The following is a 72,089-nucleotide window of genomic DNA, read 5'->3' as shown; positions in this document are numbered from 1 at the left end:
CTGGTTAGTAATTCAAAAACAGATTAACAGGTTTTTCTATGTGGCAATAAATTACTTTGTAACTATAGGGTTCGTCGGCAGAGCAGCTGTGCTTACTGTAAAATGCTTTTACAGGAAACTCAGTTACTCTGAATAATACCACACAATATGATAATGATTTGGATGATTGAGAACTATTACAGAAATTACATTGTAATCTTAGTTATTGTAGTCTCTTCATTTCATAAAAGCCAAGAATTACTGTCAAGCTCACTAACAAATAACATCCAATAATGAAGACGAAGTGAAAACTAGTATATGACTCAATGATAAACATTAAGGTGTATGTTTTTTCTTGCTTTAAAGGTAAACTGGATGCTGCCACAAGGAGAATTCAAGAGTTGGAGCTTCAGGTTTTGTCACTAGAACGTGAAATCCAGCAGCTGACAGTTAAGCAGCAGCCTCTGATTTTCAAGTTCTGTGTCACAGATGAGGACTTTCGTTATTACACTAGGTTCAGCTCAAAGGAGGTCTTCACTGTGTTTTGGAAGTCAGTTTACCCTTCTGCTTCAAGGCTTTTGTACTGGTCCAAGGCACAGTTGTTAATTGAACAAACTTAAGGATTAAAGCAAGTCTATGAACTCTGAACACCAACTTTTTATAACTTATAACACAGAATATTTATCAGCCTTTAATGTCCCCTAACAACCCTCTTCTGTTTTTAAATGTAAGATTGTCATCTAGAGTTTGGCGCCACACACTCATTGACACCAGGCTGAGAAACACAATGAACCACAATGGAACTTTGTGGGATACTGCAAAGTCTGCAACCGCAGCAGAACATGAAAATCAGAAAAACCTGAAGATGATGAGCCTCCTCATTTTTCCTCATGGACCTGTGACAGCGCCCTCTCACTGTCACCTCATCGACAACTACATTCGAAACTATTCCAATGCAATGTTTTGGTGAAAGGGCACAACATTAACCATGAATGCGTTACTGACTTTTATCTAACAATACACAATCTATAGCAAAGTAATAATATCAGTAATAAACATGATTGCAACAAGAGTTTGCAGGTCTGTATTACAGTAAATTAATCAAGATTATGGACTTTCACTGCAGAAGAGAAAGCTAACAACTAGCAGCTACCGTTATCCTAACTCCTCCGCTAACGTAAGTTGGGCGGGACAATACAAAATGCTTACCTTCATATGCAAAGAGGTACTGCTCAATGAAGAATTTGTATCCTTTATCAAGTTTGGACCGTGTGGTGAGTGAAAATTTGTCTGCAAGACGATGTACATCATCTAGATGTATTTCTGGCAGGTGTTGAAGGGACTGAGTAAACTCCATAGCGTAGCGTTATGCTGGCGGCGGAAGTAAACATACACTGCTTTGAGTCAGAACGGAAGTTGCGTGACGTCGTGTGAAAAGGGCCAATAGAGCATCACAGTCCCGCCCACAGCCCGAGAGCGCTTTGGTTCCGGAAGTAAATTTCCCATTCATTTCTCCCATTGACGTTTTGGAAAATCCGTATTTAAAGAGTTTTAGAGCATGTCTGAGGATAACCAGCTACGGATGAACTCATAGGCATACAACATATCGTTTCGAGTGAAAAAACGACGAGAAAATCCAAAAAAAGTCAAAGGTACAAGACTGTGTACATATTTTCATTTCCGAGCGAAGGAACTACTCATCCCATAAACCACCGCGCCTCACTGAAGTCGACTGAAGCCACAACCGCGAAAGAGCCTTTAGAGCGACTTTCAAATCTGACGACAGGCAAGAAATCTCTGGACATTCGTGGGTGAGTTTATGCTTTACTGTAGCAGTTTACATAATTAACTGGTTTTTACTATATATGTGAGCAGTTGTAGCAGCTTTCTGCCTCATGACAGACTAAACTGCATCTTAAACTCTTTTAAATGATGTTTCTAAATCTCATCATAAGTCATGACTGCACATAGGCTATAAGAATACAGAAGGATGAAATAGTTTCAGGACAAAGTGCAACAGTAAATACGAGTAAAGATGATAGAAAATGTGCAAAAGACAAAGGTGTGCAATCACTATTTTTATGAGCTCATATTAATTTAGAATTAAAGTTATTTAAAAAAAACACACTTTCAAAATGATCTGTTAAAATTGTTCAAAGCACATCAATAACTGCTTTATTGTGAATGTGCATTGCAATGAACATGCTATAGGCTAAATCTCTTGATGCGTGTTTGGCGTCGAATGTAACGGGTTTTTCCTGCTTAGGGAATTGAGGCTGATAATCTGCTGGTCGGGCGGGCAAGTAGCCTACTAAAAAATAAAATAAAAAATTAATTGTGGGTGGTTGAGAGTTAAATTATTAATATGTTGATTTTAATAAAGACACGGAACTCTAATTTCGCGGGGAAAAGTTAAAAACGCCTTTGACGAACATCACTGTTTTACTTTCGTTTATCCGGTTCGTGAACGAATTATTCTTTTTAACCGATTCTTTTAGTGAACTGGTCGAACTAGTTCACCAATTTGGACTGAACCGTTCTGAGGATTTCCCTTCTCGAGTCGGCGCTGATCCACAGTTTCTAGAGTTACTTACATTCGTTTCGGAGTATTTCTCTTCAGTGAAAACCAGTCAAGGAAACACGTGTTTAGAGCACCTGCTAATATTCATCTTATAAAACACAAATGAAAAACCCACATGAGATATCCTCTTGTCTTGAGACCCAGAAAAAAAAAAAAAATCTTCAGAAACGCACTGTTCGCCATGATGATTTTGAACTGCTTGAAATTTGATTGGAATCACATAAAAAAGGAAAATACAGTCCAGTGCAACATGTGCAGCGCAAGTCTGTCATATAGGCTACATAAAATTGTAATCAAACTCTCAAAAATTCTATAGAAATTTGTATTTAGATTTATCAGCCAATATATCGGTTATCTGCTTTCAAATATAAAGAATTATGGTATTGGAAAAATGATTTCATAATAATAGGTAAAAACAATGTTTGTTTGTTTTTAAATCACCAATCAATTTTTAGGTTTCAGGATTTTATATACCAAACTTTGTATAAAGATGATTCTCAAATATGTTATGAAAGATATAACCAAATTATTTGATGTACTATTTTTATTTATGCAATATGTGTGTCAAATGGCCATAAGCGGGTTTTCCCATTTATACATTGTATCTAATTTGCATATTAATGTGTATTTGAGGCAACATAATGAAAAAAGAAGCCTAATAATGAGAGTAGTTATTGGAAAGATTTTTATATTATCTGATATTTCATAGGAATAATTTCTTTCCCTATTCACTCGTGTCTCCCAGAATGCCTGATAAACATGATTTAAGTCCTGTGTCTCTACATTGTACACTGTCTTTTTTTGTAACATAAAGTCATATTTTGATCTGAAACCCCATAACATTTCCTGAGATGCTTATTTATGACAAACAATTCAAAAGTTAGTCAGATTTAAATGATAATAATTACAAAAATATGATCATATTTCCATAAGAGTGTTGCTTGATCTCTAAATTAATGTCAGTCATTTGTAAAGTCCAAGGAAAGGCAGTTTTCACTGTGAAACTTCCAAACATTTGCTATCTCTGAATGTGCTCTTTATATATGATGTGATATGTATGATGTCAGAGAAATTCACAAAAAAATAAAATAAAAGTCTATTTCTGGTTCCCAGGAGGATATTGCTTTATAAATTTAACAGATTTAACTAAAAATATACACAAGCTTAACAGAAATGATTCTGATAAGAGTGTTTTCCAACAATGATGTAATGAAACAGTGATCATTTAAGGTTGAAGGGAGTAAAGCCAGTGTTTTAGGCTTTAAGGAAATGTCATTTTGCCAAAGAAAAACTTATTTTAAATAAATGTTCATTTAAAGCCTACTTCAGTGTGATATGTTAGCATGTTTAACTCTAACACACATTGCGAACACACCGCCCAGACAAGACAGTCATAAGGATTAATTTACCAGGGTAAAGTATTGTTCAAAGTTCACAAACACCATAAACGGCATTAATGAAAGTGGTTTAATACAGAAATAAAGGAAAAATGTCCTAAACATGGTAAACTCATAATGACTGCAGTGTTTCTGTTCTCGGTGAACCCAGAGCTAACAAACTAATCAATCATACTACACATTAGCATAATAAGTGCTACAAAATAGTTACGTCTTTTATGATTAGGCAAGATAAAATGTCTGTGTGTATTCAGCGAAACCTGTAGAACCGACTGTGTGTTTTCTTATCAGTTTCATGAAGAGCAAAAACAGCTTCACACACTGAGATCATGGCTGATACACATCCTAAAGGTAGGTCAATCCTTCTGTGTGATTCATTTATACAATAAAATAATATGATTAGACACCATTATGGAATAATATTAATTACATGAGAATCATTGTGATTTCTTCACAAGAAAATAAACCGACTGAGAAAAAGGACGAAGATGAACAGGAACAAGAACAAGGAAGATCATATTCTGAACATGCTCTCAGACCGATTCATCCGATACAGAGTAATCCTCCTGACAGTGAGTATGTTTGTACTGTGATCATGGGCGCTACACCGTCATGCAATACTGCAACATTTTAAATATTTAAAAAAAAAATTTTTATTTGACACCATTGATGAATCTACAAGATGATGAAGAGACTGTGATAAGAGAAAGACGTGAGGTCAGGCGGAGACGTGGAAGTCTTGAGATAATTCCTCCTGACAGTGAGTATTGTACTGTGATCATGGGCGCTACACCTTCATGAAATACTGCAACATTTTCTGTGAATGTTTTTTTTTTATTATTATTTATTTATTTATTTTTTATTTGACACCATTGATGAATCTACAAGATGGTCAACAGATCGTGATGAGGGAAGTACGTGAGGTCCAGCGGAGACGTGAAAGTCTTGACTTCATTCCTCCTGCCAGTGAGTATTTCTCCACTAAACCTAAAGCTGTTCTCTCAATTACTGAAGCACTGATTAATGTGTGTTACTTTCTTTTACAGTGAGAAATGACAACAACATCGACTTCCCAAAATCATTACTGATAGTGATGGTTCTAGTTGGAGCTCTTGTTGGTGCAGTTATTGGAGGTCAACATCATGGATCTGGCATTGAAATAATCTGGGGTGCTGTTGTAGGGTTTATACTTGCAAAATGTATCAATCTATCATGACAACATTACTTCAGACATACGTGCCATCCTGCAAGTGAACAGCGCCTTATGGTGCCATGATCCCAAAGAGGCACAAAATCACTTTCACGGACCACTTTTTTAGTGGCAAGTCAGACAAATCTCTTTTTCTATCAGTTGACAGAATAATACCAAAGCATCTGCTAAATGTAATAATAACATAAGTTTCAAGCAGTTTCAACTTTTCTAGTTATACGTGAATTAGCAAGAATTTTTTTTTGGTCAGTTTAATATAATTTTACTTGAAGTGACTGTCAAGTTGATTGTACTTAAAAAAGTACTTTTGTACAAATTGGTACATTTTTTACAGTGTTCATTTACATTCCAATATTCCAAGGTCGGAAGGCATCAGGAAGGAGGAGAGAGGACCAGACTATTTTATGTAATGTTTTGTTGTATTATGTGTGGTGGCAGTCGACCGTGAGGGACTCCTTCTTCTCACAACATCTAACTGCATTACAGCCATTAAAGGGATACTTCACCGTTTTTTCATATTATGTTATTACCTTAACTAAGACGAGTTGATACATACCGCTCTCATCTCAGTGCGTGCACTTAAAGGGATACTTCACCTCTGGGAAGATGAATGTGTATTTAAAATAGGTAATTTAAGTAGAAGAAATGTGAAGAAATTTTTGAATTTGGAGCTTTCTAGACTGAGAAAAGCCAGAAAATGTATTTTTGGCTTATGTGGATGAAAGACAACAACTCCCAGAATGCACTTGCTTCGCTGCCCTAGGAGGCCACGCCTACCGGTAAGAGTGCGCAGTTGAAAACAACAAGGCTAACTTAGCCTACGTGATGAACTTAAAATAATAGGGAAACACCCAAACGGGTTATGTGAAATCTGTAAGGTTGAAGAAACAGTAACTCATGTATTTCTTGAGTGTAGAAGATATGAGCAAGAAAGAGGAACAATGATAGAAGAAATAAGAAAGAATGTAAAGCAGGAAATAAATTTTAAGGTTTTAATAAAATGGGCAAGTGAAATAAATAGTAAAGTCTTCTTCGATTTTATTAGAGAAACGGGTTTGGTGAATAGATTGTAAAACTCTGTTCCACACTCCGGAGCAGAAGGTGGCGGTAATGCACCTATCTAAGTTGGTTGCCAGCCGCCGTTAAAAATCAAAAAGAAGAAGAAGCCTACGGCTGTTTCTCAATTCCAAGAACGCAGAGAACGGACTTGTGTTCTCGTGGAGACCGGTCTTGCCAAGCTTCCTTGGAAGAACGAACTCGGAACCGGCCGCAATGACTTCTGGGACACCAGGCGAGTACTAGCTCAAGTCTGCATTCGATGCATCCTCGGTATCAAGAACACATCCGGGTTCTTTCATGCGTCCTCTGTACTTGCGTTCTTGAGAATTGGGTCTGAACTTCGACGGTTAATGATGACGTAAAACGAGAACACAAGGACGCAAGATCGCTGAAGAACGCATATTGAGAAACACCCACTGTGATCACTCCGGCTGTTTCTCAATATGCGTTCTTCAGTGATCTTGTGTCCTTGTGTTCTCGTACTACGTCATCATCAACCGTCAAAGTTCAATTCCAATACTCAAGAATGCAAGTACAGAGGACGCATGAAGTGCCCGGATGTGTCCTTGACATCGAGGATGCATCAAATGCAGACTTGAGAGAATCGAACCGTTAAAAATCCCAGAAGACGCTGCGGGCAGTCGACGTACGGAAGGCTGTAAGCTTCAAACTTCTCGTTCTCACTTGAGAGATTCCCGCAGCAAGCTCGATATACGTGACAGCTCGTGAAAGTTTACATTTGTCGGTCTCTTTTGCTTAATTTTAATAAAGTGATAAAGACCTTAAGAAAGCGGCAGTATTTTTATTAGCATATTAAAAAGAATCTCAACATATTCTCAACTTATATGAAAACAATATCTATAATAATATGAAAGAAATGTTTAATAGGTTGTGACATTTGTTTGTGATGTTGTGTTGTATTTATTGCGCTTTGGTCGTGAATCGCTATTTGCCGAGATGGTCAGTTAAGCAGCAAGATCGCAGCACATCTCAGTTCTCATAAAGATGCGTTCTGTGTTCTCGCGTCCTTCCAAGTTTGTTCTTTCAAGGTCGGCTGGCAAGACCGGTCTCAAAGAGAACGCAAGTCTGTTCTTTGCGTTCTTGGAATTGAGAAACAGCCTCCATGTATGTATCGCTGCAGCCCGGAGACCTGCAGGTGGGAGGAGCTTACGCCGCAAGTGGGAGGAGCTTATGCCGCAAGTAGGAGGGATTTCACAAATGTGCAAGTGGGAGGAGTTTACGCCGCAAGTGGGAGGAGCTTATGCGGAAATCCACAAGCCGAGGACGGCGGTGAATGAGTATGGCAGGAAGTAGCGACAGTAATGAAAATAAACAATCAAATATTACGTTGCTCATCATGGTCTGATTTCTTACAGCTTTGTTATTATTGTGTGTGTCCAATACCACTCACTGTCAATGATGAAGTCACGTCTTTACACCTTTTACCATACGTAAAGTGACGGTGTTTTAAATTCATCATGCTGTAGGGCAGGCTTTATTCAAGCATATTTCTGAATATTAGCTACATATTCTACAATTCTACAGTATCAAGTAAATTAACATATTAAAATGTGATGCAATTGGACTCAGTGAAGTGAATGTGTAAATAGGCCTACATGAAAAACATTTGGCTAATGTAAAAAAAACAACAAAAAAAACAGTTACCATCCATCTTTACTGCTTTTTTTTTTTAAATAGCAGACTAATGTTCTTCTGTGTTACATTTGTAAGAATTGATAAATTAGGAAATTCCAGACAGTCTGTTTTGGGGGTGACCAGACCCTGAGAGGACAAAAGGACCTCTCTGGAGATTACCATTCCTTGTGCACCATTGAGACGAAAGTCTCACCTCCGAGTCATCCTAATCTACATCTCCTTCCCTCTCCCTTCACCCCCTCTCTCTCATGCTCAGATGATCACCTGGTTTCACCCAAGAAAATGTATAGTTTAATGTGAATGATGATCACAGAGTATATTCATGTTTGGTATCGTTTAAAATGTCACAGTGCGACTGGTACAATTCTCTCATTTCGGAATAAGTAAAACAAAAGGTAATAAGGTTTTAAGAGTTTACACACAAAGGGAGATAGTCTCTCAAGCAAATGGTCTCCCACCCCCATGAAGGTGTGATCTCTGAATGCAAATTTACTATTGTTAGCACATGTTTACATGTGAAAGAGGTCTGTCTATTTAATGGAGTACAGCAGGGAGATCGGGGCCTTTTTCTGTACTTCAGATCGGTCCGTGAGGTTGAGAGTGAGAGCTCTCAGCCTCACGTATTTCTTAATGTTGGGTATGCATCTCTTTTCTTTATTCCAGAGAATTTGATGTTTTGTATCGATTATCTTTTACCTGACGTAATAAATTGTTACATTTGATTATTCTAACTGACTTTGATATTATTTTCATTGAAGAGTTAAACGGAATAGTCAAACATTCGCTCACTTTTAGTGAGGCACAGATATTATTAAACCTTTCATTTATGGAGTCAGATGAATTAACGAGAGAATACATAACTAAATCTATTGTATATTTAACCAACCAATACTTTGCACGAGTAAGGACAGAACACGTGATAACCTTCCCTGTGTATTGGCGGACCGGCATATTGGACCAATTTCACGGGCTTTACACATTTGAATCTCAGGGTGGATAAATTATTTTTTTTCAATGAATAAAATCATGTACAAGTCACTCAGAATTGATTGCAAAAGTGTTTATTTTATTTTATTTTATTATTTTTAGTCTTTTTTTTGTTATTTGTAAGGACACTATATCAGCTCATTAGAACTGATCTGCATGCAGTGAAAACTGCAAAATCCAGGGTGGAAGGTTTCTGAATAAATGCCCTGGAGCTTGCCTCACTTTCCCTTCCCAGCATAACCTGGTGGATACACAAGAAGTACAATAAGAACTAGGGTTTATAGTTGACATTGAACATTTACAAACATTAAGAATAATTTCTCAGCTCTGTAGGTCCATGCCATGCAAGTGAATGGTGTCCAGACCTTTTAAACTAACATTATCAATGATGTTCTTGTTATGCATTTTATTTTTTAATGTCAATAATTACTTTCTAGCCATAAGAAGTGTGCCTGATTCTTGAAATTGTCATCCCCAACTATGTCCCTGAACCTTGAGCAAGCCAATGACAGGGGAATGTAGGCAGCATCTCCTTCTTGAAGAACAACTTCAAGAAGTATGTTCTTCAGCAACGCTCCTGATAACTGAAAAGATAGCAACAGTTAGCAGAGGCTGTTAAAAAATGTTAAAAAGCACATTATATAACATTATTCAACTACATGATGGAGGGTCATCGACTTTTAACAGCTCATCCTTAAAGAAAAATATAAGTGGATTAGAATGGTTCTATGATACACATTTTAAATCATCATTAAAATTGATTATGCATACCTTGCTAAAAACAGAGGGCACAACTGGGGTTTTGTCTGCTAAAATAAAGTAGGCCTAATTTAAAATTAGCTGAACAATTTTATAGTTATTTTGAAACCCAGCATAGTATATGTATTTTGTTTCATATCAAAGTTCTTACTTTCATATGCAAGTTCAGTTTTTTTTTTTCCCATAGGTTTCAGGCTTCTTCTTCTGAAAGAGGATTAGAATAAAAAAAAGTGATAAAATTATCCACTAATTTTTAATTTGACAAAAAAAAAAAAATCAGCAAAATATAAAAAGCTGACAATACCAGCTACAACAGCTCGTGCACATCTTTCACTGATAAGTGAACCTAAAACACAATAACATGAGTTTCATATTTATTACACTGATTGTTATGAGTAATACATTTTATAAAATAATTATGATATTAAAACAAATGTTTCAATTACATTGCATTACATTGTGGATTACGCATAAAAAAGCATAACTAGCCTACAATGAAAACAAGTTTTAAAAGAAAGAAGTGCATGCATTGTACAATTAAGTTAGGAGTTGTATTCTAATATCAAATCCATTTACAAAACGTTTAAGACATACAATTTGAAAATCAATGCAGTCCTAAAACGTACAAAAATTACATTGCCACAATACCTTATTATGGTCTTCAGAATCCATAATCTGGAGAGCAAATTGTAGAAATGGAATGCAGAAAAGATCTTGTCATGCACGTTACAGATTTTGCAATTTGTGTGCTACTAAAAAAACTACAGAAATTTATTTGGATACACTTTACCCTTATTCTTTTTTAATAAATCAAGACTAAAAACAGTGTACAAACGCCATTATTAAATTGTCTTTTTAAGAACTTATAATGCTTTTTTACAAAACTAAAAACTGTACAACAAGCTTACCCCTTCATCTCAACGGCACGCTGACATGTGAAAGCGGTTTTCTTCTTTGTTTTCTGATGGATCGCAACAAAACTTACACATTACCGCCACCAACTGTGGAGCATAAACCAATAGCTACTAGAACACAGGTGAAACTAAATAAACCAATCAAAATCCTCTGTAAGTATGTACAGCCCACTTGCGGCTAAAGCTCCACCCACTTGCTGCTAACCCACCCATTTGCAGCTGGCTCCGACCTCCGTTTATAGATAGGTTTCCGATGACGTCACATTTCTCCCGCAACTCCTTACGGCGCCATCTTGTGTGTCAAGTGGGTCAAGCGTTTGTGTTACGGAGCATGATAATACCCTGAATCGGCATTATTCTGAACATAAAAATCATACGATTATTCTCCGTTTGGCTTGAGTTAATGTTCAGTGCTGCTCTTGTGAACATTTAGAGGTTTTGTGCTCTGGAGATGTGACACTTTATCTAATCATTTCCAAGATGGGCTAGCTAAATGCGCCAGCTAGCTATAATCGGCTGTCAAATCGCTGTACCCAGGCGGCTACTATCGACACAGCCCTTGAGAGGTGTTGGCTGGGCAGAAGCACACTCTGACGATTGTCCACCTTCATCACTTTCTCTGTGGCCACATCAGCTGGTCGAGCACATCGCTCCGTGCCTCTGCTCTCCATCTCTCTCCTAAGTTACACTAAATTAGCTCGGAGCGTTGTGTTGTTGTTGTTGTTGTTGTTTTACCCAGATGGTGTTGTCTTGACACTGAGTCTAAATGTACCATATAATAAGGGCTGTGCAGATATCAGCCGCCTGGCTACAGCGATGTGAACCGTCAATGCAGGGCTCCAGACTAACATTTCCACCAGGGAGAGAGAGCAAGACAGCGCTTAGTTTGGAGACGGTGAAGTCTTGTTTACATGTTCGCCTGGCTCCGAAGAGAGAGAGAGAGAGTGCGCGCGCGCGACCGGCTCTCTCTATCTGCTCGTTCTTTCAGTTAAACATGCACCCAGTTCATCTACATTACTCACCGATCAAATAAGACTTTGGCGGGACAAAAATTCACTTTGGCGGGCGCTAAAACAAGTTCAATGCAGGAGAATTCATGCGTGAATTTAACTGAGTAGTGTATGACCATGCACTCGCACAAATGCGACCACATAAAATTTTAACTCGGACATTCTAACAAAATAATTGTATGCTTCCAGAGACTTTCTTCTTCTTAATTTGTCATCGTTATCTCAACACAAAAGAGTCAAAAATACTTTATATTAACTGGCTTTCTATTAATGCAGCACAGTGAATGAGCCGTGTCTCCCAGTGGCTTACTGAAAGCTTTGACACACAACATGGCGGCGCGCCGCAGAGGATAATGGGTAATTCGAGAAACGGAAACCCATCTATACCCTACTCACGTGATGAGTTTGCCAGGCATTTGCCAGGGATCTCTAGAGATCGCCCAAAATGTCCGGGATTCGTCTTTTGCGTTCTACAGTCGCCATTCATTCCTCATGTTTACTGTGGCGAGCAGGACGAGGCTGAGGGCCGCGGGAGAACGGCGCGAGGCCGGTGGCGTCATCACTGAGACGCGCCGGGTCTCCCATCTCTCACGGAGGAGCGGGAATTTTCTTAGCAAGGGTAAAACGCACATCAACCGATCACTTGTTTAGCGTTCATGTAAACACTACATTCAGATTCACCAATTGGAATGAATTCAGTTAGATTGAAACAAAAGGTGTGCATGTAAACAATGAATGGCGACCGCAGAACGCAAAAGCTGAATCCCGGACATTTTGAACGGTCTCGCCCGCCGGACAAGTCCGGGAAAAGGAAGATGGTAACCCCTACTTACTCAGCTTTCTCCTACTATTCAGCTTTCTCCACAGAACAAGAGCCTGCTAGCTTAGCTTCCAAAGAAAGACGGCTGACACTGTGTACATTCTGTGAGTGAGATCCCACTATGGGCGGGTTGAAAACATGCGGGACAGCCCCTCCTAATGGCTGTAGTCTTTAGCCTCTGGCCAGAAAATCCTCCGATGACGCAAAATGACGATTTTTGCGTCATCAGAGGATTTTTTCCAGACAAAAAATACATAAATCTCTTGTCTCAGGGGGATATGAGGGTGGAAAGCATGGTAATTCGAAAATACTACAGGTTTTCTACTAATACAAAGCTTAATGCTAAATCCTGAAGTATCCCTTTAATCGCTCTGGCGCGCGGTGACACTTTGAAAGCACTTAGCTTACCCCAGTATATTCAATGGAATCTAGCAGCAATGAATTTAAAAGTGACCAAACACATCAATGTTTTTTCCTATTTAAAAACAGTTACACGAGTAGGCTAGTTATACGACCAAGTATGGTGACAAAATACAACGTGTCGCTTTTCTAAGCGGGTTAAAAAGGATAACTATAATGTATGGCGGAATAGCACTTTTGGGAGTACTTCGACTCGGCGCAGTAAAAAGTCACGCCTGATCCTCTTCCTCTCACTTCTGTCAATAGTGGAAAGAGGATCAGGCATGACTTTTTACTGCGCCGAGTCGAAGTGTTTATGGTTCAGTGTTAGCTACGCTTTTTTATTATTTCAATTCAATTCAGCTATTGTGATTTGATTTAATATTTACTCATTTGGATAAATATTAGGTAGGCTACACAAGATAGGCATTCATTTTTCTCAAGAACAAAACAACTCACCTAATGCTGTAAACAGATTACGCATTTCATGTTTTTTTTTTGTTGAAAAATCATGTTTAAATATGTTTCTTATGTGCAATGATGCTAAATAAATGTAAATAAATTATTTATTGGACTAAAATTATTTTTGCTTGTTTAGGATTTAATGTAGCCTATAGGATACCAGTATAAACTAGACTCTGCCTAGTAAGCAGATACAGATAAGGATTTGGAAAATTTGGAAAATATATTGACATTTAGGCTAATGGTATTTCATTGCAGTTTAATGGTAAATCATTCATCAGACACGTGTCATAAACAATGTCAGGCCATTTTCCATTTCTGGATCTAATTGCTACAATCTAAAGAGTTCAAGAATGGAACTAAATTCATTAGATTCACATTATTACATTCTCTTCTGTTGATTCCCATTTGTTTGTGCATTCATCCTTTATGCATGTATTAAATGTAAACTATTTACGATATAATGTACAATATATCGAGTAGGTGTAATATAGAGTAGGTGTAATATCGAGTAGGTGTATACAGTATATGAATAGGTTAAAGTGCTTAGTAGTGAGGTTCAGTTTTGGGCCGCACAGCGCCTCATGTGGCCACCGGAAGTACAACGCGCTGTGTCCCGGAAACACGCGGGGCAGAAACTGCTAGTGGCGCGAAATCTCTGGACATTCGTGGGTGAGTTTATGCTTTACTGTAGCAGTTTACATAATTAACTGTTTTTTTACTATATATGTGAGCAGTTGCAGCAGCCTCCTGACATATGACAGACTAAACTGCATCTTAAACTCTTTTAAATTATGTTTCTAAATCTTATAAGTCATGACTGCACAAGAATACAGAAGAATTAAATAGTTTCAGGACAAAGACAACATGAAGTGCAACAGTAAATACGAGTAAAGATGATAGAAAATGTGCAAAAGACAAAGGTGTGCAAATAAATAAATAATTTAAATAAATATTAAATACATTTTTCGGTCATTAATGACTGAACAGCACCAGAGGGTGTTAAGTGATGCCCTGTTACATCAACACCTCCAGACCTGTTGTGTTTCAGTGCCTGTGTGTGTGTGTTTGAGCAGCACCGAGGACCCTTCAGGATGAGGATCTACGAGAGGGAGAACTTCGGCGGGATGATGCACGAGGTCACGGATGACTGCGAGTCCATGACGGACCGCTATCGTCTGGCTGAGATGCGGTCCTGTCACGTGATGGACGGCCACTGGCTGATGTTCGAGCAGCCTCAGTACCGGGGCAGAATGATGTACCTGAGACCCGGAGAGTACAGGAGCTTCAGGGACATGGGCTTCAGGTTCAGCTCCATGCGCAGGATCATGGACCCCTGCAATTAATCACGATCAATCAATAATCCATTAAATTACCATTATTACGTACTCTTCGTTTTGTTGTGTTTGTCACATTTAAAGCTCTTCCTTCCCTCGGGTTATTTTGATCAGTAACAAAAATGAGTAACAGGCGGGGTTGACCCCGTTGCTATGTATGACACAATCTTTTGAAGACTGTGATTGGTTGGTTGTCCAAGAAGGACAAAAAAAAGTGATTTTAAGTATAGGGTCTATTCTAAGCCTTCACTTTGAAATTACATGTGTAATTTTTCCTATTTTCCATGCTGTTAATTTCCTATAAGGTATTTGATTGCTTAGAATGATACAAATTGTTCCACTCTTTCCAATTACACTGATTGTTGGCATGTCTATTTAAGTGGTGGTTTGAATGTTGGTTTTAATGTATCAAACATGGAATTTTCCCAGTTGCCAAATATCGTAATGTAGTGATTACTTTCATTTCAGGCGCTATGGCATTTCTGCGCTGTGCTGGAGATATTAGCGTGTCTCTAAAAAGATCAGTCACAAACATGATCCCTGCACGATCTAATCTATAGCGTCTTATTAACTCACTGTTATCCATCGTCTGCAACACATTTCTTCTCCCTCTTCGTCTTTCTGCCATTTTCTCCTCTGCTAAAGAAACTCTTAAGCCTCTTAAAAGTCCTCGTCCGTGCTCCTAACAATTTTAACCTTAAAACCTCTTTTAAGGGTTAAGATGCTTCCTGAATTACTTTTTTCTTTACTAGGATTTTTTCTTTAATTTTAAGAGTAAACGCCCACATTTCTAAGAATTTTCTTAGAATTTTGTCACTAGGAGCTACTCTTTGCATTAAGATTCTTTATGAATACGGGCCCAGGAGTTTTGTCGTTGAAATTTTAAAAAAGTAACAAATCCTTCATTCGCAGGTCAATTTGGATTAGGAATTATGATTAGGAATTAATGGAATGCTTCAGTACACATAGAAAAACCTAAAAATGCTCAAAATTCAAACTAAAAATGCTAAACATTTAGCAAAAAATTATTTTATAATGTCTACATGTGTATCTGAATGCATACTGAAGAGAAATGACTTTAGGACCCAGAGGAACAGCTCATTTGCTCCATAGAGTTATCCACCTTATTGCTGACGACCTTGCGTTTTGAATTATGGATGGCACTTCCGGTTTGGGGAACTTCAATTAAAAAAGGCTGAAACAAATCATTTCAAATAATAAGGTTTCCCTACAAATAAAGCTAATCTGTCAATTTTCCTTAATGATTTATTTTCAGACATCATGAGAATAACGTTATACTTAATATTTTAACGTGACATGTTATAACAATATTATACTACAGGGCCGTTGAATGCTTGAATCTGATTGGTTGACGAACGTTCTAAGGCGTGCATTATTTTCAGGGAAACGCACAGCTAAAGTAGTTCCAGGCAGGTCTTGACCGCATTACAGTTCCATATCACTTCGCGTAGTCAACTGTAATAACGGAAAATAGGATACAATTCATAACAAGAAAAAACATTTAGCCCCATGCGCTTGATCTGCAATTTTCAATGTCTAGCTTCACAATCAATGGAAACATGCAGTTTAATTTTAATAAATAAAGTATATAGTCCTATATAATCAATAGAAAATTAAACTGAATATAGGCTAAATAAATGGATAGTCCTGCAGCACAGATTATTATTGCAGATAATTTAACAAATAAATAATTATTGATTGGCCTACTTGTTAAAAGGGCTTTGTGTTTCATTTATTTGGCTAGTCTACTGTCATCTGTCAATAATAGAAACAAAAGAATGAACGAATTAATTAAAACGAATTGAATTAATTAATAAATAATAATATTGACGCACATGCTTTTCTGTCTCATTATTGCACATCTCTCTCTAATAACTGCATTAATAACTGCATAAAGCCGGGGACACACTTTAAGGCCGGTTATGAATGTTATTTGATTCTTATGACTGATCATGTCCAAACGCGTGTTCAGCGCATTCAGTCTGTGTTCAAAGTCGGTGTTTAAAATATGCTGCGATGAAAACAGTCAGAGAATGTGTCAGCTAGTCGTGTGTCCCCAGCATTAGTCTGCTATCAGTGGCTCAAACCTCTGTTACTCTAAAATGACGTTTTGGAATTAGCAACGGAGGCATGGGATTAGATGCGTAAGAAATTAGTCCTACATACAAGAGCGTTTTAATGACAAAAACTGTACAAACGTCTTGAAATACATAATCTGAACAATGTTTCGAGGTGTGGTAACTGTAGTATAAGCGGAATAATTGACTTCAGGCCGTTGAATTATTAGAAAAATAATGCACACCCGAGGTGAACGGCCACTCCGCTTCGCGTCGTGACCGCATTACCACCTCGGGTGTGCATTATTTTTCTAATAATTCAACGGCCTGTCGTCAATTATTCCTTACATATCTACTGCAAGAGCTCTTTTCAGTCGCTGCTTTCTCTTCCTCGTGATTATTTTCTTTTTTCCATTTGCAATCCCCCAGCAAACATTGGTCCGACGGCAACGTCGTGTCCCTGGCCAAAAATAGTCGCGGTAGGACGGCATAAATCGGTAAAAATATGTAACACCGAACATTTCCTAAAAATGCATTCAGATACATTTGTACATGTCTACAGTTCTCTGGGGTTGCATGTATAATTGTTATTTTGACTTTTAGCTACGTGTAGTTCAATAAATAGTGTATCGGGTGAGAGGACGTCACCTGGCGACGTCTTTTACACGTGCATTTATAGTCCATCATGACCCTCTATGAAATCCTTGTTAAATATGCAAAAGCTGTGCTTAATCCTTGCATGGTTAATACTGCAATAATTAATTTAATTGCCCAATTAGATTTTAAGAGGTTGTGAAGACGTCCACTGACGTCCTTTACACGTCTAGCAAGACAGAAAAAAACAGGAATTATCTTTATATGAAATACACGATTTGTATACAAAGTAAATATGTATTTACTTTATCTTGTTTAAATAAATTATAATCACAAAGTGCCCAGTGTGGTTAAGTGATTGCAAAGCCACTGCATTTTAGTCGTTTTAAGTGGACGTCCAGTAGGTGACGTCCTTTACACGTGCATTTATAGTCCATCATGACCCTCTATGAAATCCTTATGAAATATGCAATTATGCTTACACTGGTTGATACTGCAATAATTAATTTAAGTGCCCCAAGTAGTTTTAAGAGGTTCGAAAAGACGTACACTGACGTGCTTTACAGGTCAAAACTGTGCCACCGAGATGTTGTAGCAAATCTCGCGATATTGCAAAATCCAACGATATGATATATTATCTCGCGATAAAGCAGCCATTTTCCCGTTTTTCTACAACCACCAGACGGGCTCTGCAACCACGCATGGCAACCACGAGGCGAGCAGGATTTGAGGGTGCATTGTTGTGTTGCCGAATTACTAAAAATCTGCTGTTGGGTAAGTACATTTTGTATTATAAATGTAACATTAGACATTCTCTGCTTCAACAGAGTATCCGCCTTCAATGAAGTTAACGCTTGTCAATGGAGAGGGGACAGACTCTTTACAAAGAGTTTACAAGTACAAATTAAATGTACGAGAGTCTGGTAGAACCAGGCTAATTTTTTTCTGCCGGTGAGACCAAATTTTGTTATAGGTCGCGCTGGCGCGACCGCAACATTTGCCCAGCAGCGAATGGTAAAAAAAAAAGAATGAAAGCGGAACGAAACTGCGCTACTCGTTTGTGCTTACGGACCGTTTATTAGTTCGGACCATTTCGGATATTTCATGAGTCAGGAGGTGTTTTGCATAAATGTTAACATAATATCCCAAAACGTTTCTGTGATTTACTGTGTTTATATCTTACACTACCATAAAATCAACTATTTGTGCAGGTGAGGTTAATGCACAATGAAAATAGCCAAGTATCAGGAAGGAGACTAACTTTACCTGATTCCTCACCTATGGCCTCAGCTTTAAATACTTAAGTAATGCTTTATGGCCGTGCCTTTTTGCATAATGAATATAAATCCTGTCTGTATGCAAAGAACGAATCTTCAGTTTTTGATCATATTTGAAATGTATTGTGAGTGTATTATTGTCAATTGGAGGGCAGTTTAATGTGCTCTCTATATTAAGGCAGTTAATGTGTTTGGCTCAGGTTTGCTCTGTTACAAAGTTGCTCTATAACCATACTCTAAGATTACCAATTTTGTAATCACTTAAGTGAAATTTTTAAAACGTGATTTTGTTTGTTGTACTTGACGAAATTACATTAAGTTTCCATTTTTCTTTCAGGGTCACATAACGAACAGCCATCTGTCAGACGTAGAATTCGGGAATCCTTCTCCAGGCCATCTGGCAGAACCAAAGAGACATTGCATTTGTTTCTTGTTTAATGTCCTTCATAAAGGTGTGTTTTTTGTTTTGTTTTGTTTTTTACCATATAGTTAGGGTGTTTATTGATTAAAGTGTCCTTTCTTACCTTAAATATTTTTCACCCATTTGTTTTTATTGTCTCCAGCATTATCATCCCAGTCCCAGAGGACACCCCATTTTATGTGAGAACCTTGCGATTTGCATCTTATTTTATACACAATATACCTTAAATACAAACATACATTTTTCTAAATAATTGTTCATACAGTTACAAATATAGAGCCTATAATGTCTGTCATTGCTCAAGGAAAAAGCTAAAGTACAGCCAGCTAATTTTATAGTAACTAATGCAGTATTACACTGTGAAGTGTATATTTGAACAGCAGTCTTATCACTTCACAATTTAAAATATGTAGACCAGGTGTAGCCAACCCTGGTCCTCGAGAGCCACTGCCCTGCTTGTTTTCCAACTATTCCTGCCCTTCCAGCTTCTGACTGACAACACACCTGATCCATTATTAGTCAGCAGGAAGTAGGGCAGGGATAGTTTGGAAACCAGCAGGAGAGTGGCTCTCGAGGACCAGGGTTGGCTACCTTGGATTTAGTCATTGTGAATGATTATTATATGGTCAATAGTTGACTATGTCCAATTGGATTACAAGAAGTCTAAATCTTTGCTACATCCACAAAGTAGTTAAAATAAAACAATATTGTTTACTGTTTTTATTTAACTACCCTCTTATTTAAGTTTGTGTGTGTTTTGTTTTCATTAACAGAATTTCCTAATGTTGTCTTGCCTCTTGACCGCTGCATTCGGGAGAGAGCACAGAAGTGAGGGTATGTGTGTTAATGGTCTCTTCCAGCCATGGGGTTGTCCTATCCAAAATTGAATTTACATTTTACAAATCTTTACATTTTGAAATTGCTGGCACCAGACTCTCAAGGAGCGCTTACCCCATGTCAAGTGAAAGAAATATTATATATTTCTAATTATTGTGAACAGCGTGATTTTGTTTTGTTTTGTAGGATAAAATCAGAGATTGATTTGGTAAATATGGATGATGCTCAAAGACTGAGCTGGCTGTTCACATGTGAAACATATAAATTAGCCAATTATCTTGAGAGAGCCTGGGAGAAGAGGAAAAAAGCTCTTTATTGAGATGATCTGTAGATGAGGATTTGTTTGTATATGCTGTGTGTATATGTGTATATATATGTTTGTATTCATGTATTTCTCCGAATGATTTGTATATGCGACCGGAAGATGTTTGCTAAATAAGTTTGTGGTGTCTTGTAATCCCATGTGGGATGGGCCAAATGTTTGGCATGACACAGAAATAAAATTTAACTAACTATATATGGTGTGTTTAAAACACTGGCTTATTTGGAGTTTGTTGTCAACCTTTGTTAGAAGTACAAGTATTTAACCAAGTATTGAATGATTATTGATACCATTGTTTTCGCTCGGTGTCAATTCAGTCTCCCCTAAATTGACCTTTACTTGGATTTTTTTTTTTTTTTTTTTGAGGTGAAGTAATCCTGTGTAATTTCTTTCACAGAATCATGTCAAATGCTTTAATGGCTGTTTTCAATATGAGGAGTGGTGGCCAAATTCAAAAGAAGTCATTCAACGCTACACTTTGTACGATGTAATTTTGGCCTTATGCCATCCAAAAAAAAATCTCTTGTTCCTTGTCTAATATTAATGTCATTTTTGTTAACTTTTATCTATTCCGGGGACATTCTTTAAAAGACCATCTGTCTTTATCAGAAATGTCCTTTTCACTTTTACAGTTACACACCTAGTGAAGGGTCTTTCTTAAGGGCTCTGTATTGAAGAGGGTAAATGCTGTTTTTTTTCCCACTATTCGAACACATTTAATGCAGAACATCTTTTATTGGCATACGATTACTATGCAGTAAAATAACATGGTTATTTTCTGACATTTAAAAAAAAAAAAAAGTACATTTACCTAGAAATTAGCCTTTCTCTTTTTTTTTTAAACCATATTCTCTTTCCTCAGATGCTGTGATGAGGTGGAGCCCAAATGCTACAGACTCAGACATTGATGCAGCAGTGGAGGAACACCTGAAGAACGCTCCAGGAACAGCTGGGGGTGGTGGATTTAAAAAATGAGCCATAAACAAAACAAAAACCATAAAGCCATAAACTTCATAGACTCTAAAAACTATTATTTATGGCTGTTTAACAGTAATGCAAGACTGTTAGTAACTGAAACTTAGTACTGCCACAGCTCTGACTTCTATTCATCAATGATGGAATATTATAGAAATACTCTTAAAAATAGAATGTGTTGACTGTTCCTGTACTTTTGTTATATTCTGGTTTGATTAATGTCTGCTTAACCTTAATATGAAACTGTTAGAGAAAATGCCATTACCACAGAATTTACCACATTGTACTATTTCTAACAACTGGAAGACATTTCAAATGTAATATTCACAATAAAATGTTGTGCTAAATTATAGCACTATTTTTTGCTTCAGTCCACAAATAATGTGTTGATGTACACGTGATTAAATGGTTTTATACTACAGGGCCGTTGAATGCTTGAATCTGATTGGTTGACGAACGTTCTAAGGCGTGCATTATTTTCAGGGAAACGCACAGCTAAAGTAGTTCCAGGCAGGTCTTGACCGCATTACAGTTCCATATCACTTCGCGTAGTCAACTGTAATAACGGAAAATAGGATACAATTCATAACAAGAAAAAACATTTAGCCCCATGCGCTTGATCTGCAATTTTCAATGTCTAGCTTCACAATCAATGGAAACATGCAGTTTAATTTTAATAAATAAAGTATATAGTCCTATATAATCAATAGAAAATTAAACTGAATATAGGCTAAATAAATGGATAGTCCTGCAGCACAGATTATTATTGCAGATAATTTAACAAATAAATAATTATTGATTGGCCTACTTGTTAAAAGGGCTTTGTGTTTCATTTATTTGGCTAGTCTACTGTCATCTGTCAATAATAGAAACAAAAGAATGAACGAATTAATTAAAACGAATTGAATTAATTAATAAATAATAATATTGACGCACATGCTTTTCTGTCTCATTATTGCACATCTCTCTCTAATAACTGCATTAATAACTGCATAAAGCCGGGGACACACTTTAAGGCCGGTTATGAATGTTATTTGATTCTTATGACTGATCATGTCCAAACGCGTGTTCAGCGCATTCAGTCTGTGTTCAAAGTCGGTGTTTAAAATATTCTGCGATGAAAACAGTCAGAGAATGTGTCAGCTAGTCGTGTGTCCCCAGCATTAGTCTGCTATCAGTGGCTCAAACCTCTGTTACTCTAAAATGACGTTTTGGAATTAGCAACGGAGGCATGGGATTAGATGCGTAAGAAATTAGTCCTACATACAAGAGCGTTTTAATGACAAAAACTGTACAAACGTCTTGAAATACATAATCTGAACAATGTTTCGAGGTGTGGTAACTGTAGTATAAGCGGAATAACTGACTTCAGGCCGTTGAATTATTAGAAAAATAATGCACACCCGAGGTGAACGGCCACTCCGCTTCGCGTCGTGACCGCATTACCACCTCGGGTGTGCATTATTTTTCTAATAATTCAACGGCCTGTCGTCAATTATTCCTTACTTATAGACGTTCAGGTCTGACCGGACCAATTTTGGACCTTTTTAGAACCTTTGTCAAGTTCAGATGTGTAAAAATAGCCTAAATGATTGCCTTTCACGATGTTACACAATATGGGTGTGATTAGTTTATATGCAGGATTATATATATATATATCTATCTTATAAACATCCAGAAGAACTAAAAAAAAAACCCATTTAGACGTCCAGGGACGCGCAGAAAAGACGTGGAATTCACGGCCAGACGACGTCAAAGACGTCGGTTCAACTTTCATTTTGGAACTATTTTTCAACCATGACGGGACGTCTCGGACGGACGTCTTTTCAACGGTCATTAAACGTCCAAATGTTTGCTGGGCCGTGTTAAAAGTATGAAAAAGGACAACATATACTGCACATTTGTGGTCTGTTCTGTCGAATTTAATTTACGATATATTCCATTAATAACTCTGGAATGTACAAATAATCTCTCGTTATTCTCCTAAAATCCTCACGTCTTTTTCCAGGTTTGTTTTCACAGGTATTTAATTTATAATCTGACAAAATGACGGAAATCACTTTGAAATAGTATCACGTAATGCTGAAGTTAATGAATATTTTTGATTTAGGCAACATAAGTACGATATTACTACAGCGATATTTAACCCGTCCGTTAAAGACTCGCGCTTTTGGGGTTGTTTGGTCTGTTGAAAGTACCTTGTTGATGCTTTTCCACTTTTAAATTTACTTTTAATGTTCGATGGTTGAAGGGTGAGTAGTATCATCTCATTGTGACACCTTTTAAACGTATTGCGTTCATAGAGCGAGCGTTTCACTGATTGTTTACAGGAAGTTACACCAATAATTCGCGCTAAGTGTCATAGGGCGTAGGAATAAGTCATGAAATATCATGTTATATTATTATTTTTCCACAAGAGGTCGGCAAACACTCCAAATGTAAGATATTTTGAGCTGAATTTAAAGGGTATGCATGAAATTGTGTTATTTTGAATTTAAGTTCAGAGAATGTGCACAAATTACAATTTATTTATTATTTATTGATCAAATCTAGTCATTTAAAGGTAAATAATTTTTTTTTTTTAAATCGCATTAGAAAATAGAAAAAATATTATCAAAATGAAATAAAATATGCTTTCTGAACAGAAAAAAAAACTAAGTATAATTTTAGGGCTTCGGGTCATTTTGACTTGCGAGGGAATGATGTGTTACAAAGTGCGAGGGGAGGATGAGGGAAAAGTTCAGTGAAAGGTCTTTATGAAACACAGTTTGACCCTGTAAAGAGAGACCAGTGAAGGTCAGGGGTCAAATGTTAAGTTTGACCGTCTCCTGAAGAGAGTTCGCCGTAGAAAAAGGGAACGTTCAGAACTTCAGCAAATGTTCTGCAAGATTCCGTTCCAGTAACGTTCTATCAGATATCTGGTCTTTAATAATGTTCTCAAAACATCATCTACACATCGTTCACGGACCCAGGAGAGTCTCTGAGACAAAGACATTACAAATGAGCAGTTATATTAACTTGTTTTTTATTGCAAATACAAACTATACAAATACATTTACAAAATGCATATTTGAGCGGTTAAAGTGGGCGGTGTCATCCGAAGGCTGAGAGCGCCCACTGCTTGACGTCTGTGGGGCATTGTGGGTATTTCTGCAGCGCCTCCATCACCTGAGTGTGTTCCAGCATCAGCTTCATCAGCTGATACTCACGCTGGACTTTACACACACCCGAGTCTACAGGACGAACCAGCTCCAGCTGCAGGAGATGCTCAAACGCCTGCACACACACACACACAGAGAGACACACAGACAAAAACACAGACACACGCGCACATGCACACACACACACAGACAGAGAGACACACACAGACAGAGAGACACACACACAGACAGAGACACACACACAGAGACACAAACACACACACGCACACACACAGAGAGACACACAGACAAAAACACGCGCACATGCACACAGACAAAAACACACACGCGGACACACAGAAACACAGACAGAGAGACACACGCAGAGACACACACACACACATTAAAGTGTGGATACTGTCAAACACAGTACAGTCAAAGTATCCTGAATGAAATGAAAATGCCTGTTCACAGATAAACTACTCGTTCTGCACACGTGTATCAAACCAACAAACACCCGTACTGTAGATTTCCACAGCGCTAAGTTAGTATGAACTTATTGAGTTATTAATGTTTGAACAGGCTGACAGTCTGCAGATGAAGCACTCACTGACCTTCATCACCACAGGCTTCTCAAACTTATGGATGGAGTGAGACTTCCTCTGGATGAACTTCTTGAACTCTGAGGGAACGACAGAACTTGAGCTGAGAATGAACATTCACACACAATCTCCACTTTAGATGAGCAGGAGGACGGCGTACCGTTGTGGACCATCTGGAAGTTGAAGGGTTCTCCATCGTACGTGTCGTTCAGATGTTTCATAGCAATGATCAAACACAGCTCCAGGATAGACAGACCTGGAGGAAGAGCGATCGAGAGTTGGAGACGAGTGTTCCTAGGGCTGCACGATTGATCGCAATTTACATGTAATCGCACTAAAATCGATTTGGCTTATCGTGATTATGAAATCACAAAGGCTGTGATTATTTTGTATGCGCAGCTTGTCAGTGATGTACGGCTCAGTAAACGCTGCTCACTCTGAAAGCACTGCGAGTTTGAGTCACTTATAACGTGCATTTGAAAAAGCAAACATGAGAAGCATTTATGAACCGCTTGTCCAACAAAAGACAACATTTAATAACAAGCTTTTACTCCAAACTCACTTCATAACGACAGCTGAGCTCCTCCTTCTGTGAGATGATGAGCTTCTTACACAGAATAAGGCAGTCGTGTGTTTATTAGTCATGTTTAATCAAAGCGTTTCAATCTTCTGTTTATTCAGAGACACCGATAGGGATTTCCTGGAATGACGCGGATTATTGTACTTCTGCGGCGGGGCATATTTATCGTGTTTGCATGAGAGCGCCCTCTGGTGTTCAGATGGGGCAGTATTTACTACCAATCAGCCGCACTCCACTGACTGATAATCATAAAATAATCGCAGCCTTTGCCAAATCGCGTGCGGTTTTATTGCGATTAATCGTGCAGCCCTCCCTGCGCTCTCACACACACACACACACACGAGTGTGTTCATGAGTCAGTGTCTCACCGTGGAGGACGTTTGCTTTCGAGTCGGCAGAGATCCAGCGACCGGCCTCCAGCAGATCAGCCTCGCAGAGAGACGGGCGGGACACACACACTCGACTGACTGCCAGAAACTACAACACACACAAACACACGGATCACACACAAGCAACAGTTCAAACACACACACACACACACACACACACACTCGACTGACAGCCAGAAACTACAACACACAAACACACTAGGGCTGTCCCTTTGAGAAAAATCTAATTCAAACGGGTATCGAATATATTCGAATATCTACGAGCCCCCCCCCCTGAAAAACAAAAAACAAAAACACAGTAACGGAGATTCAATCACAAATTTATTAACAGTCTGACAGTCATAAACAGGACTCAAGCCATAGCCTGTCTGAAAAATAATTTTTGACTTAATGTTTGAAACAGCAGGTTATCAACTTAATCTATATGAAGTGCCAATATGCATAGCCAATCACAAAATTAGGCTAACGTTACATGGAAAAAAAGGTGCCGACCGGTTGTGCAGGAAAGTATGCAGTCATACGATGTTGGACGCCTGGCGATACTCTGGCCGTCTGCTGTCTCTCTGACTCCGCTGCCTCATTTGGATGGTGACTTGACAGGTGAGCGTGAAGATTGGATGTCGAGGATGCGCAAGTAAACCGTTTTTTTTGTGTGCAAATTCGACAAACTACCTTATCTTTAACGGTTACCGTATTTAAGTCGCAGTAGTCACAAAATGCGCCATGAAGAGGAAAAAAAACATAAGTCGCACTGGAGTAGGCTATAAGTAGCATTTATTTAGAAAAAAAAAAGTTACGGACGAGACAGTTCTCCGTTACGGACGTGAGCGCTCTGAAAGCGGCACTAAAATAATGGTTTAAAACTTTCACTGAGACCTCAAACAGAAAGCACAAAGCTAGTCTTTAAATTTAATTTTGTTTTGTATTAAATTGTATCTTAATTTTAATCAATGTTTCATCAACCAAATGCCTGGATTTAATAAATAAGAAGCAAATATAGCAGACACGGAGGCGTCGGCGCGTGAACCTGGAGATTGTCTCATAAATTAACCGAAACTCAGCGTATACGGTAGCCTACTTGCCTCACAGACATGAGACATATATAGAAAGCTTGAAATGTCTACTTTTAAACAGAACAATTCAAAACGAATTGACTGACTGTTCTCTGGCGCGTTCACTACTGCGAAGATCGCGAGTCAGCATCGTCAACTTCATCTTTGCAGCCGACACTGACACAGAAAACACTTGTTTATTAGTAAACAATTAAAATGTCTCCTTGCTATATTTGACATATTCATAATCATTACTTTTGCCAGTTCTTTGTGACAGCTTTTAGGTGCTTTATTGAAACGCGTCACCACCGCATCAGCACAGAAAACATGGAGGTTTTTTTTCTTTTTGGGGGCATTATGTTTGTGTTCAGGCTTTCTCAGTTGTCTTTAGATTAATGTTTCAGTTAACAGTTTTTCAGTGTTTTCAGGGTAGGCTACAGGAGCAGCATGTACTCTCGTGGCTGTAGAAGGTAATGTATTTCTTGGTTCATGTCAGTCAGTATGAATTAATTTTGATATATAATCCGGAAAATACGGTACTTTACCATCTACGGTGTAGAACCCAAAATATTTCCAGACACTACTTTTTAGATGAGTTGGGTAGAATTGTCCGCTCAGGCTGGCCGTTCTGTGCGTTATCTTCCATTTTCAAAACAGGGAGGCTTTTGGCTATTATTCGCTTGATTTGGTCATGGGCCTACGCTACAATACGTTTAGAGCGCCCGCTACTGGATGAGGTGGCAAACAATAAAATAAAAAACAAACGGTCTAATCATAGACTGTAAAAAATGCGCTACACATGGCACTTTAAAAACCGAATAGTTTATTTATAGTTCGATTACGGATATTTCACGTCATGTTCGAATGCATATTTGAATATCGAATAAAAAGTGACAGCCCAAAAACACACCATCACACACGAGCACGGGCCAACAGTTCAAAAACACACACACACACACACACACACACACACACACACACACTCGACTTACAGCCAGAAACTACAACACACAAACACACAATCACACACAAGCATGGGCCAACAGTAAAAAAACACACACACACACACACACACACACACACACACACACACACACACACACACACACACACACACACACACACACACACACACCTCCAGCTGTGGTCTGAGTGAGAGACACTCACCAGCAGTGAATGCAGAGAGCGCAAGTCTTTACTGGAGTTAAAGCTCCTCTTCAAAACCTCCTGAACACACTTATCTTCACACACTCTCTGCAGGAGAAGAGACAGGTGAGACTGACAGTGTGTGTCATAGTGTGTGTACGGACAGGGATAAACACATCCATTCTTAAATCCCAAGAATCTTTTATCCTGTGCTGTTTTCACCTGATGTGTGAACAAACTTCACTAAACATTAGTAGTGCCTGCCGTCCAATAATAACAGTGAGCTCTTGTTATGAAGAGCTCTCAGCTTTCATACGGTCTCACAATCATCTCTTCCTCTTTACAGCAGCAAACACACATCAGAAGAAGAGTGTGTACCGTGACTCTGCGGTTCCACTCGGCGGAGAACCTGTGGTCTGGGAAGTCCTGAGGCAGGCGGAGCTGATGGAGAACCACATCCACATACTGAGCGAAGGAGAGCGAGCTGAAGAGATGAACCTGTCTGTGAGAGAACCGAGACTTCACTCGCTTCTCCAGCAGCTCCAGCACGTCCTGCAACACACACACACAGCAGGAGGATCAGCTGGGCTTCAGCTGGGGCCTCACGGTTATGACAAAAATCAGAACTGTCGATTATTCCCTTAAAGCTGCAGTTCGCAGTTTCTCCTCTTTGTCTCCATCTCTGTTTGAAATCTGCAATTGCAGTTATTGGCGGAATTATCAGCTTTACGTGGGTTGTGCCTAGGCACAGCGCGGATGAATCCGATGTTTTGAGGAGAACCCTTATCAAACACACCTGCCTTTAATTTTCAAGCGATCCTGAAGACGTCAATTGGTGGCTTCAGGTGTGTTTGATTAGGGTTGGAGATAAACTGTGCAGGACAGTCGATCAGCAGGAGTAGGGTTGGGAACCCCTGGTCTACAGTATATTCGTCATTCAAAAAGGGAAACCGGCTGCAGATGCGCAAACGGTAAAAAAGCAGTGCGTGCTCACCGTTTTGAATATCAATCCTGCTAAACACTTTCTTTATTCCACTCCGCTCATGTTAATATTGAAATATTGGCCAAGGAACACTCAGGTAAGATGACGTATATTAGAACAGCCTTCTGTCTGTACCGTTTTTACTTTGCTCGCTGTTTTGCTATTATTCTCGTGCTCTGACTTGTTCACTAAGCTGAACAGCCAATCAGAGTTCCCTCTTTCACCGACGGCCCGACGCCGATTCAACATTTCGAATCGGCCGAAAAAAAGCAGACGAGGACCAATTTCAGCCGACGGTGCGAAACACACTGAGGAAACTTTGTCGGCCGACGCACAAAAACTGCCCGACGGCCGACCGTCGGCTCGGTGTGTTCCGGGCTTAACATCCACTTCTGTTCTGACCAACTAAGGGGAAAAAAGCATTGCAGTAAATCACGCTGATTAAATCTAACGCTCGCTTATCATATCACGTCAAACCGTACAAATTATTGTTCTCAAATTGTTCATGTTAACAACATCAGCGCTGCGTGACTACATTTAATGTGTATTAGGGCTCCCTGTAGTTCAGTTTCCATTTCTGTGCAGTCTAATGTCTAATGATCATACCAGCAAATGAATGTTCCTTAGAACTGGCTCTCTATGAAATACAAACACACATATCTGTCATCAGATGCATATTTAAAACTGGAATATAATCTAATTTTCATCTTTCAAAAGCCCTTCTGATATTATTATCCTTGTCTCTTTTTTTCTGTAGCCACTTTTTCATTTTATAACGGGTGAATCTCCAGTTGTTGATTGTCGTTTGAACCTTTCTGGATCCGCCATCAAATTGATAAGTTTAATTATATCCAGTGCTGTGAGAAAAGGCTATAAATCTCCAACATCAACATCCTCACACTCACAGCCGACTAGCCGAGACTCTTCTTCATATGGACAGATGTGACGGAATGACGCAAACACATGCTCGAATTTCCCGTGGAAATCCACCAGTACCACTGGAGTTAAAAACATTATTAAAAGCTTACCGTTTTGAGTCGAGCGACGGCAAGCAGAGAGTGTTGAACACTGGCTGGTGATGTACTCGCTCAAACATTAATTTGGGATAATTTTGAACCCAAAAAAGTTACGGACTGCAGCTTTAATTGTAATTGCGATTATCACAATTTACATTGAATGATGTTTTGAATAGCTTTATGCCAATGTTTGAAGCGACTGCATGCCATAGTGTTATATCAAAACACAAGATAAAAACACTCTTCCTGAAAAACTTTTTTTTTGGTCTGTAACCAGACAGTTTCTGGACCCCATTGACTTCCACTGTAGGAAAAAAAATACTGTGGAAGTTAATGGGGTCTAAAAACTGTTTGGTTACAAACATTCTTCTAAATATCTTCTTTTGTGTTCAGCAGAAGACAGAAACTCATACAGGTTTGAAGCAACTTTACACCGTGTCCTAACTACACGTGACGCGCAATAAAAGGTTCTCCTCCATGTTAATCAGAGTGTTTGTCCTATCCAGCCGCGACACGCAACAATCCTATTTTAGAAACGGTTTCTATTTTTCTGCGACGTCGCACTGGAACAACAAAGTGTGGCGATGATGATCTCAGATACTGTTTATGTGTTTTAATGTTAAAAGCGTGTAATGTGAAAATATCGTTTAGTGCTCCAGCTTTGTAGCTGTAAAAGCAACAGTGGATAATTCACCTCAGATCTTGAAATTAAACAAATGTTCAAATGTGAACAAACAAGTGTATTCTTTGACAAAGATTGTTTTAGTAACTCAGCCTATGTATTTTTAATAATGTTTAAATGGTGTAATATTTGTGAATTTGATTATGTACTGCGAGTGCCGTCGAGATTACTCTCTGGTGCCGCGAGACTCCGCCCACACACTGTTCTGATTGGCTGTGGGTTTTGATTGATTTTGACGCATCTCGCAGTCGCGTCACGTCTAATGTGGACACGGTGTGAGGAGGAGATGATGACAGAATTTTCATTTTTAAGTGAACTGTCCCTTTAAGCGTGTTGTTGACTCGTGTGTGTGTGTGTGTGTGTGTGTGTGTGTGTGTGTGTGTGTGTGTGCGCACCAGTCTGCAGGTCAGTCCCACCACAGCGACGGGCGTCTGCGCAGACTGGGAGACGTCCAGTAGATTATACAGCAGCGTCTGGTTCTTATGATGAGCGAACAGATCAAACTCATCCAGCAGGAACAGCACAGGACGACTGCTGCTCCGGTCACCTGACACCAGCACAACACACACCACGCGGAGACAACACACAACTGCTCAATCACTGTACGTAAATACTGCTGATATCACACATTAATACTGGATGAAAAACTTCAACTAAATGGAAAAGTAAAAATGTTGCTTTGGCAGCTAAATAAAATAAGTTTAAGTTGACCTTGTAAAATTACTGAAAACAAAAATAGAAATATTAAAATAAAATAAATTAAAATATTAAAATAACAATAAAAAATGACAAAAATAACAAAATTAATAAACTAACTTAAAAATAATTTCAAATTAGAAATATTAAAATAACAATAATAAAATGACAAAAATAACAAAATTAATAAAACTTTAACTTAAACAAAAATAATACAAATTAAAATGAAAAATTACAATAAAAAAGTAATTAAAAAATGATAAAAATAACAGAATTAATAAAACTAACTAAAATTAAAGAGAAAACTGAAAACATAAAAATTAAAACTAATTAAAAATATGAAAAAATATAATAACAGTATATAAATACTGCAATAACACTGATTGGGGTTGGGTATTTGAATTGTAGCGTTTCCGATTCTGCTTTTCAATTTCGATTCTTTTCTTATCGATTCCCATTTTAGATTCCAATTAGGTAAAAAAAATTAAGTCAAACATTTATTCTGTATATTTTTGCAAAACCGTCCATTGCAGACAGAACAACAATCCCATGAAGCATTGCAAACAGCATAATCAAAATAAAAAATGATGGAGGAATATAAAACTACTCGTTCTACAAATAAAACAATATATTTGTTTGTATATTTGTATAAGTTTATTTCAAAATATGCATATATATTTAAATATTTCACAATTTTGAGAGTATGAAGAGATTTGCGGAGCTTCATGGGAGTGGGCGGAGCTAACGAGCTCTTTTGGCACATTTTTCTTGTTTTGACTAATTGGTGGAATTGTCTGTACTGCATCATGGGTAATGTAGTTTTTCTCCATTAATTCTGCTGTTAAACGATTATTTTAAAACTAACTAAATTAAGTTGAACTAATTTAACAGAAGTAAATAACATTGATTAAACTCGTAGCTCACACTAGAGCTGTCTTAAAGGGTTTATAAGTTATCATTAAATATAAATGTATCTATGGAGTATTTGTGCTCTATTAAAAGTTCTTCTGTGTCTTCTTGAGCTTGAATGGTTTCAAATCACAATAAAATGGGCACATTGGAATCAATAAGCAAAATCTGAATTTTAATTTTATAACAAGTATCCGATAGCAGAACTGATTTCCGATTCCCAACTAGGGCTGGGTACCGAGTTCGATACTTTTTAGGTACCGACCGAATTGCCTCGATACTATCGAGTATCGAAAAATTACTTGTTTTTCGGTACCAGATTTCGATACCTAAGGGGTTAACACGTCAACGTCAGTGCTCAAACAAATACATATGAAATGCACAACGACACGCCTAAAGTCGCTCACGCACATACACGCAAACTCTACACACACGAGACGCGCGGAACTCTCTGCGCACATACTCATATGAGACGCGCGCACACACAAACTGTCCACGCACATTCTCATATGAGACGCGAGCACACACACTCAAACTCGCACACATACTCAATGAGACGCGAGCACACACACTCACAATACTCTAAAGATGTGGAAAAGTCGATTAAAAGTGTGGCTACAAATAATTGCTGCAAAGACGGTACCGCGACAGATATGATGAAGCCCTTGACAGTGCACGGAGTAAACATATGAGCAGAAAGTTGTTCCGTCTTCGACTGGTAAATGAAGAGGTGCCTTGTTGATCACTCTGACAGTGTTTATATTGCAATAATGACCTACTGAGTGTACACAGCCGTTCAAAAACGTGTTGGTCAGAATTTCTTTTCAGTAAGCATTAAAGTGATCAAAAATGACCTTAATGTAATGTTACAAAAGATTTCTGTTTCAAATAAATGCTGTTCTTTTGATTTTTTTATTCATCAAAGAATCATGAAAAAATGTTTTATAGTTTCCAAAGACTGTTTTCATATTTCTGAAGGATCATGTGACACTGAAGTAATGATTTTGAAAATTCAGCTTTGACAACACAGGAATAAATTACATTTTGAAATATATTCAAATAAGATTTTAAATTGTAATACTATTCCACAATATTACAAGTTTTATTGTATTTTTGATCAAACAAATTCAGCTTTGGTGAGCATGAGCTCTTTATAAAAAAATATTTTGTACCTTATGTATATGTATAAGGAATATTTTGTTCCTTTGTGCTTTTTTTGTTCCTTTGTGCACTGACTAAGGAACATGAGTCAAACTGAAAAAATAAAACTAAAGTTTTTCTGAGGTAATGTGTTATGTAATCTTGTTAAATGGATTTCATAAAATTGGTATCGAAAAAAGTATCGTTCAGGAACTGGTATCGAAATCAAGGTATCGGTATCGAAATTTTTTGAACGATACCCAGCCCTATTCCCAACGCTGACAGTGTTGAAGCCTCACCTCTCTTGAGAGCTTCCAGAAGAAAAGCCAGATTCTCTGCAAAACTGCCCTAAACACAAGAACAACTGCATTATTACATCACGGTTTCAGTGAATGAAGACAGAACGTTGGTTTCTGGGTAAATTATTCCTGTCACACTCACAAACACTTTGTCTCCGACGACGTTCTCCAGGTGCAGCTGGCGGGTGATCTCCTTCAGCGCGATCTTGTCGTCCGTCTGCAGAAGACCTGCACTCAGAGAAGCGAGAGGTGAAGACGTGATGATGCAGCGTCTCGAGTCTCAGATTAACAGCAGAGACTCACGTCACATGACTCACGCATGAACTCACCGTTGAGCTCCACTAGGAGAACGTTCTTCTGCACTTCCTTCAGACTCATGAGCTCTCTGAGGACACAACCCAGCAGCTGCACACACACACACACACGTAGAAATTTATTATTATTATTTATATACATTATATAACAAGTGAGGAACTCGTACACATACTGGGAACTATATTCTCAGAAGGCGAAGCACTGCTACGGCGGAGTGATTTGCTGGCCGTGGTGAGGAGCAGAGAGTTCGCTCAGAGCTGGAGTAAATCCCTCCGCCCAAGTAGCAGTGCTTCGGCTTCTGAGAATATAGTTCCCAGTGTGTATACAGTTAGAAGATGGCTGTGTCTCATGTGACCTTGTTATTCGCACACGTTGTGACAATACAAATCACAACATGTAAATAGAAAAATGTTGGCGTTATTTTGTCACTTATTGGGAGCAGTGTGCTAGCTGGAGCTGTTTACCTCCAGTCTTTGTGCTAAGCTAGGCTAGCGCTGGGTGCGTCAGACAGAGTTACGGCACGCACGGAGATTATGACGAGTGGATAGTGCCACGGATAACATACCGAAGTCGACAGTCGTGTACTTTTACGTGACAGAAGGGGCACGCCGCACCACAGACGCGTGACACCAACGTGTGACTCCAACGTCGCACCACAATAAATTAATATCTATTTTTCGCCCTAGCTTTTCTTATCTTTCCTTTGTTGTCTTTCTAACCAATCATTCTTTTCTTGTGTTCTGCAGACATTGAAAATATAATTGATACAAATTTTGTATTGTATACAAAGTTGTGAATGTCATTAATGTCATTATCTCTGAATGGTTTACGAACAGAATTTCTTTTAAATAATTCACTCACTTTCTACTGGATATGAGGACTATGCAAATTATACACCATCAAAGTCACAACTTTTTGCACAAATATTAACAACAACTTTAAAGTTGAACAGATAAATTAATTAATTGTAATCTATAAACATAATATTCTGGAATGTGTCATTCTGAGTTTTTACTTTTGAAGGTGGTAATAATTTTAATTAACACAGTTGACCATAATGGGCGAATACACAATATGAAACTATTCACAATATAGTTTATAGGAGAAGGTGACAAAAAAGTATTTTAATAGCCTATTATTTTAAAGAATCAACAATGAAAAAATATAAGACAGGGAAATAGTCTTTTACTCACAAAATACAAAACAATGTAGGTTCATGTTCAAATGTTCAAAACTAGGGCTGTCAGTGTCGACTATTTTATTTTGGGTCAAAAAGAGAGATCTGAAGTGAACAATAGCCTTTAGTATGACTTAAATACATATTACAAATGAGGCAATATAATTGGTTCAAATAAAGTATTAAAAGTAATTAATTATATTGTTTTATTTAACAACACTATTAAAATACATGAATATGCCTTTATCCACATACAATTGACAGCCTATCGCGCCTTTATCACACTTACGTTCAAAAAGCTTAAGCAAATAGTAGCAGCCCCCAATCAGGCAAAATTAATCAATGAGGCCATTTTTTAAAATGTATTTTATATAGGCCTATAAGGTTTTTTTTAATATAATATATTATATATAGCCTAAGATTTATTTTTGTTAATAGGCTATATCTCCATTACCTAGAGATATAATTAAACAAAAAGTATTCAAAACACATCTAACAGAACACAGCAAGTTGTTTATTTTTTACAACATTGTGTTCTTATTTTGTTTAATTAACGAAATGTCAATCTTCGTCTTTATAACAGAAGATACAATACAAAAATCTTCAAGATACAGCCATATAGGCTACAATTTTCACATGTATAACGGATTGTCACCTTATAAACAGTCCTTTGTGTGGTGGTGGAATAAGCAATGCTATGGTTACCGGTAGTATCTTAATTTAAACTTTATTTTATTATTTTATTAGTTCATTAACTATGTATGCTAACTCAACTAATTTAATGTAAAGAGCTGGATACTAATTACTATATAAATAATGTCAAATATTAAATGTAGGCTATTGATTAGAGTTGCCATAGACTAAAGGATTTTTATAGAATAGTAGTCATTAATTTAAGCAATTAGGACTAATCGCACGTTTATATTCAATCCTGGGTGCATGTAGCCTATTATGCGCTCAAGCGCATGCTTAAAACTTGCCGCAAAGCACCGGCAAAAGTAGGCTAATGATATAATAAATGTGCCTGAAAAAAATAATGAAGCATTTTAATTGTTTATTAATGAACTAGTCTTTTCTAAATCAGTGTAGGCTGCCTGCAAACATATCTACATCTCCGCTGTAATGTAGGTGCGCCTTTCATACGGACAGGATTAATCAAATGGTACCGTATTTGCTTTCGATTGGATTTTTTTTTAAAAGCTTTATATAGATAGCTATATTTCTCATGTCTGTGAGGCTTGTCTATACACTGTTTTTCAGTTCATTTTTGAGGGGCGCTCCAATAGAGATCATGAAAGCGCGCCCTGTTCGTTTTATTTTATTTTACAAAAGCACAACGTTTTCTTGTTGTCGTGAGTTTACACAAATAAAAGTAGTTGCGACTGATGTATTATTATTTTCTGTATGACCAGAAATGGAGTATTTTAAGTTGTTTCCACTGTTGATAGGAAAATGCGAGTGATGGCACCGGCGCCGTCATGCAGTGCGTGCCCCGCACAAACACTCGGATATGCGCTTAATAATAGCGAACATTTATCCAGGTTAACGTTAGAGCGAGCGGCCATGCCAGACTGATAAGTCCTCTTCGTGTCTAACAAATCAAATTATGTTGCATTTTCTTGCACCAGTTTGAAAAGGGCGGCTGAAACACTTAGCTTATACAGATAAACGCCCAACGCTGGTGTTTTACTTTAAATAAATTCGTTTAGTCTTTAAAATAAATATTGTTTGTGGGATAATTAATGCCACAATAATTTGTTTATTTTATTTGCTACTTTTATTTTTCATTTTTGTTTTGCATTGAATACCATTTAATAATCCAGTTTGATGTGTTCATTTAGACTGAATTTTGGCAGTTAAATGACATCTATAGATACAGATTTTATTATTCCCATCATTCCAAACCTCAAAACCTATTGATTTAGTGATCACTTGATCTGTTTTGTAGCACTATAATAACCCTAATGTCATGTGGAAATTCCGTTTTACACGTCAACTTTATTTTGTTGTTGGCATATATGTGCAGTTATGTTAAAAAATCTGCTGTTTTCATTGTTTTGAGATGATGATGTTAAATTATTTAAATTAAAAAGTTAATATATATTTAGTTTTTTTTTTTTAGTTTTTCTGTTTTTTTTAAATCTGTCATTAATTTTACAATAAAAATACATTGAGAATGTGTAAAGGATTGCCCCTGAGCCTATTGCAAATCCAAATACACATGCTATTCACTTTTCATTATCAACATGGGAAAAATAACATTATAATATAGGGACGACGTGTGTATCAGGCGTCTTATTAGGCGACGTGCCTGGTTCAGTCATTTTTAATACATTTCTCACGTACGCCGTCGCCACGTCGCCGTAACGTATACGTTACTACTGTGACGTCGCCGTGATGTCGCCGCCGGTCTGTCGTCTGACGTCTCTATCAATCCCATTCAAAAATAGACACGGACTGACGGCGACGGAAGAGTAGACTGCTCCTTCGCCTTCTTCAATGTAGTCTTAGAAAAGTCACGTTTCACTCGCCATACGGAGATGAGAAGGGTGTGTGTGGACTCATCTAACTCTGGGTCGTACCATAGTTTTACCAGATCCTCGAGGACCAACGATGAGGACAGAGTTACTTTCTCCATGAACAGCAGTGCGTCTCAACAGCTCCAGCAAGTGCCTGAACACACACACACACACACACACACACACACACAGCTTTAGAATCCATCCACACACACACACACACACACTCTCTCTCTCTCTCTCACGCTCACTCACACACACACACACACATTCTCTCACACACACTCTTACACACTCTCTCTATCACACACTCTCTTTCACACACACACACACACACACACACATTCTCTTACACACTCTCTCTTACACACACACACACACACACACACACAGATATTGTGTAATGAACACACTTGTGCTGTGAGTCCAGACCCGAGGGTTGATCCGGCAGCTTCTGATGACACAGTCTCTCTCTCAGGATCCTGTGAGCCTGAACACACGATTAAACACGATCACAACACGATTAAACACACACTAACTGCAGAAACACACTCATGAGGAACTGTAATACACACTGACGGACCAGAGACACACACTGAGCTTCAGTGAGAGCGGCGGATCTGCGCTTGCTCATCTTCACCTGAAACATTCAACACATCTCAGTTAATAATGTGCAGATATTTACACACATCTGACTGCAACTATTATAAATACATGCAAAAAACAGTATGTTGGACAAATATACAGCAAACATTACAGTAGATAAATATACAGTTACAGACCAAATCAGATAACATGGACTATTTATATTTATTAACTTTTTCCCCAACATCAAGGATCTAGGAATATATATGAATGTATAGGGTATTTTATTTGTATGCAGTCACTGGTCATCATTAAGAGTTTTGATATATTAATACCCTTTCTTTATTTTATTTTAAATATACTGCAGTCTGACAGTAAAAGATTTGACAGTAAAAGATTTACTCTTTACTCGTATTTACTGTTGCACTTCATGTTGTCTTTGTCCTGAAACTATTTCATTCTTCTGTATTCTTGTGCAGTCATGACTAATGAGATTTAGAAACATCATTTAAAAGAGTTTAAGATGCAGTTTAGTCTGTCATATGTCAGGAGGCTGCTGCAACTGCTCACATATAGTAAAAAAACAGTTAATTATGTAAACTGCTACAGTAAAGCATAAACTCACCCACGAATGTCCAGAGATTTCGCGCCACTAGCAGTTTCTGCCCCGCGTGTTTCCGGGACACAGCGCGTTGTACTTCCGGCGGCCACATGAGGCGCTGTGCGGCCCAAAACTGAACCTCACTACTAAGCACTTTAACCTATTCATATACTGTATACACCTACTCGATATTACACCTACTCTATATTACACCTACTCGATATATTGTACATTATATCGTAAATAGTTTACATTTAATACATGCATAAAGGATGAATGCACAAACAAATGGGAATCAACAGAAGAGAATGTAATAATGTGAATCTAATGAATTTAGTTCCATTCTTGAACTCTTTAGATTGTAGCAATTAGATCCAGAAATGGAAAATGGCCTGACATTGTTTATGACACGTGTCTGATGAATGATTTACCATTAAACTGCAATGAAATACCATTAGCCTAAATGTCAATATATTTTCCAAATTTTCCAAAACCTTATCTGGATCTGCTTACTAGGCAGAGTCTAGTTTATACTGGTATCCTATAGGCTACATTAAATCCTAAACAAGCAAAAATAATTTTAGTCCAATAAATAATTTATTTACATTTATTTAGCATCATTGCACATAAGAAACATATTTAAACATGATTTTTCAACAAAAAAAAACATGAAATGCGTAATCTGTTTACAGCATTAGGTGAGTTGTTTTGTTCTTGAGAAAAATGAATGCCTATCTTGTGTAGCCTACCTAATATTTATCCAAATGAGTAAATATTAAATCAAATCACAATAGCTGAATTGAATTGAAATAATAAAAAAGCGTAGCTAACACTGAACCATAAACACTTCGACTCGGCGCAGTAAAAAGTCATGCCTGATCCTCTTTCCACTATTGACAGAAGTGAGAGGAAGAGGATCAGGCGTGACTTTTTACTGCGCCGAGTCGAAGTACTCCCAAAAGTGCTATTCCGCCATACATTATAGTTATCCTTTTTAACCCGCTTAGAAAAGCGACACGTTGTATTTTGTCACCATACTTGGTCGTATAACTAGCCTACTCGTGTAACTGTTTTTAAATAGGAAAAAACATTGATGTGTTTGGTCACTTTTAAATTCATTGCTGCTAGATTCCATTGAATATACTGGGGTAAGCTAAGTGCTTTCAAAGTGTCACCGCGCGCCAGAGCGATTAAAGGGATACTTCAGGATTTAGCATTAAGCTTTGTATTAGTAGAAAACCTGTAGTATTTTCGAATTACCATGCTTTCCACCCTCATATCCCCCTGAGACAAGAGATTTATGTATTTTTTGTCTGGAAAAAATCCTCTGATGACGCAAAAATCGTCATTTTGCGTCATCGGAGGATTTTCTGGCCAGAGGCTAAAGACTACAGCCATTAGGAGGGGCTGTCCCGCATGTTTTCAACCCGCCCATAGTGGGATCTCACTCACAGAATGTACACAGTGTCAGCCGTCTTTCTTTGGAAGCTAAGCTAGCAGGCTCTTGTTCTGTGGAGAAAGCTGAATAGTAGGAGAAAGCTGAGTAAGTAGGGGTTACCATCTTCCTTTTCCCGGACTTGTCCGGCGGGCGAGACCGTTCAAAATGTCCGGGATTCAGCTTTTGCGTTCTGCGGTCGCCATTCATTGTTTACATGCACACCTTTTGTTTCAATCTAACTGAATTCATTCCAATTGGTGAATCTGAATGTAGTGTTTACATGAACGCTAAACAAGTGATCGGTTGATGTGCGTTTTACCCTTGCTAAGAAAATTCCCGCTCCTCCGTGAGAGATGGGAGACCCGGCGCGTCTCAGTGATGACGCCACCGGCCTCGCGCCGTTCTCCCGCGGCCCTCAGCCTCGTCCTGCTCGCCACAGTAAACATGAGGAATGAATGGCGACTGTAGAACGCAAAAGACGAATCCCGGACATTTTGGGCGATCTCTAGAGATCCCTGGCAAATGCCTGGCAAACTCATCACGTGAGTAGGGTATAAACGGAGGTCGGAGCCAGCTGCAAATGGGTGGGTTAGCAGCAAGTGGGTGGAGCTTTAGCCGCAAGTGGGCTGTACATACTTACAGAGGATTTTGATTGGTTTATTTAGTTTCACCTGTGTTCTAGTAGCTATTGGTTTATGCTCCACAGTTGGTGGCGGTAATGTGTAAGTTTTGTTGCGATCCATCAGAAAACAAAGAAGAAAACCGCTTTCACATGTCAGCGTGCCGTTGAGATGAAGGGGTAAGCTTGTTGTACAGTTTTTAGTTTTGTAAAAAAGCATTATAAGTTCTTAAAAAGACAATTTAATAATGGCGTTTGTACACTGTTTTTAGTCTTGATTTATTAAAAAAGAATAAGGGTAAAGTGTATCCAAATAAATTTCTGTAGTTTTTTTAGTAGCACACAAATTGCAAAATCTGTAACGTGCATGACAAGATCTTTTCTGCATTCCATTTCTACAATTTGCTCTCCAGATTATGGATTCTGAAGACCATAATAAGGTATTGTGGCAATGTAATTTTTGTACGTTTTAGGACTGCATTGATTTTCAAATTGTATGTCTTAAACGTTTTGTAAATGGATTTGATATTAGAATACAACTCCTAACTTAATTGTACAATGCATGCACTTCTTTCTTTTAAAACTTGTTTTCATTGTAGGCTAGTTATGCTTTTTTATGCGTAATCCACAATGTAATGCAATGTAATTGAAACATTTGTTTTAATATCATAATTATTTTATAAAATGTATTACTCATAACAATCAGTGTAATAAATATGAAACTCATGTTATTGTGTTTTAGGTTCACTTATCAGTGAAAGATGTGCACGAGCTGTTGTAGCTGGTATTGTCAGCTTTTTATATTTTGCTGATTTTTTTTTTTTTGTCAAATTAAAAATTAGTGGATAATTTTATCACTTTTTTTTTATTCTAATCCTCTTTCAGAAGAAGAAGCCTGAAACCTATGGGAAAAAAAAAAACTGAACTTGCATATGAAAGTAAGAACTTTGATATGAAACAAAATACATATACTATGCTGGGTTTCAAAATAACTATAAAATTGTTCAGCTAATTTTAAATTAGGCCTACTTTATTTTAGCAGACAAAACCCCAGTTGTGCCCTCTGTTTTTAGCAAGGTATGCATAATCAATTTTAATGATGATTTAAAATGTGTATCATAGAACAATTCTAATCCACTTATATTTTTCTTTAAGGATGAGCTGTTAAAAGTCGATGACCCTCCATCATGTAGTTGAATAATGTTATATAATGTGCTTTTTAACATTTTTTAACAGCCTCTGCTAACTGTTGCTATCTTTTCAGTTATCAGGAGCGTTGCTGAAGAACATACTTCTTGAAGTTGTTCTTCAAGAAGGAGATGCTGCCTACATTCCCCTGTCATTGGCTTGCTCAAGGTTCAGGGACATAGTTGGGGATGACAATTTCAAGAATCAGGCACACTTCTTATGGCTAGAAAGTAATTATTGACATTAAAAAATAAAATGCATAACAAGAACATCATTGATAATGTTAGTTTAAAAGGTCTGGACACCATTCACTTGCATGGCATGGACCTACAGAGCTGAGAAATTATTCTTAATGTTTGTAAATGTTCAATGTCAACTATAAACCCTAGTTCTTATTGTACTTCTTGTGTATCCACCAGGTTATGCTGGGAAGGGAAAGTGAGGCAAGCTCCAGGGCATTTATTCAGAAACCTTCCACCCTGGATTTTGCAGTTTTCACTGCATGCAGATCAGTTCTAATGAGCTGATATAGTGTCCTTACAAATAACAAAAAAAAGACTAAAAATAATAAAATAAAATAAAATAAACACTTTTGCAATCAATTCTGAGTGACTTGTACATGATTTTATTCATTGAAAAAAAATAATTTATCCACCCTGAGATTCAAATGTGTAAAGCCCGTGAAATTGGTCCAATATGCCGGTCCGCCAATACACAGGGAAGGTTATCACGTGTTCTGTCCTTACTCGTGCAAAGTATTGGTTGGTTAAATATACAATAGATTTAGTTATGTATTCTCTCGTTAATTCATCTGACTCCATAAATGAAAGGTTTAATAATATCTGTGCCTCACTAAAAGTGAGCGAATGTTTGACTATTCCGTTTAACTCTTCAATGAAAATAATATCAAAGTCAGTTAGAATAATCAAATGTAACAATTTATTACGTCAGGTAAAAGATAATCGATACAAAACATCAAATTCTCTGGAATAAAGAAAAGAGATGCATACCCAACATTAAGAAATACGTGAGGCTGAGAGCTCTCACTCTCAACCTCACGGACCGATCTGAAGTACAGAAAAAGGCCCCGATCTCCCTGCTGTACTCCATTAAATAGACAGACCTCTTTCACATGTAAACATGTGCTAACAATAGTAAATTTGCATTCAGAGATCACACCTTCATGGGGGTGGGAGACCATTTGCTTGAGAGACTATCTCCCTTTGTGTGTAAACTCTTAAAACCTTATTACCTTTTGTTTTACTTATTCCGAAATGAGAGAATTGTACCAGTCGCACTGTGACATTTTAAACGATACCAAACATGAATATACTCTGTGATCATCATTCACATTAAACTATACATTTTCTTGGGTGAAACCAGGTGATCATCTGAGCATGAGAGAGAGGGGGTGAAGGGAGAGGGAAGGAGATGTAGATTAGGATGACTCGGAGGTGAGACTTTCGTCTCAATGGTGCACAAGGAATGGTAATCTCCAGAGAGGTCCTTTTGTCCTCTCAGGGTCTGGTCACCCCCAAAACAGACTGTCTGGAATTTCCTAATTTATCAATTCTTACAAATGTAACACAGAAGAACATTAGTCTGCTATTTAAAAAAAAAAAGCAGTAAAGATGGATGGTAACTGTTTTTTTTGTTGTTTTTTTTACATTAGCCAAATGTTTTTCATGTAGGCCTATTTACACATTCACTTCACTGAGTCCAATTGCATCACATTTTAATATGTTAATTTACTTGATACTGTAGAATTGTAGAATATGTAGCTAATATTCAGAAATATGCTTGAATAAAGCCTGCCCTACAGCATGATGAATTTAAAACACCGTCACTTTACGTATGGTAAAAGGTGTAAAGACGTGACTTCATCATTGACAGTGAGTGGTATTGGACACACACAATAATAACAAAGCTGTAAGAAATCAGACCATGATGAGCAACGTAATATTTGATTGTTTATTTTCATTACTGTCGCTACTTCCTGCCATACTCATTCACCGCCGTCCTCGGCTTGTGGATTTCCGCATAAGCTCCTCCCACTTGCGGCGTAAACTCCTCCCACTTGCACATTTGTGAAATCCCTCCTACTTGCGGCATAAGCTCCTCCCACTTGCGGCGTAAGCTCCTCCCACCTGCAGGTCTCCGGGCTGCAGCGATACATACATGGAGGCTGTTTCTCAATTCCAAGAACGCAAAGAACAGACTTGCGTTCTCTTTGAGACCGGTCTTGCCAGCCGACCTTGAAAGAACAAACTTGGAAGGACGCGAGAACACAGAACGCATCTTTATGAGAACTGAGATGTGCTGCGATCTTGCTGCTTAACTGACCATCTCGGCAAATAGCGATTCACGACCAAAGCGCAATAAATACAACACAACATCACAAACAAATGTCACAACCTATTAAACATTTCTTTCATATTATTATAGATATTGTTTTCATATAAGTTGAGAATATGTTGAGATTCTTTTTAATATGCTAATAAAAATACTGCCGCTTTCTTAAGGTCTTTATCACTTTATTAAAATTAAGCAAAAGAGACCGACAAATGTAAACTTTCACGAGCTGTCACGTATATCGAGCTTGCTGCGGGAATCTCTCAAGTGAGAACGAGAAGTTTGAAGCTTACAGCCTTCCGTACGTCGACTGCCCGCAGCGTCTTCTGGGATTTTTAACGGTTCGATTCTCTCAAGTCTGCATTTGATGCATCCTCGATGTCAAGGACACATCCGGGCACTTCATGCGTCCTCTGTACTTGCATTCTTGAGTATTGGAATTGAACTTTGACGGTTGATGATGACGTAGTACGAGAACACAAGGACACAAGATCACTGAAGAACGCATATTGAGAAACAGCCGGAGTGATCACAGTGGGTGTTTCTCAATATGCGTTCTTCAGCGATCTTGCGTCCTTGTGTTCTCGTTTTACGTCATCATTAACCGTCGAAGTTCAGACCCAATTCTCAAGAACGCAAGTACAGAGGACGCATGAAAGAACCCGGATGTGTTCTTGATACCGAGGATGCATCGAATGCAGACTTGAGCTAGTACTCGCCTGGTGTCCCAGAAGTCATTGCGGCCGGTTCCGAGTTCGTTCTTCCAAGGAAGCTTGGCAAGACCGGTCTCCACGAGAACACAAGTCCGTTCTCTGCGTTCTTGGAATTGAGAAACAGCCGTAGGCTTCTTCTTCTTTTTGATTTTTAACGGCGGCTGGCAACCAACTTAGATAGGTGCATTACCGCCACCTTCTGCTCCGGAGTGTGGAACAGAGTTTTACAATCTATTCACCAAACCCGTTTCTCTAATAAAATCGAAGAAGACTTTACTATTTATTTCACTTGCCCATTTTATTAAAACCTTAAAATTTATTTCCTGCTTTACATTCTTTCTTATTTCTTCTATCATTGTTCCTCTTTCTTGCTCATATCTTCTACACTCAAGAAATACATGAGTTACTGTTTCTTCAACCTTACAGATTTCACATAACCCGTTTGGGTGTTTCCCTATTATTTTAAGTTCATCACGTAGGCTAAGTTAGCCTTGTTGTTTTCAACTGCGCACTCTTACCGGTAGGCGTGGCCTCCTAGGGCAGCGAAGCAAGTGCATTCTGGGAGTTGTTGTCTTTCATCCACATAAGCCAAAAATACATTTTCTGGCTTTTCTCAGTCTAGAAAGCTCCAAATTCAAAAATTTCTTCACATTTCTTCTACTTAAATTACCTATTTTAAATACACATTCATCTTCCCAGAGGTGAAGTATCCCTTTAAGTGCACGCACTGAGATGAGAGCGGTATGTATCAACTCGTCTTAGTTAAGGTAATAACATAATATGAAAAAACGGTGAAGTATCCCTTTAATGGCTGTAATGCAGTTAGATGTTGTGAGAAGAAGGAGTCCCTCACGGTCGACTGCCACCACACATAATACAACAAAACATTACATAAAATAGTCTGGTCCTCTCTCCTCCTTCCTGATGCCTTCCGACCTTGGAATATTGGAATGTAAATGAACACTGTAAAAAATGTACCAATTTGTACAAAAGTACTTTTTTAAGTACAATCAACTTGACAGTCACTTCAAGTAAAATTATATTAAACTGACCAAAAAAAAATTCTTGCTAATTCACGTATAACTAGAAAAGTTGAAACTGCTTGAAACTTATGTTATTATTACATTTAGCAGATGCTTTGGTATTATTCTGTCAACTGATAGAAAAAGAGATTTGTCTGACTTGCCACTAAAAAAGTGGTCCGTGAAAGTGATTTTGTGCCTCTTTGGGATCATGGCACCATAAGGCGCTGTTCACTTGCAGGATGGCACGTATGTCTGAAGTAATGTTGTCATGATAGATTGATACATTTTGCAAGTATAAACCCTACAACAGCACCCCAGATTATTTCAACGCCAGATCCATGATGTTGACCTCCAATAACTGCACCAACAAGAGCTCCAACTAGAACCATCACTATCAGTAATGATTTTGGGAAGTCGATGTTGTTGTCATTTCTCACTGTAAAAGAAAGTAACACACATTAATCAGTGCTTCAGTAATTGAGAGAACAGCTTTAGGTTTAGTGGAGAAATACTCACTGTCAGGAGGAATGAAGTCAAGACTTTCACGTCTCCGCTGGACCTCACGTACTTCCCTCATCACGATCTGTTCACCATCTTGTAGATTCATCAATGGTGTCAAAAAAAAAAAAAAAAAAAAAAAAAAAAACATTCACAGAAAATGTTGCAGTATTGCATGAAGGTGTAGCGCCCATGATCACAGTACAAACATACTCACTGTCAGGAGGATTACTCTGTATCGGTCTGAGAGCATGTTCAGAATATGGTCTTCCTTGTTCTTGTTCCTGTTCATCTTCGTCCTTTTTCTCAGTCGGTTTATTTTCTTGTGAAGAAATCACAATGATTCTCATGTAATTAATATTATTCCATAATGGTGTCTAATCATATTATTTTATTGTATAAATGAATCACACAGAAGGATTGACCTACCTTTAGGATGTGTATCAGCCATGATCTCAGTGTGTGAAGCTGTTTTTGCTCTTCATGAAACTGATAAGAAAACACACAGTCGGTTCTACAGGTTTCGCTGAATACACACAGACATTTTATCTTGCCTAATCATAAAAGACGTAACTATTTTGTAGCACTTATTATGCTAATGTGTAGTATGATTGATTAGTTTGTTAGCTCTGGGTTCACCGAGAACAGAAACACTGCAGTCATTATGAGTTTACCATGTTTAGGACATTTTTCCTTTATTTCTGTATTAAACCACTTTCATTAATGCCGTTTATGGTGTTTGTGAACTTTGAACAATACTTTACCCTGGTAAATTAATCCTTATGACTGTCTTGTCTGGGCGGTGTGTTCGCAATGTGTGTTAGAGTTAAACATGCTAACATATCACACTGAAGTAGGCTTTAAATGAACATTTATTTAAAATAAGTTTTTCTTTGGCAAAATGACATTTCCTTAAAGCCTAAACACTGGCTTTACTCCCTTCAACCTTAAATGATCACTGTTTCATTACATCATTGTTGGAAAACACTCTTATCAGAATCATTTCTGTTAAGCTTGTGTATATTTTTAGTTAAATCTGTTAAATTTATAAAGCAATATCCTCCTGGGAACCAGAAATAGACTTTTATTTTATTTTTTTGTGAATTTCTCTGACATCATTCATATCACATCATATATAAAGAGCACATTCAGAGATACCAAATGTTATGGCAATTTTTAGATTTTCATTGATTTACAGTATTGATTTTCATTTACTTTCAGTAAGACATTGAAATGACTCTTTGTTGGACTGTACATGGTCTGCCAACATATGACTAATGTGTGTGTGTTTTTTTTTCCGTTTAAACGCTGGGAAACAGGTGAGACGTCAGGAGGAGGCAGATTGAAAAGGTGCCTATGTCCCCTAGGGTCAGAGGCCGTCCAATTTAGAACTTGTGAGTTTGTAAGAATAAACTCAGCAGGATTAGATCACTAGCAGAGAAACCTTCCCTTGTTTAGATAAGGGCCTGTAAGCAGAAGACCTTGAAAGCAGTATAAAGACTCCTCTGCCCTCCCTTCCTGGTCGCACTTGTTTCACAGACTGTACTTTTGACTTCTGTGTGGCAACTGGGCCTTCTTGCAAGAATAAACTACTTTTTAATGATCATTTGAATTTCAGAGTGTCTCTTACACAGTGATTGATTGTTTAATGAATATTTTTGCCACAACAATTGGTGTCAGAAGTGGGATTCCTTGGATGTGCCCTTCGGACCCGAGAGCGGACGGTGAATTGGCCTCCTGGACTCAGAGTCACAGCCCTACCCCGAACAGTTTTGAGGGATGAGGGGCCGTTCCGCCGGGGTCCGGAGGAAGCAACCACTGGAATTAAGAAAACGAACCGTGGCAACAAAACATCTCTGGTAAGAGACAGCTAAATTATTTTCTTTTTGGGGGTTCAAAAATGATGAGTGAACGTGAACCATGTTGGCTGAGTTTGCTTTTGGTACGAGCGAGAGGTGATTCGGATAATCACAATTGAGGGAGAAATTGATCTGACGGTTTCAGACCGGTTTCTACCAGACTTAGCTCGTTGGTGGACAGGGGTCCACTGGTGATTCAGGGGAATCATAACTGTTGATTAATTAGTTTTGCTCAAAATCTCTGTAAAACCTGTGGGAAATCTTGTAAAGGTGGGCAAAAGAGCCACATCAAATTGATTAACTTGTTTGCTCTTGATACGAGCAGAGAAAGGTTTTTGAGTAGGGAACTGGTCGGTCGGACCCAGACCGGTTTCTAGCGAACCTAGCTCGTGGGTGGGCAAGTGAATCAAAATTAATCAAGCGCTAGGGAGCGCTCATGGGAAGAGTTTGAGCAAAACGTAATTACAGAACTGCAGCATATTTGCTGAAACCCGTCCGATTTCGGGTTTTTAAGATAAAGATCGGATCTGCTGAAGACGTTCAGCAGATATTGTAGGACACGTGTCGAATTGTGAAATCCAGAAGGCAGATTCAGCCAAAATGGGGTCATCTAACAGTAAATGCGACCGGTTTTGTACACCGGTTTACAGTCAAATGAAGAAAAATTATGCGAAAGTTGATTAAGTACCACACTGTAAAACCCAACAAGTTAACTCAACTCAAACCGATTAAGGAAACTAATTGCGGCAAACCATTTAAGTTTTAAAATAAATACATATGAGTATTGTGAACTTATATATATTGAGTCATATTCACTCATAATTTAGTGTTCGTTTAGTCATTCATTTTGAGTATATGTAACTTGAATATTTTAAGTTCATTCCATTAAACTTTTAAAGTAATTTAAACCATTTAAACTAACTGGTTTGAGTTCATTTAATAAATCTAATCAAGTCATAACAACTATATAGCTACTCAAATGGTTTTAGGAAACCGATTGCGGTAAATGATTTAAGTTGATTAAACTCAAATTAATAAAGTTTTATAAGACAAAGGAAAAACATTGGTATAAAGCAGGGTTCCTCAAACTCGGTCCTGGAGGGCCACTGTCCTGCACAGTTTAGCTCCAACCCTGATCAAACACACCTAGCTGTGAGTTTCTAGAGATCCTGAAGACATTGATTAGCTTGCTCAGGTGTGTTTGATCAGTGTTGGAGCTAAACTCTGCAGGACAGTGGCCCTCCAGGACCGAGTTTGAGGAACCCTGGTATAAAGAAATGGTCAAAGAAAAGGATGCAGTTATTAATAGTATTTATTGAAAAATAATTTATTTTACAAAAGGTTCTCAGTGATGAATGTTGTGAAAGATGGTCAGTCAGTCTCCTCACTGTCCAAAATACAAAACTGCACATGACTTCTGTCTGGCGAACTGTGAATAAACAAACAAACAAAAAAAACATTAATCTTCCACTGACAAAACTGGTTTACTCACAGCATAAATGCTAGAATAGAGGTTATGCGTGACGTCACCGTCGGCTAAGTGGCAAAAAGACTGAGCGGCAGCATTTGTTTTCACTATAAAAACACACAAACACATCTAAAATGGAAAAGAGCTTTGAGATTGACAGTACAACTAGATTTGACAAGATCCAAAATGACTTACATTGCATTTCAAGGTGCACATTTTACATTCTTATCAGTTCTCAGTTCTTGCTTTCCCTGGGAAATTACCTTTTTCTTTAGTTTTTGCCATGTGAATGACAGTCACTGGAGGATAGTCAGTCAGTCTTCTTACTGAAATAGATCCAAAAATGCGCAGGACACGTTTGTCTATTTTGAACTGTGAAAAAAAAAAAAAAAATAATAATTAATACATTTTCCACTGACAAAAATGTAATTTACTCACAGCATAATAAATAGAATAGGTCAGTTTGTAGTACCTTTTTCTTTCATTTTTGCCACGTGAATGACAGTCGATGTGGAGGATAGTCAGTCAGTCTCCTCACTAGACCCTAAATTGCACGGAACACGTTTGTCTGCAAATACGTGAGAAAACACAAAAATATGAATTACTCTTACACTGACAAAACTGTAGTTTACTCATCATTATAAATGAGGAAATATGTCAGCTTGTATTACCTTTTTTTTTTTTTTTCGTATGAATGACGGTCGGTGGTTGATAGTCTCCTCACCGATATCCAAAATTGCCCAAGGGACACATTTGTCTATGGCAAAATGTGAGAAAAAACACAAAATATTAATTAGTTTTCCACTGTAAAAAAAATTGGTTTACGTTACTCACAGCATAATAAATAAAGGAATAAGTCAGCTTGTATTACCTATTTCTGCAGATGTTGCCATGTGAATGACGGGCGGTGGATGGTAGTCTCAATCACTGATAATGATCCAAAATGGCTCGGGACACTTTTGTCTAAGCAAAAATGTGAGAAAACACACAGAAATTAATTAATCTTCCACTGAAAAAACTTAAGTTTACTCACAGCATTATAAATGAAGAAATAGGTCAGCTTGTATTACCTTTTTATTTAGTTTTTGCCGGGTAAATGTCGGTCGGTGGACGATAACGTTATAGCTGCAGTCTCCTCACAATATCCAAAATTGCGCGGGACACGTTTGTTTACGCTAAAATGAGAAAACACAAAAAAATATTAATTTTCCACTTCTGTGGTTTACTCACAACATAATAAATAAAAGAGTATGTCAGCTTGTATTAACGTTACCTATTTCTTTAGTTTTTGCCGTGTGAATGACGGTTAACGTTAGCACTAGTGGAGTCAGTCAGTTTCGTCCTCACTCATAAATATCCAAATTTGCGCGGGACACGCTCTGTAAAAATGTGACAAAACGCACACACATATAAATTACTGTTCCAGTGACAAAACTGTCGTGTACTCACAGTACAACTAACTTACTGCCGCTGATTAAAAAAAATCTCTAAGTTAGTGCTAAATGCAATGTCGCATTGGCTTGGCGTTTCTGTGACGTGACACAAATGGCATAACTTAGTCTTATTACAGTAGTTAGTAGCCTACGTTACTTTAGCTAGTCGGTCTTCTTAAGATGAAGAGTAACGACAATACAACGTTAAACGTACAAGTGCTCTAAAGAGGACGAAGCATTTTGCCGTGCTTACCTGTTAAATCTCTCCATGGCCGCCATTCTGTTCCGACTCCGAGTTACTTCGTGTGTGAGCTGAGCTGTGGGGGATGGGCAGATTGAAATAAATACGCGGGGTTTTCCGGTGCGTGAGGGAGAACGCCGTAGAGAGACCTAAATGTAGGCTTCAAATGAAGCAGAAAATGTTAAATGTATTTATTTAAGTGTTTATTTCATCTCCTTATACAAAAGTAATTTCTTGAAAAATAAAATTTAAAAGCTAAAATAACAAATAGGTTATTCATAACTTATTCGGTTTAAGTTCTGCTTAATACATTGCAGTTTTTGAGTTAATATCACATATTTTATTAAGTTAAACTAACTTTTTAAAAAAAATAAGTTAAATGTACTCATTTAGTTTAGTAACTTTCAGTCTTAGGTTTTACAGTGCATGATTTTCCCAGGGAGGGAATGTTAAGTGTCACTAGGCTGACAGCGGTGAGAGACTCGATGGAAGAGGGAAGTGAAAAACAAAAGGTTGTTGTGTGAGAGACGTGTGGATTGTAAGCAAACAATCGTGTACTGGTTAGATGAGGTAGAGCGAAAAGAAGGGAAAATGATGCAGAAGGAACTGGCATGTAGGGAAAGTTGAGAAGAAATGTATGCAAAATGTATGGTATAAAATAAAATTTCTGATAGAATTTATGGAACTATTTATGAACGCCTGTTAAGTCAAATTAAGTGATGTAAAATAAGGAATGAAGTTTTTATTAAGCAGAATGGGGAACAATTATATTTTACTGGTAAAATAGTGATGTCTAGAGAATTTTCATAACAAGAGTTGAAGGAGCAAGCAGCTATAATGGCTGTCTGTGCGATTTAGAAATTGAGATATAAGTAATGATATTTTGTTTTTTGTGAAACAGCAGAGATAAGTGGGACTGAGAAAATAATGATAACATTAAGTTGAATCTGCAGACTAACCATTTGATAGAGGAACATTTAATGAAATTGATGGCATAAAGTACAAATGTTTATACTTTATGAAGAATCCTGAAACAAACAGTGAAACAGAAGAGAGCAAACGCTGTAAGCAGCTGTGCTCTGAAGCTTTGACTTCAAAGAAATGTGAAGTTAAAAAAAAAAAAAAAAAAAAAAAAAAAAATGTTTATTGAAAACCCTTATGTTGAGTGATTTTCTGTGCAACTTATGGAAATGAATGTGCTGCCAATAATAATGATGAAGATTATGATTTGGCTGTTGTGATTGAATCCGCCACTGGTGGACTGTAAAAGAATACAGAGAACTGCTTATCAGTGGCTCTGTTTACATTCCTGATGGGGACACACTGCTTCAAGGGTGTGCAGTAAGTTGGAGCCGTTTGCAAGCTCAATGATCAAACTATAGGCAAAGAGAGTGTTTTAATTGTGGTCAGCAGGGCCATTTAGTCCGTAATTGTAAATGGACACTCAGAAAAGAAAGTGATAACGTGAAAGTGACGTGTATTAATGTGGGTTTTTGAAAGTAGAACAGTATTTAAATGACGATGTTAAAGTTTTCGTCTGAGAAAGAATTAAGAATGTGAACGCAGTGCTACAGAAAGTGAAAAGAATGTGCAAGTAAATAAGGGAGAAAAAGGCGTTGAAGGAAAGTTAATAGATGGAAGTCGTAAGAAGATTGAAGGTTAAAAGAAGGTTGAAAGATTTAAGTCGTAAGGGAATCCTTTTGAAGGAAAGAGCTAGTGAATTGATGAATACAGGTTGATGTAAAATTAATGACTCCAACAAATGAGTTGCAAAATATTTTAAAAGTACCGGTAACTAAAAGGATGATTGTGTTTTGAATGAAACACTTTGATAAGGTTTTAGATGATATAGAGAGACAAATCTAATGAGTTGTATCACAACTTGTAATAAAATGCATCACAAGCAGAGAGGGCAGCCTCAAAAGTTAGTGTGAATCCTAAAAGAAGATTGATAAACTCCAAGAGAAAACACTGAAGTCAGGTATTAAATTATGGTAATTGAGAACCTGACAACTAAAATTGAGATGAAATGTGAAACGCTATTAAGAACTAGAATAATTATTATTCTTTCTCTAAGATAAAATAAGCAGAAGCAGTGTTACGGGATTAACAGTTGTTAAATGTAAAATGTGTAGAAAGGCATCTGATTAAAAAACAGATTGTTAGTGTTTTGAACGTGGAGGAATAGTGTTGACCATGAAAGAACTAGGAGCTGATGTTTTGGTTTCAAAAGATAAGCTTGTGATTTGCTGAAACAGTTTGCTTATCTGAATCTGGTGTGTGCTGTGGCTGAAACAGCCAGTGCGACAGAGACACAATCTGAGTGGAAATTTGTAATGTAATGTCTAAATTCCCTGATGTGGGCAAAAGACAAATATAAAATATGGTTGTTTGAAAATACAAGTGTAAATTCTGGCAAAGATGCCTTACTGCTGGGCTAGAGTTAAAAGATGGTAGATAAAGTTTGATTTTAGACGTTTATGAGAGATAAGTATCAGTCCTAAATGCCTCAGAGTCTCTCTCTCATTCAATGTCAGCTAAAAGCTGTTATGTTTTATAAGTGATAATAAGCTATTTATAGTGAAGCACATTGTTTTAGTTGAAAACCATAGACATGGGTGTTAAAAGAAATCATGCTACAAGGCAGTTCAGATTTCATACATTTAAAGGGAAATTTGTAAATGTTTTAAGAAGTAAACTGAATGACTTTAAAGAAGTCTTAAACGATAGAAGTGACATTTTTGACTAGACCAGTAACTTCTTTGTCTGATTTTAGCCTCCACCATGAAACAGGGCTGATGGCTCTGGTTACAGATGTAACAGTACACTGAATGGACGTTGTGATAACTAAATTTACTGAGTGTAAGCTCAGTATTGCGATTTTGCTGATTTGAAGATGTTTAAAATATTTAAGTGATTAAATACTGTTGTTATTAACCTGTCTCCCTGTGTTAACACTATTAGGCAGTCCAAAGTGCTCTGGTGACTCTTGAATGTGCCTTTCCTAAGCTCCAGAAAACAACTGAGTCTGTTGGGGAAAACTGATTTCGTGATAAGAAAGAGCGGTTACCAGTGTGCACGAAGTGGCTACTCAAGGACGGGTAAGAACCTTTGGCCAGAGGTCAACCTAAGACAGGGGGTCACGCCGACACTGGCCATCTCCTGAAGGGAGGTGTTTTTATGTGAGAAAGGTATTAGAGTTGAGCAGGTGACTGTGAGGCCAGCAGCATCAGCAGATCACTGAGAGGGGAGATGGGCTGTAAGGAGTTACGGCAGTCTGACCCAGAAAATGTGAGTTCCTCTATATACCACTCACCAGAAACCGCATTTATTGTATGGCTTGTTTTTCATTATGACAAGTGTCTGCAACAATGCCAGGGGACAACACCCTGAAGAGAAGATAATTATAGGTAAAGAGCTGATGGGAATGGGCTTTCAAGAGCCAGCTGAGACCGCGAGGTGATTGTCATTATTTGTTGTGGAGACAGTAACAAAACTTAATTTATGTCAGGAACATGATGATGGTTGTCTTATGGGCAAGGAAAAAAGGAAAATTATAGAAATGTTGATATTGAAATAATATATATGTAAGATAGTTTTAACTCCTGAAGGTCGCTAGACATGGTGGTGGCTAAAGATGAAGACAGCTTGTGATGAGTCAAGAGAAATTTCTGGATAACAAAGGTTAGGTGAATTGAGTATTTAAACTAAAGATAACCTTAGAAATGCTCATAGCATGATGTATTTTAGATTGTTGTAATGGTACTAATTTGAGTAAAAATTTGTATTTTAACATTTGTGAACTATTAAGGGTTCTAGACTATGATTCATTTAGCTACAGTCTTAGAGGGCTGTTGAAAAGATAATTTGTGAGAGAGTGGAGGACTGTTTCTGTTATCAGCCTGTTAAAGTAAGCTGAAGCAAAATAATGATAATGAACCAAAACAACCCAGCTGACTTTTCTAAGAGAAAATGAATAATGAACAAACGTGCTTTGAAACTGGTAAAGAGACCATGTAAAATTAGATAAAAGCTACAGGAAAATGAGAAGTTTAAAATCTTACTTAAAATTTAAATATGTTTAGAGAAAACACCAAAATATATGAATATGAGAATATGAGCGGTTCATAGTCAGGTATGCATGTACAGGTATGTGTGTGTTTGATGGTGTCAGCATTGTATGTTTTGTGAGAGTTAATTCATGTTTGGTATGTGTTAGTTTAGAGCAGCTATTCCATCTGAATAGTGTGTATATGGTGTCATTAACCTCTGGAATGAGTGTTCTATCATTACAGATGGGTTAAGGCAAATTACAAAGTTTAAAGAAAATCTGATGAAAAGATAATACAGAACACGGGGCAAGTTTTAAGTTGATTAGCCATCAAGCTCTGTCTGGCAGTAATTAATTTTGTCATTTGTGGTGTTGATTTAAATTACTTTCTGGATCAGTTTAAGTATTTATGTAAATTGGAATCGTTGTAGATCATCGTCCATCGTGGGTTGATATAAACGAAAATGTTATAGATTTGATGGCAACAACAAAGTGACACATTGGCTAAGTCAATATCAAATTTTCCAGATAGCTCCTAACATTTATGATTATTGTGAACAAAGGAGGAGAATGTTGTTTGACTGATACTGACCAAGTCTGTACACCACGACCTGACCTGATAGAAACAATTGATGACTTTGACATTGGAGAATGTGTGTAGATGACTGACTTAAGAGACTAAATAAAAGGCCTGAAAAACAGTGAGACTCAGGGCCAGTGCCCTTCAAATTATTAGATAAGAAGATGAGATTGTGGCTTACGTAATGTTTTGTTTCAGAGGCAGAGAAAGATGTCTGGGGGAAATTTGGCTGAAGGACAACGTTTGGGTTAGTGTTGAAAACTTTGTTTACCCAAACACCATTATGTTAAATTGATGCATGAGTTGGATCATGCAATCAAAAGGGGGATGGTAACAATTGCCATACCAAGGGGTTCAGATTTGATGAATGCAATCGCACAGGTGGGACAATAAATGTTGGGAGGACACAGGGTTTAATTGGGAAAAAGCCCTGCAAGAAGCCATTCTAATGCCTAACAAAATTGCTGTCTGTAAGTGTCAGTCAAAAAGGACTGTTTCAACAGGAAACGCCAGGGCAGATTCGGCAGCGAAGGCCGCAGCAGCACAGCAGACAAAAGAAACTATGTGTACTTTACTATCTGACAATAACCTCGACGGTTGTTTTTCTTTACAGAGCATGCAGACTTTTGATACAGGGCAGACTGTGCCAAGTAAAATGATTGCTATGGATGAATGTGGCTAACTGTCCTGGCCTGAGTTATTATTGTGGCAGAAAGGTGCACACCTGAGCAATGCGTAACTTAAAATTTTCCCTTTGCAGAATGTCAGGATGGATTGTGTCGAACAGAACTGATTCTGTTCCAAATGTATAAATATTGTTTTGTTGACATGAGCAAAGTGGGTTGAGTGTGTTTCAGGGAAAACAAGGACCCTGAGTGCTATTCAGTGAGCAAAATTATCTGGTGACAATATGTTTCAGGCTGTTGATTCAACAGGTCACACCAGAAGGGACGGCCGGGGGCATTCGTATTGCGCCGCTAGAGGTGAAATTCTTGGACCGGCGCAAGACGGACAAGAGCGAATTGAGAGGAACGTCCATGGGGCAACGAGATGGTCAACACATCTGGAGGAAGATGTGGACCAACTAATGGTTTAAGTTTAGCAGAATAATTTGTTTTGTGATTATGTTGATGATTTTATTTGATTAAATCAAACTAGGGCTTAGTATTGATATAGATCTAATGATTTGATTGGTGCAAATGTTTTCAGGAAAAGTATAAAATCTATTAAATGATGTGAAGTACGGTAATAAGCAAAAAGTCAGAGTTAATTTTTAACAAACACATTGGATAGAATGGATAAAATCATAAAACTCTTCTGGTTAGATTTTATTAAATAGTGTATTAAATAGAGCTTACTAAGTAAAACCATTGCCCGATTGAATTAAAAGTTAACAAAATATGGTTAGGAAATATGTAGATGGGTGTGGATTAATGGAAAGGGCTGAATGTAGGATAGGAGTTATGATTGTATGTGTTATTCTGATAATTTTGTTATTCATGGGTGAATACGAGTACTGGAATGTCTGTTCAATTGGTGAAAATCACAGCCTATCCCAAGGATGAACAAAATTAAGCAGATGGTGGAAGTAGTGGAAGCTACAGTAACGTGGTAAATTGGGGGGTGTTTTTCATTTTCCTATTTTCTTACTTTCTAAATTCTTTCTTTCTAAGGACGATGATAATGTGTAAAGAGGGTTGAAAACAGTAGCCATCCGTGTTACGAGGTGGCATACAAGGACAGGGTTTGAATTGAGGGATATTTTATATCTATCTTTTCTTTGTGTAATAGTTTGCTGAAATCAACAAGGGGTGTTGAATTGATATGTGTTGAACTGATGTGTTGTTTTCCTACTAAATATAACCTACACTTTTTCTTGTTTATACTGAGATGACTGAGGGTCCGATCTAGAGTGTTGGGGATGCAATAACAGTGCTTATTCGTCTAGCCCGGTTTCAGAATAAACCTTTATTTGCTTGCTATAAAATTAAGGGCCTATCCTTACAAAAACAGCCTAAGCTTATTTCATTTTTAATCCTTTCTTTTCCTACAAGTTTAAAGAAGAGTGATCAGTCATATGAAAATCAGAGAGTTGCAGTATTAGTATTATTATTTTTATTATTGATTGATCAGTTATCAATAAATGATAAAAAGGGGGAAATGTTATGGCAATTTTTAGATTTTCATTGATTTACAGTATTGATTTTCATTTACTTTCAGTAAGACATTGAAATGACTCTTTGTTGGACTGTACATGGTCTGCCAACATATGACTAATGTGTGTGTGTTTTTTTTTCCGTTTAAACGCTGGGAAACAGGTGAGACGTCAGGAGGAGGCAGATTGAAAAGGTGCCTATGTCCCCTAGGGTCAGAGGCCGTCCAATTTAGAACTTGTGAGTTTGTAAGAATAAACTCAGCAGGATTAGATCACTAGCAGAGAAACCTTCCCTTGTTTAGATAAGGGCCTGTAAGCAGAAGACCTTGAAAGCAGTATAAAGACTCCTCTGCCCTCCCTTCCTGGTCGCACTTGTTTCACAGACTGTACTTTTGACTTCTGTGTGGCAACTGGGCCTTCTTGCAAGAATAAACTACTTTTTAATGATCATTTGAATTTCAGAGTGTCTCTTACACAGTGATTGATTGTTTAATGAATATTTTTGCCACAACACCAAATGTTTGGAAGTTTCACAGTGAAAACTGCCTTTCCTTGGACTTTACAAATGACTGACATTAATTTAGAGATCAAGCAACACTCTTATGGAAATATGATCATATTTTTGTAATTATTATCATTTAAATCTGACTAACTTTTGAATTGTTTGTCATAAATAAGCATCTCAGGAAATGTTATGGGGTTTCAGATCAAAATATGACTTTATGTTACAAAAAAAGACAGTGTACAATGTAGAGACACAGGACTTAAATCATGTTTATCAGGCATTCTGGGAGACACGAGTGAATAGGGAAAGAAATTATTCACTGTAAAAAAGCCAACTTACTGAAAGTTCTCCAAATAAACATAAAACAGTAAAATGAACTGAGATATTTTTATTGGAAGTGTTCATGCATCATACTAAGTTGATTCAACAAATTCGTTACTTAAATGATGAAAACGTACAATGTTTTGTTGTTCAAACTAAATCGTTTTAGTTTTCATTGAAGTCCGCGTTTTTTGTTAGCGCGTGCGCAGTTTGAACCCTGAACGCATGCGCAGTGTGAGACTCGGCGGTTAGGTCTCTGTCTGCAGCTGGTGAGAAGTCGGTAGCGAAGTGCTGCCTTCAGTTCAGCGTTTCTGCAGAATCACTGGTATGTATTAATCATTTTTATAATCGACTGTATGTTATTTGTCATATATGATGTTTTGTGCTCTTCCCAAACTGATGGCCTGACTTCCCAAACTTCACCATCACTGTTACAGGCCGCTATTACATCACTACCAACTCTGACCAACTAACGTTAATACTGGAAGAGGCCAATGCTGATGTTATCCTGCCTATTCAATCCAGCGTTTCCAAAGAGTCACAGGTATGTATTAACGACACACTGACGGGAATATTGCTCTTTGTGTTGTTTACTGTTACCGCCGGTACCGGCGCTCTCTGGAAGACTACATTACCCATCACTGCCTAGAACTACAGCAAACTACGGCAGCTCAAATTGCTCAAAATACACAGCACGTTTAGTTTTTTTTCTCGTGGTGACTCTCCCTGCATTCCAAATGGCATAATGTTATGTATTTTAAAAGTAATATTTTTTATTGTGAATAATTTTTTTATTTTAAACTAATTCATTAATGATTTAAGTAATAATTGATGTGCTATGTTAGACATTTTTGAAGTAGAAATCCGTTTTGAAAGTTTAAAACACTGTTAATTACAATTACTAGGTTAGCTGAAAGAAATATTGTTAAAAAAGGTACAAACTAGACTTGACTTGGCCTTTAGGCACTTGAACATGTCTGGTATTTATCATTTTTATAATCAACTGAATGTTTTGTCATATCAAATGAGATGTTTGCTCATTATGTATTTACACTAGTTGAGGAGTTCAGAGAGAGATGGCCTGCCACCTGCACTTTTTCTAAAGGATGAGGTAAACCATTTAATAGCAACTATCAATATTATTAGGGGTTCAAGCATGAAATGCTGAAACCCTATTGTAATTGTAAGGATTCGTAAAACGCATCGTGCAGGACAAACCGTAAGGCCTAGAGACTTGAAACCTGGCCAGATGGTAGGCCTCAATTTGGGGACAACCTATCAGAGTATGACCCCGATTGGCCCATAGGTGGCGCTACAGCAGCCAAAAGTTGAAAATCGCTCATAACTCTTAGACCGTTTGTCCCAGGATCAAGTGTCTTATATCGTTGGAATCCTTGGCTCAAGGCGGGCGAAATGGCTATCTCCGATTTGGATGTAGGCAGGGAAAATTTTCTGCTATGTCGAATTTTGTCCAAAACCTACTTTTGCGAACTAGTCCCTGGTTTTTCGCCCGATCGGGACCAAACCAGTCTAGGACAATTCTCTGGACTCTCTAGATCAATAATTATCAAAAAAAAGTTGAACTTTGGCATTTGGGTGGCTGTAACGGGGTCACTTAGAAAAGGGGCGTGGCAAAATACACTCAAAAGCCAATAAATCCCAAAGAAAAACTCAGAACTTCACAAAAATTGATGAGCGGCTTTTCATGTGTCAGAACATGGTGAGGAAGCATGCAGAGTTTCATGGAGATCGGACCATAGGTGGCGCTATAACTGGCAAAAAGCCTTCATTCTTATTAGGGGTTCAAGCATGAAATGCTGAAACCCTATTGTAATTGTAAGGATTCGTAAAACGCATCGTGCAGGACAAACCGTAAGGCCTAGAGACTTGAAACCTGGCCAGATGGTAGGCCTCAGTTTGGTGACAACCTATCAGAGTATGACCCCGATTGGCCCATAGGTGGCGCTACAGCAGCCAAAAGTTGAAAATCGCTCATAACTCTTAGACCGTTTGTCCCAGGATCAAGTGTCTTATATCGTTGGAATCCTTGGCTCAAGGCGGGCGAAATGGCTATCTCCGATTTGGATGTAGGCAGGGAAAATTTTCTGCTATGTCGAATTTTGTCCAAAACCTACTTTTGCGAACTAGTCCCTGGTTTTTCGCCCGATCGGAACCAAACCAGTCTAGGACAATTCTCTGGACTCTCTAGATCAATAATTATCAAAAAAAAGTTGAACTTTGGCATTTGGGTGGCTGTAACGGGGTCACTTAGAAAAGGGGCGTGGAAAAATACACTCAAAAGCCTATAAATCCCAAAGAAAAACTCAGAACTTCACAAAAATTGATGAGCATATGTGTCAGAACATGGTGAGGAAGCATGCAGAGTTTCATGGAGATCGGAAAATAGGTGGCGCTATAACTGGCAAAAAGCCTTCATTCTTATTAGGGGTTCAAGCATGAAATGCTGAAACCCTATTGTAATTGTAAGGATTCGTAAAACGCATCGTGCAGGACAAACCGTAAGGCCTAGAGACTTGAAACCTGGCCAGATGGTAGGCCTCATTTTGGGGACAACCTATCAGAGTATGACCCCGATTGGCCCATAGGTGGCGCTACAGCAGCCAAAAGTTGAAAATCGCTCATAACTCTTAGACCGTTTGTCCCAGGATCAAGTGTCTTATATCGTTGGAATCCTTGGCTCAAGGCGGGCGAAATGGCTATCTCCGATTTGGATGTAGGCAGGGAAAATTTTCTGCTATGTCGAATTTTGTCCAAAACCTACTTTTGCGAACTAGTCCCTGGTTTTTCGCCCGATCGGAACCAAACCAGTCTAGGACAATTCTCTGGACTCTCTAGATCAATAATTATCAAAAAAAAGTTGAACTTTGGCATTTGGGTGGCTGTAACGGGGTCACTTAGAAAAGGGGCGTGGCAAAATACACTCAAAAGCCTATAAATCCCAAAGAAAAACTCAGAACTTCACAAAAATTGATGAGCATATGTGTCAGAACATGGTGAGGAAGCATGCAGAGTTTCATGGAGATCGGACCATAGGTGGCGCTATAACTGGCAAAAGCCTTCATTCTTATTAGGGGTTCAAGCATGAAATGCTGAAACCCTATTGTAATTGTAAGGATTCGTAAAACGCATCGTGCAGGACAAACCGTAAGGCCTAGAGACTTGAAACCTGGCCAGATGGTAGGCCTCAATTTGGGGACAACCTATCAGAGTATGACCCCGATTGGCCCATAGGTGGCGCTACAGCAGCCAAAAGTTGAAAATCGCTCATAACTCTTAGACCGTTTGTCCCAGGATCAAGTGTCTTATATCGTTGGAATCCTTGGCTCAAGGCGGGCGAAATGGCTATCTCCGATTTGGATGTAGGCAGGGAAAATTTTCTGCTATGTCGAATTTTGTCCAAAACCTACTTTTGCGAACTAGTCCCTGGTTTTTCGCCCGATCGGAACCAAACCAGTCTAGGACAATTCTCTGGACTCTCTAGATCAATAATTATCAAAAAAAAGTTGAACTTTGGCATTTGGGTGGCTGTAACGGGGTCACTTAGAAAAGGGGCGTGGCAAAATACACTCAAAAGCCTATAAATCCCAAAGAAAAACTCAGAACTTCACAAAAATTTATGAGCATATGTGTCAGAACATGGTGAGGAAGCATGCAGAGTTTCATGGAGATCGGACCATAGGTGGCGCTATAACTGGCAAAAAGCCTTCATTCTTATTAGGGGTTCAAGCATGAAATGCTGAAACCCTATTGTAATTGTAAGGATTCGTAAAACGCATCGTGCAGGACAAACCGTAAGGCCTAGAGACTTGAAACCAGGCCAGATGGTAGGCCTCAGTTTGGGGACAACCTATCAGAGTATGACCCCGATTGGCCCATAGGTGGCGCTACAGCAGCCAAAAGTTGAAAATCGCTCATAACTCTTAGACCGTTTGTCCCAGGATCAAGTGTCTTATATCGTTGGAATCCTTGGCTCAAGGCGGGCGAAATGGCTATCTCCGATTTGGATGTAGGCAGGGAAAATTTTCTGCTATGTCGAATTTTGTCCAAAACCTACTTTTGCGAACTAGTCCCTGGTTTTTCGCCCGATCGGAACCAAACCAGTCCAGGACAATTCTCTGGACTCTCTAGATCAATAATTATCAAAAAAAAAGTTGAACTTTGGCATTTGGGTGGCTGTAACGGGGTCACTTAGAAAAGGGGCGTGGCAAAATACACTCAAAAGCCTATAAATCCCAAAGGAAAACTCAGAACTTCACCAAAATTGATGAGCATATGTGTCAGAACACGGTGAGGAAGCATGCAGAGTTTCATGGAGATCGGACCATAGGTGGCGCTATAACTGGCAAAAAGCCTTCATTCTTATTAGGGGTTCAAGCATGAAATGCTGAAACCCTATTGTAATTGTAAGGATTCGTAAAACGCATCGTGCAGGACAAACCGTAAGGCCTAGAGACTAGGCTACGTGCACAATAGAACTTCCGGTTAACTTCCGTGTTTTGAGTGTGCGGTCGACTACTTCCGGTAGGTCGTGTTGTTGTTGTAGTGGAGATTTTCCGGAGTCGCTAGTTTTGAGTAGACATAAGTTAGACAAAGTTTCAACATGAGCGGATTTCGGGTAAAAGAGAGGCGGTTGGCGTATCAACGCGTGAAAAAGACCGCACTCCATTGTTGTGTACCCCTGTGTGCGAATTCGTCCAGGTACAACAGTACTATAAGCTTTCATAGCTTTCCAGTGGATGTGTTGGTGAGAGCCGAATGGATGGTAAGAGTACGGCGGGACGACTTCACCCCAAGCAAGACGAGTCGTGTTTGCAGCAGGCATTTCCAAAAGGGCGATTTTGTAAACAACCCGGGGAAATTGAGAAGGTTGAAGAAAGGGGCCATTCCTGCTCTTTTTTCCTGGAATAATTTTCAAATACCGGCACCGAGGGCGAGCGTGTGGGAGCGGAGACCCAGAGCGGATAGCCCTCCTCCTGTCCATGACATCGACTCAGAAGAAGAGATGGAGCTGGCTACCCTGGCACCAGATCATGATTACTGTATTACTCCTACAACAGCAATGGTCACAGATCAGTTAGCTGAGGAAAACGATACACTTCGCCAGAAAGTAAAGGAGCTCGAACTACAAATTCAGGCTCTCCAGCTGCGGAGTTGTTTAGGACTGAAGCGCTTTGCAGGATCGGACGAGGACATCCGATTTTATACCAGGTGAGTCATAATTAAGTGTTTTGAATTGCAGGAAGCTGATATCTTGTACCATATTAACAGTGATGGAAAAAAAAATCACACAAGTCATGCACTTTAGTGAAAGTAAAGATGGGCTACTACACATGTAAAATGTTGCTCCACTAAAAGTCCACCTTACAAGAGGAAGAGTATTTTCCTTCAAGTGTACATCAAATATCAAAAGTAAAAGTAATGTAATTTATGACTAACATAATGAGATCAGGCCAAAACTTGTGCTACCTACAGCACTCAACACAACCTTTCATTGTCTTTTCTTCATATAAAATAAATGTAGTGAATAAAAATTAAGATAATTGATCATGTGTAACTAAATTAGACTACCATGACTAACAGCAATGTTATTTTTGTGTTTTTTGTTTAAAAGATTCCATTCTTATGACCACCTGATGGCATTCTGGAGGCTCATCGAACCAGCAACATCAAGGATGATCCGTGTGACAAGTGTGGCAAGAGAAGCATCGGCCTCTGTGGCAGAGAAGACAACATCGAACAGATCAACTAAGTTGCTGCCCATAGATGAGTTATTTCTTTTTCTAAATTATCTATCAACCGGATGCACACAGAGAGAGCTTGGCCACCGATTTAACATCCATCGGACAACAGCCAGCAGGATCATCACAACCTGGGCCAACTTTCTTTACTGTGTACTGGGAGCTGTGTGTATCTGGATGACACCTGAAGAAATCACAGCCAACCTACCTCCTGAGTTCAAGGAATATGCAGACACTCAGGTCATTGTTGACTGCACAGAACTGCGGTGCCAAACTCCATCCTCACTTGTGCTACAGAGTGAGGTGTACTCGCACTACAAATCACACTGTACCTTCAAGGCCATGATTGGCATGGCACCACATGGTCCTCTGACATTTGTTTCTGCTCTCTATTACCCCTTTTCCACCAAGGCAGTGCTGGTGCCGGTTCGGAGCCGGTGCCTACTCGCGAACCAGTTCTTTGTGTTTCGACAGCCAAAGAACCGGTTCTCGGCCAGGAAAACTGGTTCCAAAGCGGCACCAACTCTTTGCTGGACTAGAACCGTTCTTTTACCACGTCATGCTTACGTCGGGGGCTGGGGGTGGGGTTATTGTCAAACTTCTTCTTGAACGTAACCTCCGTCTATAGTAATCCAGACGAGCAGCACAAATGTGTTCTAAACGTCTTCTTCTGACCCCAATATAGGATCGCAATGCCAGGAGAAACATTTGCAGAAAGGCGATGTAGTCCGCCATTGTAATTGTTATGCTTGAAGTTGGCGCAAGCGTTTCTAGGAAAGCTAAGACGTAGCCTATGGCAACGTACACAGTGACGTAACGACGTTGTTCGCTGGGCTCTGTAGTCAGTGGAAAAACAAACAGGTTCTGAGAAGGTTCGCAAGTTGAACCAACTTTGAACCAGCACCAGTTCCGAACCAGTTCTTTTTTGGTGGAAAAGGGGTATATGGCGGCTCTATCAGTGACCGTGAGCTCTTCAGATTGTCTGGCATCATACCTCTCCTGTCCCCTGACATGGCTGTGATGGTGGACAAGGGCTTTAGGGTGGACAACCTTGTGCCAGGAAGACTTCACAGGCCTGCCTTCCGCTCCAACAAGGAACAAATGGCAGCACAGGACGTCCTGGAGACACAGTCAATCGCGCGGCTGCGAGTTCATGTTGAAAGGCTAATCAGGCGGGTTAAGGAGAACAAACTTTTTGACACTGTAATCCCTTTGTCTATTTCAGGGAGCATTAACCAACTTTTCACTGTATCTTGTATCTTGTGCAACTACCAAAATGGACCTCTGGTCAAAGACTGGAGAGAACATAAGAGCCAGGTAGAAATCTGACTGTTTGCTTCATGGCTGGCTGCTGCTCTTCCTCATTTTCCTTTTTTTTTTTTTTTTTTACAAACAATATACTGATTCACACCACAATTTAGTTTAGGCTTACATTTACTGTCTTTTTTTAATTAATAAATTATTTATTTGAAATCTATATTAACTTGGTCTTGTTTAATTTCCCCCAAAGTGGGCCTGACTCATTGAATATTAGTTTAACTTCTAGCAATACATTGGTGTGGGTTCACCTTTGCTGTGTACACTTTAAGGCAAGTGGTCAATCCTGTGTTACAACACTGTTTAGCACATATTTTCTGATTAGTAACTTGACAAATTTAAATTAACTTAAAACAACCCACTTGAAGGCCTCACACTATAATGAGATATCAACAAGAACAAAGACAGTTATTGTTTACTGGTAATTCATTTTATTACTGCAGATATACATGTAGGTATGTGTAGAAAAAAAAGAAGTCTGCTCTCTCTCTTATTTTTTGCATCACACCACTGTCCCGGTATATTCTTTGAATCAGGGTGTCTTCCTCCGCAAACACCACAAAATCGCACCACTCCATCCCTGTTAGGAGCAGCTGACCCTGCACCTGCCAGTAGTAGCCATGACCCTGCTTCAATTCCAGGTTGCCATCTTTCATTTTCAGATGTGGATAATCCACATAGCTCTTAACGTTTGGACATTTTATTTCCACAAGGCCGAATTCAGAACTTTCTGTTGGGTCAAAGACAACCCCATCTGGGGATGTACCTAGCCATGGAGTGTCAGGGTGTATTATGAAGCCACAAGGGTAGTAGTTCACCCTCTTGAGCTTGCAGTACTCTTTGATGGCATCAGCTTCCATTTCGAGACCCCTCTTCATTGCTGCTGTCTGACGGACCCCTTTGAGCAGCCGGTCTGCCATCTTATCTAAGGTGCATGGTTTAGCATGGCATATTTCCCCAAAATGTGAGGAAGTGAGTCTAGGTTTTCTCAGTCTATGCCAGTCTGCTGATGTACTTTGACTCCTAGTTGCATCCTCTATTTTGTTAGCCATCTCCCAGGTAACCTCAAGTGACTTGAAGTGCAGCTGTTGATGCTCAGTGAAAACGAACATACTGCATGATGTCTCCAGTCTGCAGCCAGCCAATGGCAAATCTGGGCGTGGTGGAGCGTCATGGTGAGGAAAAGGGCGACTTCTTGCCTTGGGTTGTTGGTATGACAGAGGACTGCCTGCTTGTACCAAACCGAGTGCAGAGTCCACTAGTGGCACCTCACAGGTGATGCCCATTGTACAAATGGTTGGTGCAGAAACAGGGGTGAACTCTTTGTAGATCTCTGACACTCTGAGAATGGACAGGTCCAGCAACTCTCCACTGATGGCTTTGTACAGTGTGGACCTATTTGAAACAAATTGAGAAACACCAGTAAGATATATCACTTCTAGGGGTGGAACGGTACATGTATTCGTATTGAACTGAAACGGTACGGGCGTCACGGTTCGGTGCTTAAATTTACATGGAGAATACACGGTATAAAAATAAATAAAACTCACGTGCAAATTAATTGATGTAATGCGAAACTACTGTTAGATACGCGGGTTCTTTATCGAGGCGTGATCAAACAGTGTAAACATAAAAATGTACTCCGTCATTTTGACATCATTCAAAATGCAAAGTGTTTAAGTTACTGTTAATTAAAATGTAATTTTAAATTTTTAGGAAAACAAATATATTAGTCAAATGTAGCAAATTAATTTTCAATTCATTCAGGTACAATTAACAAACATATCTCAAGGTCTTTTTGTCTTTTTATTAATTTAATTAATAAACTCATTATATAAAACTACTGTCAGTGGACTACAGATAAACTGGTTCTATGCCTTTACTTTATTAATAAAACTTCTTTTTTTTTTTTTGCTTTTTCCTCCATTGTACCGAACTCGTACCAAACCGTGATGTCTGAACCGAGGTATGAATCGAACCATGACTTCTGCGTACCGTTCCACCACTAATCACTTAAAGGAGAAGTTCACTTTTAAAATGAAAATTCTGTCATCATATACTCACCCTCATGTTGTTTCAAACATGTATGTTTTTTTTTTCCTACTATGGAAGTCAATGGGACCCAAAAACTGTCTGGTGACTGACATTCTTCTAAATATATTCCTTTGTGTTCAGCAGAAGAAAGAAATTCATACAGGTTTGAAACAACATGAGGGTGAGTATATGATGACAGAATTTTCATTTTAAAAGTGAACTTCTCCTTTAATGACTACAAGTAACAAAACTACAGTTTTCTTGATTTGATTGAGAAAAGTAGGCCTAACAAATTAATTAATAGATTACTAACTACTAGCCAAATTCTCACCTTACTCCCTCGGCCATGGTCCTCTGCTTTGGTTTGGCAGACAGCACAGCCATCTTCTCGACGGGACCTGGTTTAACACCCTGTGAATATAGCCCATAAGCAATGATGAGCGTATGTGATATGTGTGTGTGTAGATGAAGTATTGAAATTATTGTTACATTATTCCAAGACTTGCCAGGGTTCTTGGCTTGTGCCACTGTTGTTCACTCTCCGTACAGCTCAGCACTGGTGGAACAACTGGAATGTCTAGCTGAGAATAATGTGCAGACTGGAAAAGTAGAGCCACACAATGGTTACAGAGCACTGATCCAGCTACACATGTACAGCTGTGATGGGCCAGCTCAACAGGGATTGAGTCCTTCAGCCCCACCTGTAACAAGATGTTTAAAAAAATATATTTAAACAGGAGTAGCATAACTGATTTGTCATATATTTATATGGAATACTCAAGTAAGCTACTGTTTATTTTTGTACACTGTTAGCTAGTAAAAACTTTTTTTCTTGTAAACACTGTTAGTAAAGGGATTAATCTTTTTCTTTTAATGTGGTCAGTGGAGCAGTTTAATTTGCAGGTACACTCAGAATCCCCACTTAAAAAGTACCAAGATTACAGTATACCTCCTTAGACTTAGCAGATTTACATACACTTCTATACCTATCTTATGTGTTTCACCTTTCACATGGGATGTTCAGCATACCTGGAAAAACAAACTATACTACACCTACACCACTACATTGCTACTACAACACTGATTGCTGTTAGTGAAAACATAGTAGTAACTAAGCGTACACTGGTCGTTTTTGACGTGAATGGGGGACATGGTCAACCAAATGAACATAGTTAACCTAGAGAAAATAAACAAAAGAACACGATTAACCCAGGAACATGGGTAACCATCTTAACACTACACTTATCCTACACTTAAACTGTGAGGTGGTTTAGATCTGTCCATTGACGGATGACATAACGCCCTCACACACACTACTCCTGTCACTGGATCTTTCTTGGACACTGAGAGGAAATACAAAACCCAAATGAAAAATACACACAACCAGTTGATAATCATATTAACATTACAAGGTATTTAATAACACTAATAAAGTATGTTGTAATATTGACATGATTTAATGCGAGTTAAAATACTTGGCTGCTAGCTAGTCAATGTCTAACGCTAACAGCTGAGGTAACTGTTATCGCTACTCACCTTCAAAGTTGTGGATGTAACTTGATATGTACAATCGAAATCCTTTTACACGCTTGCAACCGGGTGCAGGTGAAGAGTGGTCAACAATCCTGTGGACATCGTTCACATCAATTTTCGGGAGGCCTTGTAAACAACGAGTGAAATATGCCATCTTTCGCAATCAAAACCTGGCGTCTCGCTGCTATAGCAATGCCGCGAACCGGAAATGGTCGACCGCACACTCAAGGCGGCGGAAGTAGAACTCCTTAGTTACGTGCACGTAGCCTATTTCACCGCTAGATGGGAGAAATTCCTACACAATGTCCCTTTAATGATATTTTGCCTGGTAAGAGTTCCTTCTTTAATGGCTATACAAATTTTTCCACAGTGATCTGTATATAAGGTTCCTCTTGCACCCGTCCCTTAAAATACGGAATTGTCCCGTATTTACAGGTAAGATGATGCATCCCGTATCAAATCAATAAGGGACGGGATTTGAATCCGTGTATCATTCGTTCAGTCGTTTTTTATTTAATATTGAAAGTATAAAAATTAGAAAACAGTTCATTTTTCGATTTTTCATTTTTTCCAAAAAAACGAAAAACAAGAATTCAGCTTGATTTTTCGTTTTTCGTTCTGAGGTAGAAAAAATAATAAACAGCTTGAATATTCGATTTCTACACATGGGCGGGAATGAAACGCCCCTTTCCTCTGATTTGTCAGCCGAAGATTTTCCTCAGTTCTGCACTGCAGAATAAGAGTCCTCCATTGTGCAGATTCTTAACGCGTTTATTGCAACTAGGCTACATTTAATCTTCTTTTCATCAAACAACCAGACTAACGAATGGTTCGACACAACCCGTACTGGGGAATAGACTAGACAGGGCTTTCTTCTGTGTAGATATCAATTCACATACGCTTTGCATCAGCTGGGTATGCAGGGTAAATGACGGCTGTGACGGCTACCATGGTCGCCTCACCCAGTAATTATTTTATTTTTTTAATAATAAATGAAGATATAAATTAATATAATTAGTTGTAAATTAAATATTTTTAACACTAATACACAAAGAAAAGAATAATGCATTGACTATATAATAGGCCTATTTTAACGTAAACGCATGAACTGTCATTCAGACTGACTATCTAACAACCGGAGAACAGAGAACAACAGAGATATTAAAATACATACTCTTCTGAAATGTATTAATTTATATCTCAAAGATGTGCGCTTGCGCGCAGCGCACGGTCATGTTGAGAGGGAAACAAACGCATTTTATTATTAGCCTATTCAGAAATAGTGTAAAAGACCGTAAATAAAATGCAACATTAACATTATAAACGCTATTAATAACATGTCTATGCGTATTTTACTTCCCCTTACTGTAGCCTGTCAAATCCTTAAATGAATGGTATTCAGAAAACAACAAGAATGAAAAATAAGTAGCCCGTATAATAAAAATATAGCCTAACCTAATAACTTATAATAATAGCCTATTATGTCCTTTATTGAAACTGAAACTGTACGGACATTGGTTTCGCGCATCTCTCATTCGGTCCAAGGTTTCCATATTTGCAATGTAACATTTGGATGCTAACTAGTAATGTAAAGAAGGCTTCGTACTTCAGTCGAGTCCCAATATACAAGTATATGCTAAATCATCATCTTCACAGCAAGGGAAATGAGTTTGGAATAACAGCAAGTAGGACTGTGCAGCACAGCCTTTATATTGTACAAAAGACCAATTAAATTAAGCAGAATAATTTTTATATATTTGGTTAACTGTGTTTTATTTTAATAATGAATAGGCTGCGATGTCAAGTTAGCAATGCCAGAAGTGAACTGATAATAGCCTAGATCCGGGCTATTCAATTGGCGGCCCACTGGCCAAATGCGGCCCGCCAATCATCTCCATCCGGCCCGACGGCACCAACCTCCCTCCCCCTCTTTTCCTGGCGGTGCGGCTAATTTAGTTTGATACTCGCTCCGATTAACCTGAGAAACGTTTTACGTGCGAATATTTCAGCAGTTATGTGTCCCGAATTTATGTCGACTGAACCAGCGATACCAATCATTCGTGAATGAATCATTATTTTAGTTCGATCCTTTCTAA

The 72,089-nt window shown here is 38.3% G+C and overlaps 3 protein-coding genes and 4 long non-coding RNA genes across 8 annotated transcripts in view; 3 read left to right on the top strand and 4 right to left on the bottom strand.

Moving 5' to 3' along the window:
• LOC311091817 overlaps positions 1-1,385 on the bottom strand; it is an 11,993-nt gene extending 10,608 nt beyond the window's left edge. The window contains exon 1 of the long non-coding RNA XR_014608171.1: positions 1,189-1,385. This is a non-coding gene — a long non-coding RNA (uncharacterized lncRNA). The remainder of the gene's footprint in view (positions 1-1,188) is intronic.
• A 122-nt stretch (positions 1,386-1,507) lies between these two features.
• On the top strand, positions 1,508-6,178 carry LOC311091816 (uncharacterized protein). Its single transcript, XM_084127922.1, has 6 exons — positions 1,508-1,790; positions 4,249-4,308; positions 4,416-4,529; positions 4,640-4,717; positions 4,846-4,923; positions 5,004-6,178. The coding sequence occupies exons 2-6, from the start codon at positions 4,287-4,289 to the stop codon at positions 5,171-5,173; spliced, it is 462 nt and encodes a 153-aa protein (XP_083984048.1). The 5' UTR covers positions 1,508-1,790; positions 4,249-4,286; the 3' UTR covers positions 5,174-6,178.
• Positions 6,179-17,078: 10,900 nt separating this feature from the next.
• LOC311092892 lies at positions 17,079-19,766 on the top strand. The gene is made up of 4 exons (XR_014608328.1): positions 17,079-18,016; positions 18,857-18,971; positions 19,083-19,119; positions 19,714-19,766. It is a non-coding gene; the product is annotated as an uncharacterized lncRNA (long non-coding RNA).
• Positions 19,767-20,687: 921 nt separating this feature from the next.
• On the top strand, positions 20,688-21,109 carry LOC311091759. Its single transcript, XR_014608157.1, has 2 exons — positions 20,688-20,779; positions 20,962-21,109. It is a non-coding gene; the product is annotated as an uncharacterized lncRNA (long non-coding RNA).
• Positions 21,110-24,084: 2,975 nt separating this feature from the next.
• orc4 (origin recognition complex, subunit 4) lies at positions 24,085-38,977 on the bottom strand. The gene is made up of 14 exons (XM_084129073.1): positions 38,931-38,977; positions 38,302-38,359; positions 38,132-38,208; positions 37,782-37,872; positions 34,037-34,112; positions 33,850-33,935; positions 33,708-33,756; positions 31,059-31,210; positions 28,362-28,535; positions 28,005-28,091; positions 25,765-25,873; positions 24,977-25,072; positions 24,829-24,896; positions 24,085-24,350 (listed from the first exon to the last, which is right to left on the bottom strand). The coding sequence occupies exons 2-14, from the start codon at positions 38,350-38,352 to the stop codon at positions 24,168-24,170; spliced, it is 1,299 nt and encodes a 432-aa protein (XP_083985199.1). The 5' UTR covers positions 38,353-38,359; positions 38,931-38,977; the 3' UTR covers positions 24,085-24,167.
• A 10,913-nt stretch (positions 38,978-49,890) lies between these two features.
• Positions 49,891-52,085, bottom strand: LOC311092299. 2 transcript variants are annotated; one of them, XR_014608229.1, is made up of 8 exons: positions 51,751-52,085; positions 51,338-51,443; positions 51,135-51,239; positions 50,936-51,027; positions 50,736-50,821; positions 50,537-50,632; positions 50,328-50,436; positions 49,891-50,025 (listed from the first exon to the last, which is right to left on the bottom strand). It is a non-coding gene; the product is annotated as an uncharacterized lncRNA (long non-coding RNA). The 2 variants fall into 2 exon arrangements; XR_014608230.1 differs by lacking the exon at positions 51,338-51,443 and having other exon boundaries at positions 51,751-52,082.
• A 14,775-nt stretch (positions 52,086-66,860) lies between these two features.
• On the bottom strand, positions 66,861-70,147 carry LOC311091860 (uncharacterized protein; the record flags this gene model as incomplete). Its single annotated transcript, XM_084127967.1, has 5 exons — positions 66,861-67,821; positions 68,792-68,871; positions 68,967-69,161; positions 69,787-69,803; positions 69,997-70,147. The coding sequence occupies 5 exons, from the start codon at positions 70,145-70,147 to the stop codon at positions 66,861-66,863; spliced, it is 1,404 nt and encodes a 467-aa protein (XP_083984093.1).
• Positions 70,148-72,089: the final 1,942 nt, after the last annotated feature.

This window comes from Abramis brama (assembly GCF_963993115.1).
Source record: "Abramis brama genome assembly, chromosome: 11".
Classification (NCBI taxonomy): Eukaryota; Metazoa; Chordata; class Actinopteri; order Cypriniformes; family Leuciscidae; genus Abramis; species Abramis brama.
This window is presented reverse-complemented; position numbering and strand designations above follow the sequence as displayed.

Excerpts from the sequence above, each read along its gene's own strand:
- LOC311091816 (XM_084127922.1), top strand. The coding sequence starts at position 4,287 with ATGGCTGATACACATCCTAAAG. Across the intron at positions 4,309-4,415 it reads GGCTGATACACATCCTAAAG|AAAATAAACCGACTGAGAAA; the intron begins GTAGGTCAATCC and ends TTTCTTCACAAG. Across the intron at positions 4,924-5,003 it reads TGACTTCATTCCTCCTGCCA|TGAGAAATGACAACAACATC; the intron begins GTGAGTATTTCT and ends TTTCTTTTACAG.
- orc4 (XM_084129073.1), bottom strand. The coding sequence starts at position 38,352 with ATGAGCAAGCGCAGATCCGCCGCTCTCACTGAAGCTCAGTGTGTGTCT. Across the intron at positions 31,211-33,707 it reads TCTGGAAGCTCTCAAGAGAG|GTGACCGGAGCAGCAGTCGT; the intron begins GTGAGGCTTCAA and ends TGCTGGTGTCAG. Across the intron at positions 24,897-24,976 it reads CTTCCAGATGGTCCACAACG|AGTTCAAGAAGTTCATCCAG; the intron begins GTACGCCGTCCT and ends TCGTTCCCTCAG.